The following is a 60,948-nucleotide window of genomic DNA, read 5'->3' on the forward strand; positions in this document are numbered from 1 at the left end:
TCGTTAAATTAATTTTCAGATTTAAAAATAGAAGTTTAATTAGTTGCTTTCATGTTTATTTCATGTTTGTATTATTGTTTAAGTAAGTATTTGTTAGTTTGATGTTTGTTAGATTCAAATTAAAATTTAATCAACTATTTCTTCAATTTGTTTCATGCGTTTATGTATTGTTAGAAATTGTTAATATTGTTAAGTTCAAGTTTAAGTTCATAATTGTTTCTTCGTCAATCTTGTTATTTGTTTAAAGAATTTAGTTGTATTAAAGGAATATATTGTTTTAATCGTTTAATCCGTCATGTTTGTTGTTTAAAATAGTTCATCCATGTTCATACTTTGTTTGATTGTTCTTGAATCCGAATTTTGTATAGTTTGATTTCTTGTTTACCATTTATGATTATTGTTTGAATTGTTCTCATAATCTTGTTTAAAGTTTAATATAAGAATTGTTTGTTGTAATGTTGTTAGAGTTGATTTTAAGTTCAATATGATTGAATTTAGAAATCTTCATACTTTGTTTGTTGTTGGTTTGAATCCGAAAATAGGATTGTTTGTTGCTAAAATATTGTTCAATCAAATTTTAGTTGTTCTTGGTTGTTCAATTTGTGTTCATGTGATTTGTTGTTGAAATGTTGTTAAAATCATGTTCATATGATATTGTTGTTATGATGTTCATCCGTGTTCATATTGTTGTTTGAACATTGTTAGAAATTGATCATATTGTCTATATTTTGGTTAAGTTTGATTAATTGATGTGTTATAGCTGATGGGTAGTTTGGTAAATTTGTAATACGTTCAGGGGTAGTTTGGTAATTTCAGTAAGGTCGGAAGGGGTAGTTTAGGAATTGTACATTTTGTAATTGTTTATTTGAAGCATGGGGGACAAAATGAAATGGGGTGGGTTGTGATATGATTATTTAATATAAAGGGGGGACAAGATTTAAATTAAAGGGGAATCTTGCATTATTTTAAATAAAGCATGGGGGACAAAATATAATGGGGTGGTGTGATATATTTATTTAATGTAATGGGGATGAGTGGGAAGATAATGGGTTTGGTAGAGAAAGGGATTGATTTTAATTGATTAAAGGGATGGGATATATATATGTGAAGTCTGGACACAAGAAAGGAAAAAAAAAGACAGACAGAAAAAAAAGAGAGATTGAAAAAAAAAGGTGAACATTTATTCCGAAAAAAAAACATTGAAACTTTCAAGAAAAGAAAAACATACAAAGAAAAAAAAATTGAAAATTAGAAGAGAAAGTAGTACACACCTGATAAATATTCTGGTATACAGGTGTAGAAATTAAGGGTTGAAGATTAACTAGCCTTTCAAAAATCTGAAAATTTCCCTTGGTTTCTGTCCGTTATTTTCGGCATTCCTGGATTTTATTTTGAATTTTTCAAAGCTGTCACTGGGATTTTCGTTGACTGGTTATTGCTGGTTATTGTTGTTGTTGCTGTGTTACGTATTACGTTGCTGACTTTCTTCTTCTTATATTGACAATATCAGGTACACAACTGTAATTTTGGCATTTTGTAAGCTGAAATGAAGAATGGAGTGTTAAATTTTTAATTTAGTTTAATTTAATTTTTGTATTGTATTTAGGTTATTCATGTATTATTATTCTGTAAATCACTGTCATCGGCATAACTAGGCATATTATAGCGACATATTAAATAACGCCTTTACCAGATTATTAGGAAATATATTTAAGCCTGATTATTAATTAAAACTGTTTAATAAAAAAAATAGAAGAAATAACGTAAAAATGGCGTTATTGAATCAGTTTGGCAAAAATTAACTAAGTTCCTTATTCATAAGGTTTTTCGTCAACGATAAGTTAATCCGAATCATGTAGTCAATTTCAGTTATAACATGAATTAGTCTGCGAACAAGTATTAGGACATGATGAATTAAAACAAAGTTAGTTAATGTTAAATTGTTTAAATTTTTAGAAATATGATTTAGTACTCAAGTTTTTATTTTTATTTCTTTCAATTTTCAGTATTTGTAAATAATTAGTTTCAATAAGCTTAAGTCTTACTAACAATTTGAATTTTAATCCAACTATGGAATAATTAATTTTTTTTTATTTTTATTTTTTTACTTTTCGATAATTCCATGTTGTATTTATGATTATAATTTTATTACTTTCTGTTAATATTTGTTTTTCTCTTCTATTTAATATGTCATTTTCAAGAATGTAGATATTGATTTTATATTTATAAAAAACTTAGTAATAATAAAAATGTAGTCATTAAAGGATATTCTTAAAAGGATTTCGCTAAAAATAAATAGATGTAAATAATACAAATTTACAGGATTCTCCAATCTCATTTATTCATTTATTATTTAAAAAAAATTACTTAGAATTTGGGATGGATTGTTTAGTGAATTTCACTTCCTTCCCCAAAGATAATGACGCGTTAGACTCTTTAGGCGCGATTTAATTAATTTTACCTTCTTAAACTCGGATGCGCATTTCATGCGACCCAAATCTAAATCCTAAAACATCAAATAAAATATGTTTCGTATTGTGGGTGCATTTCATGTGACACAATCCAAAGATATGTTTTAAGCGATGTTCACATTCCTAAAAAATAATAATTATAATAATAAAGCGGTAAAAGATAAAATTTGCACATGGTTCATAATTGTATTAAAAATCAGATAAATAAGCCGAATATAACAGTTGAGCGACCGTGCTAGAACCACGGAACTCGGGAATGCCTAACACCTTCTCCCGGGTTAACAGAATTCCTTATCCGGATTTCTGGTACGCAGACTGTAATATAGAGTCATTCTTTTCCTCAATTCGGGATTAAAATTGGTGACTTGGGACACCCTAAATCTCCCAAGTGGTGACTCTGAAATAATTAAACCAATCCCGTTTCGACTGTCCTTTAATTGGAAAAAACTCCCTACGCACCTCGCGGTGCCGGAAAAAGGAGGTGTGACAATAAAGACATTATCATTTCAACATTTTAAAGAAAGTTATGAACAAAATACTAAAGCATGCCAGTGTAGTTACCAAAAGCGAGCGGCCGCACAATTTTTGTGCGACCGCAGGAGCTGGGATGTGCGGCCGCACTTGGAATTGTGTGGACCGCACATGGTGAGTTCAGAGAATGTTCTATATAACTGAGGCTTAGGTTATTATTTTATTTTTGGACCTTGGGAGCTCGGTTTGAGACAATATTTCGTCGGTTTTTCAAGAAATTCATCGGGGTAAATGATTCTAACTCGGATTTGGTTAATATACATTAATATATCATTGATATCATTATTTAATTAGTACTTTGAGATGGAAATTTGGGAAAAATTGTAGAAATTTCATAAACCACAAATTGAGGATTTGAAGGTCGAGTTATGATCGGAATTGGCTAATTTTGGTATGATTGGACTCGTGAGTGAATAGGTGTTCATATTTTGTGACTTTTACCCGATTTTGAGACATAGTCCCAGGGAGGCTTTTTGGGTATTTTTCTAATTTCTTGCTTTAGCTTTGATTTCATTAGCTAGATTAGTTTCTTGTACCTATATTTGTGTTACGCAATTGATTTGTCTAGATTTGGGTCACTTGGAGCCGGATATTCGTGGGAAAGACATTGTGACTGATTGATTGAGCTTGGTTCGAGGTAAGTGGCTTGCCTAACCTTGTTTGGGGGAACTCCTTTTAGGATTTGGTAGTATTTTCATATTTGAGCGTCGTGTACGTGAAAACCCGATTTTCATTGAGTAATAACCTATTCTTCTTCTTATTTGAGTTATATCAGCATGTGTAGTATCCTGTTAGCTTAGAATAGCTTGTTTACTTGCCTTAGTTGCTTATCTGAACTCTGTGTAGCATGTTTAGTGAAATTTCTATTTTTCTTGACTGGTACTTGGTCGAAATTGTAGGTTTTTCTTGCTATAGCCGTTATTTCCATTGTTTGAAATGCATATTTACTTTGGGACTACAAAACGGTATTTCGGTAAATCCCCATGTTCTGCATATTTACTTTGGGACTACGTAACGGTATTCCGGTAGATCCTCATGTTCTGCATATTTACTTTAGGACTACAGAATGGTATTCTGGTAGATTTCCCTATTCTGCATATTTTGCTTTGGGACTACAGAATGGTATTCCGGTAGATCCCTCTGTTCTGTATATTTACTTTGGGACTACAAAATGGTATTTCGGTAGATTCACCCTACACATTTACATTAGAGACTACGGAACGGTATCCTGGGACATCCCCTGTTGTTATCTCTGTGTACTAAGCTATTATTTTTTTGTTATTTCATTCTTGTTAAATTTTATTACTTATCTTTGTTGCGATATTTCATTCTGACTTATTTTATTATATATACCAGTAGGTCCCTGACCTGATCTCTTCACTACTCGACCGAGGTTAGGCTTGGCACTTACTGGGTATCTACCTTACATGAGAGATGTTAGTATTGATACCCTTACAGTTGGGTCAGTCCTATTAGTGAGGGATATCCCAGATGTGTTTCCAATTGATCTTCCGGGCATGTCGTCCGACAGAGACACTGATTTTGGCATTGATTTCCAGACACTCAGCCCATCTCTATCCTTCCTTATCGCATGGCCCCTCCTAAATTGAAGAAGTTGAAGGAACAATTACAAAAATTTCTTGATAAGGGCTTTATTAGGCCCAGTGTTCACCTTGGGGTGCTCATGTCTTGCTTGTGAAGAAAAGGGATGGTTCTATGCGTATGTGCATTGATTATCGCTAGTAGAACAAAGTTACAGTGAAGAACAGGGATCATTTGCTTCATATTGATGACCTATTTGATCAATTACAGGGTGCCTGAGTGTTTTCTAAGATTGATTTGCATTCAGGTTATCATCAATTGAAGATTCAGGAGCCAGATATCCCGAACACTACTTTCAGGTCTCGGTATGGTCATTACGAGTTCCTTGTCATGTCATTTGGGTTGACCAACACCCCAGCATCATTTATGCATTTGATGCACAGTATATTCTGGCCATATCTTTACTCATTCGTCATTGTCTTTATTGATGACATTCTGGTGTACTCCTGGAGTTGGGAAGATCATGAGCAGTGCCTGAGGACAGTGCTTCAGACCTTGAGAGAGAAGAAGTTATATGCAAAATTCTCAAAGTGTAAGTTCTGGTTAGATTAAGTGACATTCTTGGGTCATGTATTATCGAGTGAGGGGATCAAGGTGGATCCAAAGAAGGTGGAAGTAGTACAGAGTTGGCCCAGACCGTCCTTAGCTACAGAGATCCGGAGCCTTCTTGGTTTGGCGGCTTATTACCATCGATTTGTTGAGGGATTTTCATCTATTGCAGCACTTATGACTAGGCTGACCCAGAAAGGCGCTCTACTCAAATGGACAGAAGAGTGTGAGGAGAGCTTCCAAAAGCTCAAGACAATATTAGCTACAGCCTCAGTATTGGTATTGCCTTCAGGTTCGGGGTCTTATATAGTTTATTGTGATGCATCGCGAGTTGGACTCGGTGCGGTGTTGATGCTAACCGTAGGGTGATTGCCTACGCGTCCAAACAACTGAAGGTGCATGAGAAGAACTATCATGTCCCTGACCTTGAGTTACCAACTATTGTTCATGCCTTGAAGATTTGGAGGCACTATTTGTATGGTATCCCTTGTGAGACCTACACTGATCACCAGAGTGTGCAGCATCTGTTCAAGCAGAAGGATCTTAATTTACATCAGAGGAGGTGGTTAGATCTTCTTAAGGATTATGATATCACTATTCTGTACCATCCCGGGAAGACCAATGTGGTGGCCGATGCCTTGATTCGCAAGGCGGAGAGTTTGGGAAGCTTAGCATATTTACCAGTAGCAGAAGGCCATTGGCACTAGATCTTCAAGCCCTAGCCAACCAGTTTGTTAGAATGGATATTTCTGAGCCGAGTCGAGTTTTGGCTTGTGTGGTCTCTCAATTTTCTCTTTATGATCGTATTAGGACGCATCAGTATGATGACCCCCATCTGCTTATCCTTAAGGACACGGTTTAGCACAGTAATGCTAAGGAGGTCATCATGGGTGATGATGGTGCACTGAGGATGTAGGGCAGGTTATGTGTGTCCAATGTGACAGATTGCGGGAGTTGATTCTTCAGGAGGCTCACAGCTCGCGATACTCTATTCATCCGGGTGCCACGAAGATTTACCAAGACTTGAGGCAACATTATTGGTGGAGGAGAATGAAGAAAGACATAGTGGAGTATGTTGCCCGGTGCCTAAATTGTCAAGAGGTGAAGTATGAGCATCAGCGGCTGGGTGGATTGCGTCAAAAGTTAGAGATTCCGGAGTGAAAGTGGGAGCGGATCACTATGGATTTTGTTGTTAGACTCCCACGGGCTGAGTGAAAGTTTGATGCAGATTGGGTGATTGTGGACAAACTAACCAAGCCAGCTCATTTCATTCCTATGATGACTACTTATTCCTCCGAGCAGCTGGCTCTAGTTTATATCTGCGAGATTGTCAGGCTTCATGGCGTGTCGGTATCTATCATCTCTAACGGGGGTACGCAGTTTACATCATGATTCTGTAAGGTCGTATAGCATGAGTTTGGTACTCAAATGGAGTTGAGCACAACATTTCACCCTCAGACGGACGGACAGTCCGAATGCACTATTCAAATTCTTAAGGAAATGCTTCATGTGTGTGTGATTGAGTTTGGAGGTTCTTGGGATCAGTTCTTGCCCTTTGCGGAGTTTGCCTACAACAATAGTTATCAGTCCAGCATTCAGATGGCATCGTATGAGGCTCTGTATAGTAGGCGGTGTCGATCCCCAGTGGGTTGGTTCGAGTCGGGCGAGGTTAGGTTATTGGGAACAGACTTGGTTCAGGACGCTTTGGAGAAGGTTAAGCTGATTCAGGATAGACTTCGCTTAACCTAGTCCAGACAAAAGAGTTATGCAAATCGGAAGGTTCGCGATATAGCATTCATGGTTGGAGAGCGAGTCTTGCTCCGGGTTCCGCCTATAAAGGGCGTTATGAGGTTTGGAAAGAAGGGCAAGATGAGCCCAAGGTTCATTGGTCCATTTGAGGTGTTGCGACGAGTTGGGAAGGTTGCTTATGAGCTTGCCTTGCCTCCCAGTCTAGCAAAAGTTCATCCGGTATTCCATGTTTCTATGCTTCGGAAGTATCACGATGATCCATCTCATGTGTTAGATTTCAGCTCAGTCTAGTTGGACAAGGATCTATCTTATGTTGAGGAGCCAGTGGTTATTTTAGACAGGCAGGTTCAAAAGTTAAGGTCAAAGAACAATGCATCAGTAAAGGTTCAGTGGCGGGGTCAGCCGGTCGAGGAGGCGACTTGGGAGACCGAGCAGGATATGTGCAGCCATTATCCTCATATTTTCACCACTTCAAGTATGTCTCTATGCTCGTTTGAAGACGAACGATTATTTTAAGAGGGGGAAGATGTAACGACCTAGCCAGTCATTTTGAGAGTAATAGACCTGATCCCTTGTTGACTGCTTCCCCTGTATCTTTTTTGGCTTATGTGTCTTGCCGGGAGGTTTTGTTTTTGGTTTCAGAGAGTTTTGGGGCACTTAGTCCCTAAACAGAAGCTTAAGTCTTAGGATTTTAACCGTAGTCGGAACAGTGTGAAGACGGCTTCGGAATGGAATTCCATCGATTCCGTTAGCTTTGTTGGATATTTTCGGCTTAGGGACATGTCTGGATTGTGTTTTAGAGGTCCGTAGCTCAATTAGGCTTGAGATGGCGACAATCGAATTTTTGGAGCTTTGGACAGGTAATAGAATTTTTTATATCGGGGTCGGATTCCGATTCCGAAAGTTGGAGTATGTTCGTAAAACTGATTTTGACTTGTGTGCAAAATTTGGGATCAATCAAATGTGGTTTGGTTAGTTTCGGCATCAGTTGTCGAATTTGGAAGTTTCAAGTTCATTAAGTTTGAATCAGAGGATGATTCGTGATTTTAGCATTGTTTGATGTGATTTGATGGCTCAACTAAGTTCATATGGTGTTTTAGAATTGGTTGGTATGTTTGGCTGAGGTCCCGGGGGCCTCGGGTGAGTTTCGGGGTGAATTTTGAGCGAGTACGGGCTTTTCGACCCTCTAATGTTGTTCCGGGGGTCTTTGGAAGTGCGGACCGCACATTTTGGGAGTGCTGAGGCAAAAGGGAAGTGCGGACCTCAGGGGAATTGTGCGGACCGCACAATTTTGTGTGCACCCGCACTTCAGGCCGCAGAGGAGTGTGTGGGCAGCACAATTTTGTGTGCGGCCGCACTCAGGAACTCTCAGATTCGCTGGTCCGACTTCGAAAGCTTATATCTATTGATCTACAAGGAATTTTGAGATGATACAACACAAAAGTTGTATCCCTTCGTGCCTATTTTCAAGAAAGATAAAGAAGTCATTAGTTGGACATCTGTAGAGAATGTTATGGCCAAAATACTAAAGCCTGCTAGTGCGGTTACCAAGAGAGTGCGGCCGCACAATTTTTGTGCGACCGCAGGAGCTGGGATGTGCAGCCTCACTTGGAATCGTGTGGATCGCACATGGTAAGTTTAGAGAATGTACTATATAACTGAGGCTTAGGTTATTATTTCATTTTTGGACCTTGGGAGCTTGATTTGAGATAATATTTCGTGGGTTTTTTAAGAAATTCATCGGGGTAAGTGATTCTAACTCGGATTTGGTTAATATACATGAATATATCACTAATTTCATGATTTAATTAGTACTTTGAGATGAAAACTTGGAAAAATTGTAGAAACTTCATAAACCACAAATTGAGGATTCGAAGGTCGAGTTATGATCGGAATTGGCTAATATTGGTATGGTTGGACTCATGAGTGAATGGGTATTCATATTTTGTGATTTTTATCCGATTTTGAGATAGGAGCCCTGGGAGGATTTTTGGGCATTTTTCTAATTGCTTGCTTTAGCTTTGATTTCATTAGCTATATTAGTTTTTTGTAGCTATATTTATGTTATGTAATTGATTTGGCTAGATTTGGGCCACTCTAAGCCGGATATTCGTGGGAAAGGCATTGTGAATGATTGATTGAGCTTGGTTCGAGATAAGTGGCTTGCCTAACCTTGTGGGGGGAACTCCCCTTAGGATTTGGTACTCTTTTGATATGTGAGCGTCGTGTACGTGAAAACCCAAATTCACTGAGTAATAACCTATTCTTCTTCTTATATCCTGTTAGCTTAGAATAGCATGTTTACCCTTAATTGCTTATCTGGACTCTGTGCAGCATGTTCAGTGAAATTTCTATTTTTTCTTAACTGGTACTTAGTTGAAATTGTACGTAGCTGTTATTTCCATTGTTTGATCTGCATATTTACTTTGGACTACGAAACGGTATTCCGATAGATCCCCTTGTTCTGCATATTTACTTTGGGACTACGAAACTATGATGACCCAAAAGGTCAACACTTGATTTTCAAGTCAATTCTGTGTTTAGAGGCCTTAAAACCCTCCTTTTATCTCACCCCAATTTGCGTGCACGGACCGGGCATATGTCCGAAATGCTTTTATATGAAAATTTGATAAAAAGGCCAATTATGCCTTTAAAATTGAATTTAAGAAGACTTTGGTTAATATTTGGGTAAACGGACTCGGATTCATAATTTGACAGTCCTGGAGGGTTCGTAGAAAAATATGGGACTTCGGCGTATGCCCGGAATCAAATTCCCAGGTCCCAAGCCCGAGAAATGAATTTTTGAAGAAAATTATTTGAATGAAATTTTAAGAGTTTTTAGAAATTTAAATGTATTTGAAATTGATGGTATCAGGCCCGTATTTTGGTTCCAGAGCCCGGTACATGTCTTATATGGTATTTAGGTTGAGCTTGTAAAATTTGGTAAGAAACGGAATTGATATGACGTGAATCGAACCCTCGATTGTAAAAATTTGAACTTAAGAGTTGTGGAGATTTTTCTTTGATTTTGATGCTAAACTAGTAGTTTGAGGCGTTATTTGGTGATTTGATCGCACGAGTAAGTCAGTATGATAATTTTAGGGTTGTATGCATGTTTAGTTTGGTACCCCGAGGGCTCGGGTGAGTTTTGGATAGGCCATGGGATGTTTTTACACTTAGGAAAAATTGCAGGTTTGTTATTTCTGGTGCACAGACCTTTTGTGCTTCGCGGTCGCGAAAGGGAACTGGACTGGGGTGGAAATTGTTCTATGCGAACGCGAGACCCAGGTCGCGAACGTGGAGCATTGGGGGGTTGTCTCTACGTGAACGTGACCGGTCAATCGCGAACGCGTAGCATTAGGATGGGCTGGTCTGGAACCTAGGGAGAACTACGCGAACGCGACCCCTCTATCGCGAACGTGAAGGCAAGGCTGGGCTAAGCCTTCGCGAATGCGAAGCTTCTCCCGCGATCGCGTAAGTCCACTACAGGCAGCTCTTCGCGAACGCGATGAACACTGTCACCCAACACTTAAAACAGTAGCAAAGTCGGGATTTAGCCTACATTTTCATATTTTCAAAACTAGAGAGCATTGAGGCAATTTTCAAGGAACAACTTCTTTCCCAAAGTATTGGTATATGATTCTAAACCTTTTCTTTCAATTTCCCATTGCATTTCATCAATCTTCGTCCAAAAATCTAGGGTTTTTATGGTAGAAATTGGGAATTTGGGTAGAGTTAGGGCTTTTTGAATAATTGAAATTTAGACCTCGTTTTGGGGTCGGATTTCGAAGCCAATTGCATATTCGGGTCGTGGGTGATCGGATTTTGGTCCGAACCTCTAGTTTTGACCAAGCGGGCCCAGGGTCGATTTTTGACTTTTTGCGAAAAATGATAGAAAACCTATATTTAAGCATTGGGTATGAATTCTTTAGCATTTATTAATGTTGTTAAATTAATTTGGGCTAGATACAATTGAATTGTAGGCAAATTCTAATGGAAAAGCGGTGTTTGAAGCTTGAGTTGGCCGTGGAAGTTCGAGGTAAGTGTTTGGCCTAACCTTAGCTTGAGGGAATAGGTATTGTGCTTTATTTGCTATATGCTAGTGTAGTGTACGACGTATAGGTGTGGTGACGAGTATCTATATGTCGTTTTCAAGTATGCCCGTGAGTCTTAAATTGTAATTGTTGTATTTCTTACTAAGTACTACAAATGCCTAAATTGTTGATTCTCCGTGTTGGGCAAGACTTATGATTATCTTCGTGGTATTTATTTATTGTTGAGCATTCGCTCCAGCTGAGGTTTCATTTGTGAAGTTAATTATTGGTACTAGTTTGGTTATAATTGATTCCCTTGTCGGGACGTATTTATTTCTTACTGTTGGTTCCCTTGCGGGGATGTGTCTATTCTTGTTGTTGATTCCCTTGTCGGGATGTTGTTGTTGCTATTATTTTGGTGAGGAAAGAGAGATAAAGCACAAAGGGTGTGTTGAGTCCTAGCCTCGTCACTACTTCGCAAGGTTAGGCTCGACACTTACCAGCACATGGGGTCGGTTGTGCTGATACTATACTCTGCGCTCTTTTATGCAAATTCCGGTACTAGAGCATACGGACCTTAGCTAAGGGTTGTTGCCTTCAGTCCATCAGGAGACCCGAGGTAGTCCGCAGGCCTTGGTGTCCCATCCTTATCTAGTTTTCTTCTGTTCTTTACAATTTCAGAGACAGACATGTATTTATTTTGTTCGGACCCTATTTATAGTATTTCTAGATAGTGTGACACCAGTTCTGGGTGGTTTATGTTTATGGATTTGTGTTGGTATTAGTTTAATTGTTAAATTTCATTCTTCCACTTTATTATTTCTGTTGTTTATAAAATGTTAACTTACATTCGTTAAGGGATTAAAAATGAAAAGGGTAAATTAATTGGGATAATTGGATTGTCTAGCTTTCACTAGTATGCGCCATCACAACTACTGAGGGTGGAAAATCCAGGTCGTGACTAGTTGGTATCAGAGCTCTAGGTTGCTTAGGTCTTACAATTCACGGACAAGCTTGGTAGAGTCTGAGGGATCGGTATGGAGACATCTGTATTTATCCCCTAGAGGCTTCAGAATTAGGAACATTTTCACTTCTATTCTTCTCTGTCGTGTGATTTGGTTTCTCAATGCTAATTGAACTTCTACTATGTTCTTTCGCAGATGGCGAGAACACGCGCTTCTTCATCCGCTGATCAGCATCCCGAGCCCTCAGCGACAGCATCTACGAGGGGCAAAGGACGAGGTCGAAGCCATGCTAGGGGCCGAGGTAGGGGCAGAGCTTAGCCCTGAACAGCAGCACCAGCGGCGGAGCCTCAGGTTGAGTTTCATGATGAGGTTCTGGCCTAGACAGTTCTGGTGGGCCCAACTCAGGTCCCAGAGGGGTTCATTGCTACCCTAGTACTTCAGGATGCTCTGGTCCGTCTAGTGGGCCTTATGGAGAGTGTCACTCAGGCAGGCTTATTTCCTATAGCATCATTCGTCTCTCAGGCTGGGGGAGGAGCACAGACTCCCGCTATCCGTACTCCGGAGCAGATGGCTCCCCAGTTTCAGACTCCAGCAGCTCAACCAGTTGGAGCAGTTTAGCCGGGTGTAGTAGCTCAAACTGGTGATGGAGCAGCTATGTCTGCCGATGCTTTGTGGAAGTTGGATAGGTTCACCAAGCTGTTCACTACTACTTATGGTGGTACATCTTTAGAGGATCCCTAGGATTACTTAGACAATTGTCATGAGGTTCTTCGAAACATGGGGATAGTGGAGACCAATGGGGTCGACTTTGCTGCGTTCCGTCTGTCAGGTTCCGCCAAGAAGTGGTGGAGAGATTATTGTTTGGCCAAATCAGTTGGATCACCAGCTCTCACTTAGGACCAATTCTCGCAGCTATTTCTCGAGAATTTTCTTCCCGTCACTCAGAGAGAGGAGTACCGCAGGCGATTTGAGCGTCTCCTACAGGGTTCTATGACTGTCACCCAGTACGAGATGAGGTTTATTGATTTGGCTTGTCATGCTCTTCTGATACTCCCCACCGAGAGAGAGAGAGGGAGAGAGAGAGTAATGAGGTTTATTGAGGGACTCTTTCAGCCTATTAGACTACAAATAGATAAGGAGACAGGTAGCGAGATTTCTTTTCAAGATGCGGTCAATGTGGCCAGGCGGGTTGAGATGGTTTTGGCTTAGGGGAGCGGTCAGGGGTCGGATAAAAGGCCTTGTCATTTAGGCAGATTGAGTGGTGCCTCGTTTGGAGGCAGGGATTCTTTTGGTAGAAGTCGTCCTCCTAGGCCCTTTCAGTCAGCACTTCAGGTTTCTCACGGTGCTCCAGGTGGTCGTGGTTCTCATATACAGTATTCTGATCAGTTGCCCTACAGTGCACCACTAGCTCCTATCAGTACACCTCCGCTCCAGAGTTTTCAGGGTGGTTATCCAGACTGTCAGGGTCAGTTTTAGGGTCAGCAGTCTCAGCAGCCCAAGTCTTACTATACTTGTGGTGATACGAGGCAATTGCTAGGTTTTGCCCTCGAGCCTCGAGCAGATCTCAGCACTAGGGTTCTCGTGCCATGGTTCCAGCACCAGGTGTTCCACCGCCCGCTCAGCCAGCTAGAGGTAGGGGTAGAGGTGTTAGAGGTGGAGGTCAGGTCGCTAGAGGTAGAGGCCAGGCAGCTAGATGTGGAGGCCAGCCTGCAGGAGGTCGTCCTAGGGATGCAGTTCAGAGTGGTGGGGCCTAGCCCCGATGTTATGCTATGCTAGGCAGACCTGAGGGTGAGGCCTTTGATTCAGTTATCACAGGTACGGTTTTAGTGTGCAGTAGAGATACCTCGGTTCTATTTGATCCAAGGTCTACATACTCTTCTTGTATATGTGTCTACACCGGTGGGTGATTCTATTATGGTAGATCATGTTTATCATGCTTGTGTGATTGTTATTGGGGGCCTTGAGACCCTGTAGATTTTCTACTTCTCGATATGGTGGATTTCGATGTCATTCTGGGGATGGATTGGTTATCCCATTATCATGCTATATTGGATTGTCCTGCTAAGACCGTGATCTTAAAACTACTAGGGTTGCCTCATTTGGAGTGGAGAGGGACTCCTGGTCATTCTACCAGCAGGGTTATCTCATATATGAAGGCTCGCCGTATGGTTGATAAGGGATGTTTGGCCTATTTGGCGTATGTTCGTGATTCTAGTGCTGAGGTTCCTTCTATGGATTCTGTGCCCGTTGTTCGTGAGTTTCCAGAGGTATTTCCTTCAGACCTACCGGGGATGTCACCCGACAGGGACATTAACTTTTGCATTGATTTAGCTTCGGGCACTCAGCCCATTTCTATTCCGCCATATCGTATGACCCCGCCAGAGTTGAAAGAGTTGAAAGAACAGTTGCAGGACTTGCTGGATAAAGGCTTTATTAGACCGAGTGTCTTGCCTTGGGGTGCGCCAGTGTTGTTTGTTAAGAAGAAGGATGGGTCGATGAGGATGTGTATAGATTATCGGCAGTTGAACAAAGTCACCATCAACAACAAGTATCCATTGCCGAGGATTGATGATTTGTTTGATCAGTTTCAGGGGCCAAGGTATTTTCAAAGATTAATTTGAGATCTGGCTACCATCAATTGAGGATTAGGGCATCTGATGTCCCTAAGATAGCTTTTCGCACTCGGTACGGGCATTATGAGTTCTTACTGATGTCATTTGGTTGACAAATTCCCAAATAGCTTTCATGGATTTGATGAACCGAGTGTTCAAGCATTATTTGGATTCCTTCGTGATTGTCTCCATTGATGATATTTTGATTTATTCTCGCAGCCGGGAGGAGCACGAGCAGCATCTCTGAGTCGTTCTTCAGACTTTCAAGGATAGTCAGTTGTATGCTAAGTTTTCGAAGTGTGAGTTTTGATCGATTTCGGTTGCATTCTTGGGTCATGTTGTATCAGCATAGAGTATTCAGGTGGATCCTAAGAAGATTGCGGCAGTTAAGGACTGGCCTAGACCCACATCATCTATAGAGATCCGGAGTTTCTTGGGTTTGGCGAGCTATTACCATCGGTTTGTGGAGGGGTTTTCATCTATTGCAGCCCCGATGATCAGGTTGACCCAGAAGGGTGCCCAGCTCAGGTGGTCGGACGAGTGTGAGTCGAGATTTCAGAAGCTCAAGATAGCTTTGACTATGGCGCCAGTGCTGGTTTTTCCCACAGGTTCAGGGCCATATACAGTACATTATGATTTATCGCGTATTGGATTTGGTGCGGTGTTGATGCAAAATGGCAAGGTTATTGCATATGTTTCGCGACAGTTGAAGAACCATGAGAAGAATTATCCAGTTCATGATTTGGAGTTAGCAGTCATTGTTCACGCGCTGAAGATTTGGAAGCATTATTTATATGGCATGTCGTGTGAGGTGTTCACGGATCACAAGAGTTTACAATACTTGTTCAAGCAGAAAGAATTAAATTTGAGGCAGAGGAGGTGGTTGGAGCTGTTGAAAGACTACGATATCACCATCTTGTATCATCCAGGGAAGGCCAATGTAGTGGCCGATGCTTTGAGTAGGAAGTCGGCCAGTATGGGCAGTCTTGCGTATATTCTGGTTGGTGAGAGGACCCTTGGTTTGGATGTTCAGGCTTTAGCCAATCAGTTCATGAGGTTGAATGTTTCTAAGCCCAGACGTGTTCTAGCTTGCATTGTCGCTCGTTCTTCATTATTTGAGCATATCTGAGATCGGCAGTATGATGACCCTCATTTGCTTGTCCTTAGAGACACAGTGTGGCACGGAGGTGTCAAGCAGGTTACAGTTGGAGATGATGGAGTTTTGAGGATGCAGGGTCGTATTTGTATGCCTAATATGGATGGGCTTTGTGAGTTGATTCTAGAGGAGTCCCACAGTTCCTGGTATTTTATTCATCCGGGCGCCACTAAGATGTATCAGGATTTCCGACAGCATTATTGGTGGAGGAATATAAAGAAGGACATTGTCGCCTATGTAGCTCGGTGTTTGAATTGTCAGCGGGTAAAGTACGAGCATTAGAGGCCTGGTGGTTTGTTTTAGAAGATTGAGATTCCTGAGTGGAAATGGGAGCAGATCACTATGGACTTCGTTGTTAGACTCCCACGGACTTAGAGGAAGTTTGATGTAGTATGAGTTATTGTTGATAGGCTGACCAAGTCAGCACATTTCATTCATGTGGTAGTCTCCTATTCTTCCGAGAGGTTAGCTGAGATCTATATCCAGGAGATTGTTCGTCTTCATGGTGTGCTCATGTCTATCATTTCTGATCGAGGTACACAATTTACCTTGCATTTCTGGAGGGTAGTACAGCGTGAGTTAGGTATGTGGGTCGATTTGAGCGTAGCATTTCATCCTCAGACAGATGGGCAGTCCGCGCGTAATATTTAGATTTTGGAGGATATACTCCGAGCATGTGTCATTGACTTTGGAGGCTCGTAGGATCAGTTTTTGCCTTTAGCGGAGTTCGCCTACAACAACAGTCACTGATCGAGCATCTAGATGGCTCCCTATGAGACTTTATATGGTAGGCGATGTCGGTCGCTGATTGGATGGTTTGAGTCGGGAGAGACTCGGTTGCTGGGTACGGATCTAGTACAGGATGCCTTGGACACGGTGAAGATCATTTAGGATAGGATTCGTACTGCTCAGTCCAGGCAGAAGAGTTATGTTGACTGCAAGGTTCATGATATGGCATTCATGGTCGGAGAGCGAGTGTTGCTCCGAGTGTCGCCCATGAAGGGCGTGATGAGATTTGGGAAGAAGGGCAAGCTCAACCCTAGGTTCATTGGTCCTTTTGAGATTCTTGATCGAGTGGGAGAGGTGGCTTACAGACTTGCGTTGTCGCCGCGTTTATCAGTTGTGCACCCAGTGTTTCATGTATCTATGCTTCGGAAGTATCACGGTGATCCATCCCACGTGCTATACTTCAGCACTATCCAGTTGGACAAGGACCTGACCTATGAGGAGGAGCCAGTAGCTATTCTAGACCGGCAGGTTCGTTAGTTGAGATCGAAGAAGTTCCCTTCAATTCATGTTCAGTGGAGAGGTCAGCCTGCCAAGGCAGCTACCTGGGAGTCCGAGTCCGATATGCAGAGCCGTTATCCCCATCTTTTCACCGACTCAGGTACTTCTTTTCTATGCCCTTTCGAGGATGAACAGTTGTTATAGAGCTGGGGGATGTGATGACCCAAAAGGTCATCACTTGATTTTCGAGTCAATTCTGTATTCTGAGGCCTTAAAAACCTCATTCTATCTCACCTCAATTTGCGTGGGCGGTCCGGGCGTATGTCCGGAACGTTTTTATGTGAAAATTTGATAAAATGCAAATTATACCTTTAAAATTGAATTTAAGTTGACTACGGTCAATATTTTGGGTAAACGGACCCGATCCCTTGATTTGACTGTCCCGGAGGGTCCGTAGAAAAATATGGAACTTGGGCGTATGCCCAGAAACGAATTCCGAGGTCCCAAGCCCGAGAAATGAATTTTTGAAGAAAAATGTTTAACCGAAATTTTAAAAGTTTTTGGAAATTTAAATGTATTTGAAATTGATGGCATCGGGCCCGTATTTTAGTTTCGGAGCCCGTTATAGGTTTATATGTTATTTAGGTTGAGCTTGTGAAATTTGGTAAGAAGCGGACTTGATATGACGTGAATCGGACCCTCGGTTGTTAAAATTTGAACTTTAGAGTTATGAAGATTTTTCTTTGATTTTGATGCTAAACACGTAGTTTGAGGCGTTATTTTGGCGATTTGATCGCATGAGTAAGTTTGTATGATACTTTTAGGGTTGTGTGCATGTTTGGTTTGGGCCCCAAGGGCTCGGGTGAATTTTGGATAGGCCATGGGATGTTTTTACACTTAGGAAAAATTGCAGGTTTGCTGTTTCTGGTGCACAGACCTTTTGTGCTTCACGGTCGCGAAAGGGAACTGGGCTAGAGTGGAAATTGTTCTATGTGAACGCGAGACCCAGGTCGCGAACGCGGAGCGTTGGGGGGTTTGCTCTACGCGAACGCGACCGGTCAACCGTGAATGCATTGCATTAGGATGGGTTGGTCTGGGAACCTAGGAAGAACTACGCGAATGCGAACCCTCTATCGTGAACGCGAAGGCAAGGCTGGGCTAAGCCTTCGCGAACGCGAAGCTTCTCCCGCGATCACGTAAGTCCACTACTGGCAGCTCTTCGCGAATGCGATGAACACTGTCGCCCAGCACTTAAAACAGTAGCAAAGTCAGGATTTAGCCCACATTTTCATATTTTCAAAACTAGAGAGCATTGAAGCGATTTTCAAGGAACAAGTTCTTCCCCAAAGTATTGGTATATGATTCTAAACCTTTTTATTTCGATTTCCCATTGCATTTCATCAATCTTTATCCAAAAATCTAGGGTTTTTATTGTAGAAATTGGGAATTTGGGTAGAGTTAGGGCTTTTTGAATAATTGAAATTTAGACCTTGTTTTGGGTCGGATTTCGAAATTAATTGCATATTCGGGCTCATGGGTGATCGGGTTTTGGTCCGAACCTCGAGTTTTGACCAAGCGGGCCCAGGGTCGATTTTTGACTTTTTGGGGAAATGATAGAAAACCTATATTTAAGCATTGGGTATGAATTCATTAATTTGGGCTAGATACAATTGAATTGGAGGCGAATTCTAAAGGAAAAGTGGTGTTTGAGGCTTGAGTTGGCCGTGGAAGTTCGAGGTAAGTGTTTGGCCTAACCTTAGCTTGAGGGAATAGGTATTGTGCTTTATTTTCTATACGCTAGTGTAGTGTAAGACGTATAGGTGTGGTGACGAGTATCTAAACGTCATTGTCAAGCATGCCCGTGAGTCTTAAATTGTAATTGTTGTGTTTCTTACTAAGTACTACAAATGCCTAAATTGTTGATTCTCTGTGTTGGGCAAGACTTATGATTATCTTCTTGGTATTTGTTTATTATTGAGCATTCGCTCCAGTTGAGGTTTCATTTGTGAAGTTAATTGTTGGTACAAGTTTGGTTATAATTGATTCCCTTGCCGAGACGTATTTATTTCTTAATGTTGGTTCCCTTGCCGGGATGTGTCTATTCTTGTTGTTGATTCCCTTGCCGGGATGTTGTTGTTGCTATTGTTTGGGTGAGGAAAGACAGATAAAGCACGAAGGTTGATGCCGTGCACATTCATATTCATGCATGTATGAGGAAAGAGTGATAAAGCACGAAGGGTGATGCCGTGTACATTTTTATTGATATTGATGCATATGGTGAGGAAGAGAAATAAAGCACGAAGGGTGCTACTGTGCACATTTCTAATATTTATATGGTGAGGAAGAGAGATAAAGCACGAAGGGTGATGTCGTGCACATTTTTATTACTTGATTGTATTGGTGAGGATCGAGAGTAAAAGCACGAAGGGTAATGTCGTGCACTTATTGCCTGTCTGTTATGACTTCTTGCTGTTTTCGGTTCAAATATATTACTTGTCTTATTCCTCTATTACCGTGATTCTTGATGTTGGTATTTCCCCATAACATGTTACCCCTCCCCCTTTACTTTTGAATTACTTTTATTATTATTATTCTGTTAGATGTTATTTAGCTATAGGTTATTGGTTTGATGTGTCCTAGCCCCATTACTACTTCGCTGAGGTTAGGCTCGGCACTTACCAGCACATGGAATCGGTTGTACTGATACTACACTCTGCGCTCTTTTGTGCAGATCTCAATACTGGAGCATACAGACCTTAGCTAGAGGTTGCTTCGTTTAGTCCATCAAGAGATCTGATATAGTTCTGCAGGCGTTTAGAGGCCATGGCGTCCCCTTCCTATCTAGTTTTTTTCTCTTCTTTACTATTTCAGAGATAGACATGTATTTATTTTGTTCGGACCTTATTTGTAGTATTCCTAGATTGTTTGTGAGATTGTGATACCAGTTCTGGGTGGTTTATGTTTATGAATTTGTATTGGTATTAGTTTAATTGTTAAATTCCATTCTTCCGCTTTATTATTTTTGTTGTTTATAAAATGTTAACATACAATCGTTAAGGGATTAAAAATGAAAAGGGTAAATTAGTTGGGATAATTGGCTTGCCTAGCTTTCACTAGTAGGTGCCATCACGACTCCCGAGGGTGAAAAATCCGGGTCATGATAGGAACAGTATTTTGGTAGATCCCCCTGTTCTACATATTTACTTTGGGACTACGGAACGGTATTCTGATAGATCCCCCTTGCACATTTATGTTTGGGATTACGAAACGGTATCCTGGGAGATCCCATGTTGTTATCTGTGTGTACTAAGTTATTATTTTTTTTGTGATTTCATTCTTGTTAAATTTTAGTAATTATATTTACTACGATAATTCATTCTGTCTTATTTTATTTTATATATACCAGTAGGGCCCTGACCTGATCTCGTCACTACTCGATCGAGGTTAGGCTTGGCACTTACTAGGTACCGTTGTGGTGTACTCATGCCATTCCATGCACATATTTTTTGTGTGCAGATCCAGGTACCACTTATCAGCCGCATTATTAGTGTAGCGAGCAAGTTGTAGAGACTTCAAGGTATATTTGCCGCGTCCGCAGACCTCAGAGTCTCTTTCTACTCTTCCCCATGTCAAACACTTCCTGTATTTCCTTTTGTTAGACTTTGAAGTATAGATATATTATTTTCTTTCTGTAGTTTGTGACTCGTGATGTTTCGGGTTTTGGTCATATTGTGTATTTCTGAGTAATTGGTTATTGTACATGCCAAGCGGCATGGTATTCGGTTATGTTGTTCTGTTACAGTTAGTTGTTAAAATTATATTATTATTTTATTATTCTGCAAATGTTAGGCTTACCTAGTTGTAGAGACTAGGTGTCGGTACGACGGTTCACGGAGGGAGAACTTGGGTCATGACACAAAACTACCAAATTATTTTCCTTGACATCATTCGAACAACCCTTAATATTAGCCTTTCGTTTCCATTATTTTCTCTTTATGTCCCCTGTATTCTTATTAGTGATAGCATTAATAGTTAAAGAGTTTTGTTTTGAATTATCGAGTAGTTGAGAATTATTCACTATATGTAGTTGTAACTTAGGAGAGCTCAATAAAGGATCTGGACATACCTTGTATATGTTATCTTGCAACTCCTTTATTTTTTGGTTGTCAGCATCTTGCATTTGTGAGACAGCTTACAATAAGTTTTGTTGTAGCTCTATTGTGTCATTCAACATATTCTCATCCACTGGCATCTGCTCTTGCACATCTTTCTTCTCTAAGCCAATATCCAAACCTCGCGTTGAGATAGCTTTGATACCAATAGAAGTTCCAACCCCGGTGTTATTCCAAACCTTTGCACTCTCCTTCTCTCAAGATCCGTAATTATACTTCCATGGGCTGCATCTAGTTTGATTTCTATCTGTTTAATATATCATCGTCTGTCCCATTTAACCGCAAAGGTCTCTTCCCTTTTGATCCATTTTGATCTGCTCCCTGGAGATCCTCTTTTCTTATGTCAGGATACATTTCAATCGAGTTAGTACCCTCTGCCAAATTTAGCAGACTTTTACTACTACCTGCAACTCCTTTTCCCTCAACCAGTTCAAAGTTATGATTTTTCACCCTAGTATGCCCATCGTTATTAGTATTTACACCTTAGTGGCGCTGATTATCTGAAACTAATAAATGATTCTCCGCTCTTAACCATGTCCCAAACTGGTCACTTTTGAGATTGCCTGATTGTAATCTTTCTCTCTTTGTACACAGGCTCAATCATTATGTCCTAGCATACCACAGTAGTAGCAAACATAAGGTAGGTTTTCGTATCTTATTTCAACCCATATTGTTTCCAAGCCTAACTTGATCAATTTTTCCCTAGGTAGTGGCATATTAATGTTCATCGTGACTTTAATCCTCATATATCGCCCCTCTTTGCTTTCATTTTCAGGGATTACAATATCAACGATACCTCCCAAACCGTGCCCTATTTTGCGTCCAACATCCTTTGACATCCAATGTAATGGGATATTCCAAACTTGAACCCACATATTACAGATATTAAACACCGGAGAATCACTCTTCAATCCTGATTCCCAAGGATGGACATTAAGAAGGTATTTGTCATAAAACCATGGGGTAGCAAACCATATTTTATCATTACTTTCCTTATCTTTAAAAATAAATTGGAAAATTTTCCATCCGATTTACTTTATCTGCAGTCCTGTTGGATTCCCCCAAACTAACGACATGGTATTTTGACTCCCTGAAAATTCACCTTTTTATCATAAATCAACTTACCAAAAAGACTTACCTCACAATCCTTCATACTTGACTAAATATCTGGATATTCAATTACCACAACATCATTTTCTTCCTCAGTAAGAATAAATTTATTTAAGCGTTCAGTAATTTCATCAGCCATCTTTCCAATTGAAGGATTCATGTTCCTATTGGAGTTGATTCAGCAGTATATTTAACCTCGTTGCACCAAAATATGGAGTTCTTCTAAGAATCAAATTGATTTAGGGTTTAGTAGAAAATAAGGGATTTGCACAAATTGATGCCCGCAGAGGATGAAATAGGTAATTATTAGGTTTTTTATTAGCAAAGTTTAAGAAGATGGGGTTTGAGAGGTGGAGATTAAGTGGTTAGCATCAAGGATTGAGACCTCACGAGGAGGAAATAGCTCTCATGGTAGAGAGAGAAAACCCTCAGTCAAGTCGAGGGAGTCTTGCAAGTCTTACTCTTTGTTTTGATTTATATAACGTAGTTCAATTTACCATGGACTTTAGGGGAAAATTGTTTTTCAATTTACCATTTTTAATATATCATAATATTTTTATAAATTATGATAAGTATGTTATAACATTTGTATGGTTATAAAATTTATTAGTAAAAATAAAATAAAAAATTCAAGTTAAATTGTTACCAAATCTATAACGATATCATTCTTTTGGAAATAGTGATAATGTTTTTTTATGTGAAAATTGGCACGTCACAAGATGAAGTTAATCAAGTTACCGGATAAAGCAAAGTGAAAAATGGCATAGTCAAGAGAAAATATTATGCTAGCAAAAATGGGAATGTGAAATTTTATTTGAAAAAAAAAATGGAAGAATTGTCTAGCCATCAAACACAAATGTGCCTATTGGACTACGTCCATAATAACCTAGCTATGGGGCCATTTTGTTAAGGAATAAGGGTATTAATCACGGAATAGAATTTGAAATTATATTTATTTTATATTCAATTACGGATATTAACTAAAATGATGGTAAGAGTGTATGTATAATTAGTTTACTATTATTAAATTATTAACTATGTATATGAAGACACATTTTATATATTTATTAAGCTAGTATAAATATTGAGCGTGAATAAATTTTTCTTCGTTATTTTAAATAATCCAACAAGTCATTTTCCCAATTTAAAATTTATTCTTCAGAAAAAAGGTCATTTTCCCAACAAGTCATTTTCCCAATTTTCTTTGCTTGATCAACTACTGATGATGGGCTTTATCTGCTGTGTATTAATACCTTATATCTTTCTCGTATTTCCTATATCTCTTATATTGCTGTTACTTTGTTTTTTATGGCATTTATGTTATGTTATGGATTTCATGGTATTTTATGTTGTTTTATTATGAGTCTATTGATAGTACTAATATAGTGTCTCTTGTTGCCTCTTTGAGCCGAGGGTCTCCTGGAAACAGCCTCTCTGCCTCTCGGGTAGAGGTAAGGTCTGCGTACATATTATCCTCCCGAGACCCCACTTGTGGGATTACACTGGGTTGTTGTTGTTGTTGTTGTTGTTGAGTGCCACGATAATTTAGAAGGCACGGTTCCAATCCTTACTTACTGTACCTTAATTAATAAATCTGCATCAATAATTAGTGTCCTATTTTTCATTAATTTACTCAATTTTGCCTGCCAAATCACGACACGTGGATGCCAGCTAAACCTATATATTATTATCTCCCTTCTGTCTGGGAGACCAAAGTGACAATATTTTCCTGTCAAAACCTACTTAAAATTAGGTTATCAAACTCTAGGGTTTCCACTTTCAACTTAAAAGAATAATTAGGAGAGAAGGGGGAGGGGACCATATAATCACTAATTGATGAAATCAAATATTATATACATATACAACAACAACAACCCAGTATAATCTCACTTAGTGGGATCTGGGAAGGTAGTGTGTACGCAGACCTTACCCCTACCCTAGGGTAGAGAGACTGTTTCCAAATAGACCCCCGGCATCCTTCCCTCCAAGAACTTCCCTCTCGGTTGGAAGTGGGGTTGCTTACCATTAGAGTAACCCATCTTGTCGAATACCATCTTTAGCATCCTCGAATAACATACGTAAGGAAAAATTTACCTAACTTAGTACCACAGCGAGAATCTGTCTGCCATTACATTTCGTATAGATGCTATTTAATTTGTATATATTTCACAGAATCTTTTCCAATATTACACTATATTATAAAGTTTTAACTTTTGTACGACTCTGATATGTATCACAAGTTTTAACTTTTGCACGGCTTTAATATAATATTTAAGGAATTAACTTATATATACTAACAGTATTAAAATAAATATATAATTATTGCATGTTAACATGTTCTAATAGGTACTTACCTTATTTTTTTAGGTACTTCACAATTATCATAAACCTAGCTTCGTATAATTATCTCTTATATTGACCTGATAACGTAAAGTATTTCTTACACTGTGAGTATATCGATAAAGTTTAGAAAAATTAATTTAAATAGTCGTTCACCTAATCTCTTAAACTAAAAATAGCCGGCGGATATATAATTTATGTACAATTCATATATAAATGTATAATCTATTTATACTGGTTAGAACAAATAAACATTAAATTTGGCCGGCTAATTGTGTAACAATCCTAAAAGTTAAGCTCTTCATTTAAACATAATGAAATGCTTATATATGCTTATAAAGAAACAAACTATAGATAGACATGTGTTATAGGTTTCTCCTTATAGAAAGAAAAAGATGGTTGATAATATCAACATATTAGGGTCTAAATATGATAGAGAAATTCATAAATCTTACAATTATTCAATTAGTGGTTCCTCAAGTGATCAAGATGCAGTGATTAAGGAGCAAGAAAGATTACTTCCAATAGCTAATGTTGGGAGAATTATGAAGCAAATTCTACCACCAAATGCCAAGATTTCAAAAGAAGCTAAAGAAACAATGCAAGAATGTGTTTCTGAATTCATTAGTTTTGTTACTGGAGAAGCCTCAGATAAGTGTCATAATGAGAAGAGAAAGACTGTAAATGGAGATGATATTTGTTGGGCTTTAGGAAGTTTGGGATTTGATGATTATGTTGAGCCATTAAAGAGGTATTTGCACAAGTATAGAGAGTTAGAAGGTGAAAGAGTTAACCAAAATAAGGTTGGTGGAAACAATATTATTGAAGAAAGGGATAGAGAAGTTGGACTCTACTCCTCTCCCCGGGTTCAACTCGATCACTTGAACAGAGGGATTTGACCTACCGACTGCAGAATCAGGTGTGAAGACGGAAAGAACTATAAAAGGGAAAGCGTTTTTTATTAGGAGTTTCTCCGTTCTTAAGACTCAGATTTAATGTTCTTGGTGTGTTTTGATGAGTAAATTTGCATTTCCATCTTCTTCTTTTTCTTCTATATATCATGTAATTTGCTTACTATTTGGACAAGTTTTCTGATTCATAAATCTTTCTGTCACATATGACCATTTAGTCAGAAAAGAATTCAAGATTTAAACTTGATAGGTTTAATTTTTTAGTATTGAAAACTCATTGTAATTTTCATTTTAAATTATTGGTTCGGAATTTTATGTTTGTTGAAATTTCAGTGCTTTTTTACACACACATATATATGTGTGTATTATTAGTTGTTACATTCTGTATCAAAAATATTGAGCTCAGTTGAATTCATTGAACATAGGCTCCATCCGCCTCTGCAGTTGGTCATGGTTCTTGATTTAGGGTTCTTCTGAATTTTACTTCATTGCAAACAATATACTGTATATAACTAGAGCAGGAGCAAAGAAGTAGAGAACTACTACTCTAATAAGAGGCAAAATTTTATTTAGAAAGTATTCCCATCTATGTATTATCTCAACGGATAAAATAAATATTGCTTATGCATTCTTATAGTGTAAAAAAAATATTATATAATTCATATAATTAATTTATTACTGCAGGTTGCTTCTCTTATTTTTCAGATAATTATCTTCACTTGTTATGAGCAATTACTTGCGGTTAATTTTTTCGTTGTCGATGTATAAAAGTTAAAACTAATAAAATAAAGAGTTTAATGTATATTCACCTACCGTGTAAAATAAATATTGTCTTTACACATGTTGTAGCTGGTAATCTAATCTTATTTTTTATAAATGTTACCCCTTAATTTCTTTTGAATGACCCAATAATATAATAGAAATTTTACATATATATATGAGCTAAACCCTAAAATAAAAGGTAGGAGTATAAAAGGCATCTAAATTGGCATCAATAAGTTTGGTTTTGAAACCCTAGATTCAACAACAACAACAACCCAATATAATCCCACTTAGTGGGGTCTGAGGAGGGTAGTGTGTACGCAGACCTTACCCCTACTTGGGGTAGGGAGGCTATTTCCAAATAGACTCTCGGCATCCTTTCCTCCAAGAACTTCTCACATTGCTCTTGGGAAGACTCGAACTCACAACCTCTCGGTTGGAAGTGGAGGTTGAAACCTTAGATTCAGGACCACAAAATTTAGTTGTTCTAGAAATGCTTAGTTTGTCATGGAGAACCCCATCAAAGTCTCTATCATGCTGGCACTAATATACTCTATTAAATTGAAAAATGAACTGTTTTCACTCCCACCAAGTGAGGATTTGCCTTCTTGGATTGTTTCTAGCAGGGAACAGGTGGATAGACTGACCAAATATGCATACCTTATTACTGAAAAAGGGACAGAAAAATACAATGTATCTGTGATTTCAAGAATTTATCCCAATAAAACACTAGTGATGTTACCATTGTGTACAATGAAGGAATCTTAAAATATTCGGTAAAGGGCCAAATATAACCCTGTACTATGAGAAAATATTTAGATATACCGTTCGTTGTACTTTGGGTACAAATATATCTTTGTCGTGATATTATTAGTTTAGATATATTCTTATTTTGTTAAGTTTGTCCGATTTGGACATCCAATCCTATGTGGCATTGGCATTTGATGAGGTGAATGTCATATGGTATGTCACCTCAGTGCCCCTAATCCATATATAAAAAACTAAAATTTGAAATACAATATTTTTATGGTAATGGTAATGGTGGCAATAGTGGTGGACGGGAAGAAAATTTTAGTGGTGGAAAAAAAATAGAAGTGAGGGAAAAAATGGGTTAGGGGCGTTGAGTTAACAAGTCATGTGATTATCCACCTCATCAAATATCAGTGACACGTAGGAATAGATGTCCACTTTGAATAAACTTAACGAAAAAGGAGTATATTTGAACCAATGGTATAATCACAGTATAACGACAGAAGTATATATGGACTCAAAGTATAACGAGATATATATTTAAATCTTTTCTAATAGTACTGGAATATATTTGGCCCTTTTTCGTAAAATATTTATATTACCATCAAGTGGATAACATTTATATTGTCAATATATATCTCTTTAAGTGATAGGTGTGAATTGTGAAATCACCAAATTTATCCAAGGCCTGGGTTTAATTTCATGAGCAATGAAAAGGGTTCACATCAAGAAATTTGCTAATTGGTTAAATAAAAATCGTGAGTCCCGGCGGATCTAAGATTTGAATTTTATGGATTCAAATTTATTATTTTTTGGTATTAAATTTATTATATTTTTAAAATTATAAGCTCAAATCTACTATTTGATACAATTTTAATAAAAAATTTACGTATAAATTTATACTCCTCATCGAACGTATTGGGTTCAGACTTCAGAGGTTACATCAGCCCGATAGGATGCTACACATAATTTCATATATACATGATGACAGACATTAAGAACATAGCAAAAGCAAGTCGCATTAATTGAATTTCTTGTTGAGTTTGTAATCTGTATTCTGTTCAACATACTAGTCATGTTCAAGTTTAAGGGAAAATAATATTTATAGACGCTCTCAATATAATAGTTGGAAAAAAATATTTATATATATATATATATATATATATACATTTCTATATGTTATATACGAAATATATATAAATTTTATACATATTTGTGGCTATCGAATGTAAATAGTTTTAGCGGCAGACTAAAAGTGATCTTTGCACCAAGTTTAATTCCTTTGTATGCTTGGCCACGTAATTTATTATCTTTAATTCATTTTCATAAAGCACTATCTTTTAGTGGTAATTAGCTATCTATAGATATCATTTGTTATATTACGGGTTGTAGATATGTTTTGTGTTGTTATAAGATGTATTATATGTATTTAAGCTACTATATTCATGAATACAGTAGCAAAAATAAGCATGAATCAGGGAAGTCAAGCTAATTAGTTGTTGTATTCGAGTGTATTCGACTGTATTCATGGCATGAAACATGGGATTACAGCTGGACAAATTATTGTATTCGATTGTATTCACGGCGTGAAACAGGGGATTACACTGTTTTTAAACGGAAAGTGAATCAATTAACATAATAGACTCCTAATATAACTCAACAAACTCAATTATAACACACAAAATTTGTATTTCCAGTTATAAAAAAGATTCTTAACCGAAAAATACCCCAAAAATATAGCAATCTTCAGAGAAATTATATAATACATCTAAATTCATAAATTATATTAATTAAAAAAATATATGAATACATTCATGGCATATAGCGAGACAGTAAATACAATGAAATACATAGAATACAGCGGGATACATTGAAATACAATTAAAAAAAAAGACAGAGAATACACTGAAATACATGGAATACAGCGAGATACATTGAATTACAATGAAAAAAAAAGATAATGAATACAATGAAATACATGAAAGTACAGTGTAATACGTTGAAATTACATTGAAATATATTAATAGAAATCTTCTTCTTCATCGCGAAAGATAAAGTTGTGGCGTGGATGTCACGTGGAATTGCTCTGAATTGATGAAGTTGGTTTGACTCTGTCGAAAAGAACTCTAAAATCCCAAATAGAAGAAGACAAAGCAAAAAAAAAAAGGCGAATCCAGAGCCAAAGGTAGCGGACTTTTCATTCAGAATCAAAGCCGGAGATCGGCGATGGATACTGCCGGTAAACTCCTGTCGCCGTCGGCCACTAAGCCTTTTGATTTCTCCGACAATTCGTTCCGAAAAGAATGGTTCTGTCGCCTGATCAGCAGCGCTATTGCTTGGAAGCACTCAAAGTCTTGAGCATCATGTTTTTAGGGGATGGAGGAAGAGAATGACATGTATCAAAGTATAGAGAGAGAAAGAAAATAGTGTAACTGAATAGCGTATAGTGTATTTAGTGACTTAGGGGTAGGAGGTAACCAAAATTAGATATTTTGCTATAAACATTAAAAGGTAACTATATAATATAATTTTTTTAAATGGTATTTATTTAAAATAAATAAAGCGTTAACATTTGCTATAGGAGGTCTATGGTCATGATTTATTATTTTTATATTGAGATTGAAAAGAGGTTGTGATCTTAAAAGAAAAAGAATTACGTGGATTTGGATAACGGGACTTCATGAGTTAGGGCTCGGCCATTTAACGTTGGCCCCCTATTTTCTTCCTCATGAATGGCCCGCTATTGGTTAAGGCCCAAACTATACGGATATTTGTATCTATACTCAGTTTTGGGATAATGTTGAAATTATATATATATTATATAAAATTTGCAGGTCTATCCACTTTAGAATTAACTTCAAATTTATCGGGTTTGAATTCAAAAAAAAAATTAGTCTGAAGTGCAATATGCTTAAGGCCAATTAAATTTAAAGTGCACTTAAGATACACTTAAGGGCAAATAGGTTTGAAATGCAACAAATATTTTCATCCAATTAAGGTCAAAAATAGGTCTGAAATAAAAAAATTATATTTTCATGCACTTAAGGTCAAATAGGTATAAACTGCAAATTGCCCAGAAACAGAAACTTATTCTTCGAATTTCAACAATTCAATATACAATTTAACACCTAAATCTACTCAAATTAAGCTCAAATTTGAAACATAACCTCCAAATATCATCAAGAATAAACCTCAATCATCAATTTGTCAATACAAAAATAAATCTAACAAATCCATTTTGCAATGAAGAAGAAAAAGAAGAAGAAACCTTAAGCGGTTAAAAAAAATAATGCGCCATAGCAGCTCACTATCTCATCTGAATCACATGAGACCAGAGGCAGAGCTAGCCTTATAGGTGTGGGTTCGACGAACCCAGTCACTTTTGCTTAAATACTGTATTTATATTAAGAAATTCATTAAATATGTATAAATATTTAATTGTGAACTCAGTAACTAAGACGATTTATGGGTTTCGACACAAATTAAAAACCCATAAACTTTAAATTCTGACTCCGCCTCTACCTGAGACAGATGGAGTAATATATTGTACAGTAAACTTCACTTAGCCACCCTACCTTTTGTACTTTAGAAAAAAAGTACCTTCGAAACTGTTAAAGGTTAAATATTCTTTAACGAAAATGTCTTTATTTTTAGAACTCAAAATTCAAATTGGAGATCACATATTAGAAACATTTTCGAAATTTAAATGTGATGGGTCTAATCTTTAAGATTTTAATCACTAAAATTATGAATTCAAAAATTTTAAAAATAATTTAGTAAATTTGTATTTAAAGTGATGGATTCAATTATTTATTCGGTTGAACTTTGATTCATCCGCCTTTACATACACTTAGAGGTCGTTTGATATGAGGTATAAGAAGGTATAAGGGATGTATAAAATTTAATATCATTTTAATACTCTGTTTGGTTAGCAAATCAGGTATAAGTTATTTCGGTGTTAATTTTAACACTGGGATAACTTATACCTTATAGAAGGTGGGGTAATTAGCACTGGTATAACTTATATCTTCTTCTTAGAAATTATGCAATTGTCATTCTTAATACAACATACCAAATAATGAATAAACAACAATCCCAGCATAACTTATCTCAATATAACTTATACCGGCATAACTTACACCGGTATAAATCGTATTCCAACCAAACGACCCGTCAAGAGTAAAAAAATCTCAATTATTTGGCAAATATTTTATTCGTTTGCCGCAGCCCGCATGTCCCAACCACAATCCTTACTTTTATTGATGATGATAACATTGTGCTTCATTTTGTTACCATTATTTTTTTACCTTATCAGAAGCGGATACAGTATTTAAATTTAATAAAAATTACATATATAAAATGGGAAATTAACTGACTTTCACTACCTTGCGGAGCTAGTGCAATTTACAGAATAATTTATCCGATTATTATAGGTGTTTCTGTATTTTCTAGAGGCTTTTGAAAAAAGAAAAAAAATCACTCAAATTTTTCTAGTAATTTGCTTAGTCTTTGCATAAGTCGCAATTGAGAACTTAGAGATTCCTTTGGACATTGTAATATGGAAAATTATGCAACACAACAAACTATTCATTGTATTTAGAATTTGTAGTTATATTTTTAAAAAATTATTATTCGTAACTATCTTCAAATTTTATAGTAAATCCACCTTTAATACTGACATAATAGATTAATTACTTTGAACTGAAGAATGAGAGTGGCAAGCTCATGTAACTCAGTTGGTTAACGCACCCGCTTAGTAAACGGAGGTTTTGAGTTCAACTTTCAATGAGATTATTCTATTTTTTGTATTTTGTATTGGTTGTATTTATTGCACGAACGAGTATAGTTGATACATATTGTATGTTTTATTTATTGTGCGAACGAATACATTCTGAATACACAAGTGATACAAGCTGGTAATAATTAAAGAGTAGTTACGAATAGTAATTAACAAACTATAATTATATATAATAATTAGATAAACTATAATTATATATGATAATTAGGTTCTAAATGGTAATGATTTAATTTTTATTCATGAATTCGTTTATAGCTTTGTATGTTTGGACGTAGTGGATGACTTTGTGCGTAGTGTTCTCGAAATTGCTGGCGCACTCACCACCGACTCCTAATAATTAATATGAACGCAAATTTATTGACTTTTTTACGCCTGCCTAAGCAAGGCACCCGGTCTTTTTGTTCGATATTTATATTGGGGTCCGATTAAATTAGAATTGTACCGAAAAGTTTTACATTAGGGGTAAAACGCTTCTTAACAAAAGGCGACTTCATATCGAGAAACTTAAATTCGAGATTTCTGATTAAGGATGAAGGAGTACTTATCACTCCACCATTAACCGTCGTTGGTTGTTTAACCAAAGTTTATTTAATGCTGAAAGACTTAGAAAGTCTATGCAAATTGAACGCAAATTCTTTTTTTCTTTTTCTTCTTTAACTATCTTCTATTTCAAAGTTTCAAACTGGCCTAAGGAATTAAATATAGTGAAATGGATGACATGTCTCTTACTCTTAATTAAAAAAATTCGACTGAGCACTAAAAATAAAAAAAAATGGTAAAAAGCTTTTACCCCTATAATGGGCCATAACAACATAAATTCGGATTAATTATACTAATAAATTTCGAATACTAAATAATTATGCTAAAAATAACTTAATTAATTTGAATTAATCGACCAGTAAATTCTAAGTACTAAAGTTATACAGAAATTCTTTATTTTCAAAATACAAATTTGAAATCTCTATCCAAATTAATTAGGCCAATAAATTCCGAATATCAAATAACTATATCAAAAATATTGGTCAATTTAATTTAATATCTATCGAATTTTTTATTTTAATAAATATTATAGAGTCGTCTATGTTAGAAGTGTTTTACCTTTTAATGTATAATTTTTTATAATGTGAAATCGAAGTTAATCGGCTCAATACGATACCGAACAACAACAACAACAACAACAACCTAGTATAATCTCACTTAGTGGGGTCTGGGGAGGGTAGTGTGTACGCAAACCTTACTCCTACCCTGGGGTAAAGAGGCTGTTTCCAAACAACAACAACATCAACCCAGTATAATTCCACTTAGTGGAGTCTGGGGAAGGTAGTGTGTACGCAGACCTTACCCCTACCCTGGGGTAGAGAGGTTGTTTCCAAACAACAACAAGAACAACCCAGTATAATCCCACTTAGTGGAGTCTGGGGAAGGTAGTGTGTACGCAGACCTTACCCCTACCCTGGGGTAGAGAGGCTGTTTCCAAACAACAACAACAACAACCCAGTATAATCCCACTTAGTGGAGTCTGGGGAAGGTAGTGTGTACGCAGACCTTACCCCTACCCTGGGGTAGAGAGGTTGTTTCCAAACAACAACAAGAACAACCCAGTATAATCCCACTTAGTGGAGTCTGGGGAAGGTAGTGTGTACGCAGACCTTACCCCTACCCTGGGGTAGAGAGGCTGTTTCCAAACAACAACAACAACAACCCAGTATAATCCCACTTAGTGGAGTCTGGGGAAGGTAGTGTGTATGCAGATCTTACCCCTACCCTGGGGTAGAGAGGCTGTTTCCAAATAGACCTCCGGCATCCTTCCCTCCAAGAACTTCTCACATTGCTCTTGGGGAGACTCGAACTCACAACTTCTTGGTCCTCTTGGTTGGAAGCGGAAGTTGCTTACCATCCGAGCATACCGAACACCAAATAAAAAATAAAATAATAATAATAATAATAATAATATCTCACCACAATTGTCGTGAAAATACAACTTTTTCAACAACCATTACTTTCCAATGGGTCATTCTAGAAGGAGGAAATTAACTCTATATATATAACACACACACATGCCTTCTACTCATCATTCCACGTTTAATTTCTAACACAAATTATTCATTAAAGTTCTCTCTCTCTCTCCTCTCTCTTTCTCTCTCTAGCAATAACAATGGCAATCAAAGTTCATGGCCCTGTTATGTCACCTGCTGTAATGAGAGTCATAGCTACACTCAAAGAAAAAGAGCTTGATTTTGAGCTTCTTCCTGTTAATATGCAAACTGGTGATCACAAGAAAGAACCTTTCATTTCTCTCAATGTAAGTCTAAATCTTAATTAATTATTAGCCTTGTTTTTTCATGTCCTTTTTATTTTAATTTATAAATAATTACAGTTAAATTTCTCTATAATAATTATCTTGTCTCTATAATAACATTTTCTCAAAGCAAATATCTTTTTTGGGACCTATTTTCATGTCATGTTATAATATATGTTCTAGAGACGGAGTCAGAATTTGAAACTTACTGGGTTCGGGATTAAATTTTTGTAAATTACTGGGTTCTAATATAATAATTTGTGTTTATTCAATGAATTTCTTAAAATAAATATAAGATTTGGACCTAAATTACCGGGTTCAACTGAACTTGTAGTTGATGGACCGGCTCCGCCCCTAGTTCTAGTGGCCTAAAAATGCTGAAACGAGGCTGTTACAGATAGATTTGACTATAGTAGATTTAGAGTAGATCTAAGGATGGAGATCTCAAGATCCTAAAAAATAAAATGACTTAATTTTATTTTTTTTTATTCATGCAGCCATTTGGTCAAGTTCCAGCTTTTGAAGATGGAGATCTCAAGCTTTTTGGTAAGTAATAATTGCACATTTGATCCCTCAGTTTCTTATGTTTTTAAGTTTGGTCCTTTTGATATTTCATTAAGTAACCTTGAATTTAATTTAATTATATGTTATTAGCCCTCTACGTAGAAAATATGCTATTTTTATATCATTTCAGAACTATATAGCCCTAAAATATAGAGCAATAGTATAACTTTAACATTGACATACGAGTAATTTAGATAGTTTAGCAGATAATAATTCCTTAAATTTGTGGAGACTCACAAGTAAAAGGATCGAAAGTGTGCTTATTAATTAATTGAAGGTTGAATGTGTTAAACCGATATCATAATGATCAAAATCAAAATTTTATTAATATTTCAGGGACTAAAAGCACAAATTTTTATTTTGGTGATATACTAACTTTCCTTTGTCACAATAGCACCACATTATCTTCTTTCTTGAATTAATATATTATATATATTCGAAGGTGTGCCTTGGCGTAACTGGTAAAGTTGCCTCCATGCGACCAGGAGGTCATGTGTTTAAGCCGTGGAAACAACCTCTTGCAGAAATGTAGGGTAAGGTTGCGTACAATAGACCGTTGTGGTCCGGCCCTTTTCCGGACCCCCTGCATAGCAGGGGTTTATGTGTCGGGCTGCCGCTTCCCAAAACCCGTACCACATGATCATACGCCTTTGAACTCGACTAATCCAAATTCACGTCGCATAGAGCCCAGTAAAAGAAATTGATCCACCATTTTCTTTCTTGATTTGTCATATATTGATGTATGAAGTATTGTCATTTGCAGAGTCAAGGGCCATCACTCAATACATAGCACACACATATGCAGACAAAGGAAACCAACTATTAGCCAATGATCCCAAAAAAATGGCAATAATGTCAGTATGGATGGAAGTAGAATCAACAAAATTTGACCCTATTGCTTCAAAGTTAAGCTTTGAATTAGCTGTTAAGCCAATGTTAGGAATGGTAACAGATGATGCAGCAGTGGCAGAAAATGAAGAAAAATTGGGCAAAATTCTTGATGTGTATGAATCAAGACTTAAAGAGTCAAAATATTTGGGTGGTGAGAGTTTTACATTAGCAGATTTACACCATGCACCTGTTGTGCATTATTTAATGGGGACTAAAGTTAAGAATTTGTTTGATGCTAGACCTCATGTTAAGGCTTGGTGTGCTGATATTTTGGCTAGGCCTGCTTGGTCTAAGGCACTTGAGTTGCACAAACAGTAAAATTGATCCCGACTCGTTTGGGACCGAGGCGTAACAGTTGTTGTGGCCTATGAATCAGCAGGTTAATAAAATTGGGGCCGTAGGAAACTGGTCCCAACTTGTTGTTTGGGACTGAGGCGTAATATTGTTGTTGTTGTTGGAAAACTATTTTTATTGTGTTTGGTTTGAGTGTTATTGTACCGTAAACGTTTCTTTTTTTTTTTGAAGAAGAAATCTCCCAATATCATCTGTTTTTTTTTTTTTTGTTTGTTACGATTATGACTGTTGAATTACATGAAATGACTTTGTGTTTTTTTTTACTAGTTTTTTGTACTAAAAATTAATTTTTCTTTTAACTTGTTTATTTTATTAAATCAGGAAAAAATATGTATATATATATTTGGTTTGTTATATACAAAAATTATACAAATTTTATATATTTTTTCGATTAATCGAATATAAATAATTTTGGGCGCGAGTTAAAATTGATAATCTCCTTTACTATTTTTTGGGAGAAATTCAAAAATAGTTAAGATTTACAAGTGGTCATTCAAAAATAGCTACAATTTCAAAAGTAATTAAAATTTAGTCACTTTTCATGTAAAGATAAATCTGAACGAAAATATTGTTCAAAATTCAGAAAATACTCCGGTATTGTATATTGGAGTTCTAGCATAAGTATACTCGAACTATGGGCGGAGCAACATGAGTTATGGGTTCAAAAACTGTTTTTGAATGACCAGTACGAAATCTGAGTAGTACGTGTTATTTTTACCTATTTTCTTTCAATTTTAAGTTTAGTTCCATTGAGTTGTTGGCTGACTAAAAGATGCGATTAGAGACATTGCAATTATCAATCATGCTCATGAGACTTGGTCAAACTTCAATGGCCACATACTCCTATAGATTTTGAAAAACCAAATTTCTAAATAATCTTTTTCAATTTCAACCACTCGTTTTTTTGTCAACGTCAACAAATATTGCCCAAATCTCAAAAAGTGAAAAGCTTTATAAAATTAAATAGTACTCTTAGTAGATAGTACATGGTGACTGAACCTTTAGAAATTAAATGTTAGTACATGGTGACTGAACCTTTAGAAATTAAATGTCTCATTCATTGAATTTAAATTTATTCCCTCCTGTCTATTTTAATTAATATTTTTGTTATTTTTATACATATTAAAAAATTTATTAATCAAATTTATTATTAATTAATAATAAAATTGATCAAATTATTCTTTTTTTATCATTTTAATTTATAACGACGAGAACAATAATAACCCAATAAAATCCCACTAGTAGGTCTAGGGAGGGTAGTGTGTACGCTAAGGGTGTCTAACGGGCCAGGTTTAACCATAACCGGACCGGCCCAAACCGGTTAAAACTGGAACCGACCCGAACTGGTACAAAGGGGCAAGGTGGGGCTGGGTTAAAGGGGTAGGGGTTGGTCCGTCTACTTAAATTCTATCGGTTAACCGGACCGGTCAAATCCGATCAACGATTTTTACTGTTCAACCGGTTAACCGGCCCGGCCCGGACCGGCCCAGATCGGTATAACGGCTAGTTAATTTTTTTTATTTTTTTAATAGTGGGCCTTATTTCTGACCGTTGGCAATGGTCTTCTGCCCTTATGGCCGTTGCCCAATAGCAGATTTTCACAAATAGCCCATTTTTGATTTTTTTTTTTAAAAAAAATTAACACCCCTTTGAAAAACTATAAATACCCCCCCCCCTTCTTCATTTCTTCATTCATCTCTCATTTATCAATCTCAATTCTCTCTCTCATTCTTCAATCTTTACCTAAAGTGCAATTAACTATTTGGCTCTTATTTTTTTGGAATTTAATTTATCGTAGTATTTATATTTGAAGTTTGAACAATTGAACTTCAAAATTGGAACAATTGACGTTTCTTCGTGGTAACATTGGAGTTGCGAAATCATCAAGTGCTCAATTTATTGCCGAATTCGGTGCACGTCCTCCTACTCTTTCTCTTATTTACTATTTTATTTGCATATTTAGTTGTTGCTAGTAGTTAAATTTTATTGCTGCAAAAAGAGTTTGTAATAAGGTTACTAATCGGGGAAATAAAAAAAGAGGTAGAACTTCAGCATCTAGTAGTAATTTAAATGACTACAAATATTTCTGAAATATTACCTAATAATAATATAGATTATGAACAATTCCTGTAAGTACGTGATTTTTGCTTTACGAGCAATCGCTCCAAAAGAAAATAAAAATAGTGACAAATGGTTTCGCTGTACAATTGTTCAAGTTTTCGTGACATGTGTTATTAGTCGCTTGTAGGTCTGTCCATTTCGCATTTAGTCATTATCAAACAAAATACAAAAATATGTGTCGTTAAAAGAAAATTCAAAAAAAATATAAATATATGTGCGTCGTTCGTTCTAGGTTGTGATTTAACTTATTTTTGTGATAATTATGTGGAAATGTTACAGTGTTGTTGATTTTAATTTCACTATTTTATTATTACCTCATTTTTTGTTTAAAAGAAAAAAAAAAGCAAAAGAGTGAAAGAAAATCGGTTTGGGCCAAAAAGAAATGAAACAAAGCAGGCCCAAACCAGCACTCAGACCCAGTCCAAGTCAGCCAGCCCAAGACCCATTCACCAGTTATCAAAACGACGTAGTTCAATACCCATACTACGTCGTTTCAAGGGCGGCTCATCTCAGCCGTTCCAATCAATCCAATCCAACGGTCCAGGATCACTATCAGTAACCCATTTCAAAACCCGACCCAGGAACCAATCCGACCCAAATCCTCACTTAAACCAAACGACCCCGTTTAACTATCAAACGACCCCGTCCGTTGAGATCATCTGATCTAACGGCTCAGATCCAATCAGCCTCCCCGTATATAAGCCTCCTATCATACCCCGCACCCCCTATACCAACCCCACCCTTCATCGTCCCCAAACTCAAACCTGAAACCCCCCGAACCCTAGCAGCCGCCCTAGTCTCCTTCGCCATTAAAGCCGGCGGCACGAACGCCGGTGACCACCTCCTGAACACCCTAAGACCCCCTCACTCTCCTGAACATGGATCTACTATCCATTTGCCTCGAATCACTTTCGTTCGTCTCGAATCTTCATTTGAAGATTTGAGTCAAACCCGGACCTATGCCAAACCACCCCATCTTCATACCAGACACTCCCCTGACCTTCTTCGTGACCAAACCAAGCTTGGTTTGGTCTGAATCTACCCACAACTCCCAAAAAATCAGATCTGAAGATCCAAAACCTAGAACACTAATAGCCTTGGAATCCGGCCGGTCTTAATAAGGGTTTGAGGTTTAATGGATCTTAACCAAGGTGTTCTCATGTGAGAACACCCTGGTTAAAATTTGTTCGGCCTCAAGTGGTCAAAGTTGAGTCTGATTTGGGTCCGTTTTGATTTCAAACTTTGTTCGGTAAGTTTTCTTTTCCTTTTTCGTTTATATTAATTGCTGATTAAGTCATTAGCATTGTTTTGTGGTAATTGTTTGTTATTTTCTGATAGATTCTTAATTTCTTTCCTCTCTGTAAAGACCTTTTATTTGGTCGATTGTTTTCTGTGTATGATTTAAATGTATCCTATGATAAGCATGTCCGATTAGTATAGTCGTCGCATGAATAACTTATATAGGCCCCAGTAATTGAACAAAAGTTGTCTGATGCCCTTTAGGTCCCTGAACGTATTGTTTATATGAGCGACTGATTATTACCTGTTATAATTAGTATAGTCGACTCGATAAATGTCGTCGATTAGTTTTCTATAACTAATGAATCGAATGAGCTAATAATGTCGCATGACTAATTGAACTCTGCCACTGACTGAATGCCCCAACATTGTTTGAAATGGTTTGTTTGCATTGTAAAAATGACTGAAAAGGTTCAGTCCAGGCAGTCTTGAATTTGAACTTTCGTCAGTTCAAAAATGCCCTGATGCTGCAATAGGCAGGGGCAGTAATAATCAAGGTTGACAGGGGTAGTCTGGGGTTTGAAAAGAACAAAAATGATTAGTTTAAATGAAGCTAACAAGTAGGGTACTAATTTGGGATTAAACTAATACCAATGGGGAACAAGACACGAGAGTATGGGGCTTAAAATGAATAATAAAATGATGCCCATAACTCTTGATTAAACAAAAACCAAGCGTGGGGAACAAAGGGGCTGGCACGAAAGATGTTTAGGCATGGGCTTAAGGGGTATGGGCAGACTGCAAGTTGCAGATGAGGGCAGCTTAGCTGCACTTGGTCACTTTGGCTTATAAATAGGCCATTCGAAAACTAAAATAGGGCTGGACCTTTAGTCTTCAGAAAAAGAGAAAACAAAGTAGAATTTTTAGTCTTAAGGCTGGAGTTTTAATCTGAAGAGAGGTCTAGTGAGTCCAAAGAAAAACTGAAAAACATAAGGTAGTTTCCAGTAAACATTGCAACCAAACACTCTCTGAAAGTTGTATAAGAGTGCATTTTGGTCAAGCTGTCTTGGCCAAGTTCTGTTGCTTGCATTGACTGAGCTGTTTATGGTTGTTGAATTGTTGGTGTTGCTGCATTGAACACTCTGTTAGTGTTGTGGTTTCTCTACTCTTCCCTGGGATTACTCGACTATCTGTTAGTTCTTTTGTTCTGGGAATTATTTTGGTTGTTCGTGGACTGTGGAAAACAATTTTGGTTGTTGGTTTGTTGCTGTGCTGTTGCTGTGTTTACTGCACACTTCCCAGCTGATCATTCCTTTCTTCTTTGTCCTCTATACCAGGTACACAATTACACTACCAATGTAACTCGAAAGTTTGAGCAATGAGTATAAAAGAGAAGATCTGCAGATGTTGTTTATATACATGTACTGTTGTGTTGAATGTCATGTAATGTCTAATAGCTCATATTTTGGGATACTGAAGTTAGCTTACAAGCCTAGTTGATGTCAATGTAGGGTATCGAATGATAATTGTATATGTAAGCTGTTAGATAAAAGGGGTCTCAATGAACTAGGTTGCATCTCAGATTTAGTTTACTTTGTCGTATATGCTGTAACGTATGCCAAACATGAAAACTGTACACAAGGGGTTAAGTTCTTCCTTTTCTGATTAATGGTCTCATACAACTAATAAATCACCTGTTAAGACAAAGAACATAAAATTTGTAATATAAACCCCGTTAAGGTCGAGTTCAGGTCACAACAGGCCAAGCAGGCCTGCTTCGAGCAAGCAGTGGCCCAGGTTTGGCCCATCACGCATGGGTTGGATTTGGGCCCATGATTATTTATTCGACTGACTGTGCACGCAGCCTCGTCCCTGATTTTAAGCATTTCCGAATTCTGTTATAAATAACTTGCAAGCATTAATTAATTAGGACTATCTACTGCTTTCGATTGATAGAGACAAACACGACAAGAAACATAGTTGCTATAGGATATCCTTTTTTTTAAAATAAGAACGAGATGAGCCTCGATGAAAAATAAACAAAACGCGTAGATGTGGGGCCCTTGTTAAATGTATATTATTGAAGCATTTAGTTTCCGGGACGGGTTGTTTAGCAATCTCACAACCCTCCTAAAATAACAACACGTTAGTCTCTTTAGGATACGCTTTAATAAACCTTACCTTCTTAAACTCGGGTGCACATTTATGTGACCCAAATCCAAATCTCGACGGATTCGAAATGTATTTCTAATCACGGGTACATTGATTGTGACGTGGTCCGAGAGGCATATCCATGACGTCGCGAATTCCTTTTAAAAGTAGAACGAGACGAGCCTCGTCAAACAAAAATGTACACAGCTGCGGGGCCCTCTAACTATATATATATTAAAACACTTAGAATTCGGGACAGGCCGTTTAGCGAATTTTTCGGCCTTACCCAAAACAACAATACGCTAGTTGCTTTAGGCACGTCTTAATAATTTAATTTCCTTAAACTCGGGTGCACATTGATGTGACCCAAATCCAAATCTCAACGGAGTCAAAGTGTGTCGACGACCACGGGTACATTGATTGTAACGCGGTTCGAGATACATTTTCACAACGTTGCAATTCTTGATAAAAACAGTAAATGATAAAAGCGGTTAAAAGTTAAATTTTGCACATAAGTTCACACTTGTATAAAATCAGATAATCAAGCCGAATATAACAGTTGAGCGACCGTGCTAGAACCACGGAACTCGGGAATGCCTAACACCTTCTCCCGGGTTAACAGAATTCCTTATCCGGATTTCTGGTACGCAGACCATAATATAGAGTCATTCTTTTCCTCGATTCGGGATTAAAATTGGTGACTTGGGACACCCTAAATCTCCCAAGTGGCGACTCTGAATAATTAAACCAATCCCGTTTCGATTGTCCTTTAATTGGAAAAAACTCCCCTGCGCCCCCGCGGGCGCGTAAAAAGGAGGTGTGACAGCTCTGGCAACTCTGCTGGGGACCGCATAACCCAGAACCACTGGTTCAGGGTTAAGAATTCGAGCTTAGAATAATTGTTGTTATTTGGCTTTATTTATTATCTGATTTTTACATGATATATGCTTAATGTGCTAAATGATGCTTTTACCGCTTTAATATTATCTGAATTGTGTATATAAAACTGCTACGAAACCCTTCTTTCTGAGTCTTCTGAATTTATGGTGTACACGTGCGCGTGACCCACCTTTCTGTTAAAGTCATACCAAATAAGACGGAGTTGGGACAAGTAACTAGGCCGGGCAGACTTTCGTGCTCCCGGTACGTTGCCCCCGCTTCGGCTCAAACTGTCCGTTTGGGTAAGCCAGGTTTAGAACAATCAACCTCAGGGTTACACTTAGAATAACTCAGCCATGTACCGGATCCCTAGTAGGAACGTTTATTTGCATCACGTGCATTTGACTTAGGGGACTCAACACAGGGGTTGGGTCTGTCTAAGACAGGTGAACCCGAAATAAAAAGACCATCCTGATGCATCCTACTTGCTATACGTGCATTCATTTGCCTCGAACATGCTTGCTGACCGGCTTAAATGAAATCATGGTAAGAGCTGAGGAGTAAAATGGGTCATAATAAAAAATATATATATATATATGTAATAAAAATAAAATATAGTTTTCAAATCTTGAAATAAAGGTATTTAATCTTGAAAGGTATTTTGTCTTGAAAATAGTTGGAAAAATTCCAAAAAAAAAAATAGTTTTAAATCTTGAAATAGTTTTAACTGAAAACGATTGGAGTATGTTTTCAAAATGAGTCTTGACTTTATTAAATTAAATTTCAGATACAAAATGAGCACCACACAAAACCCCTCCTCCCCAAATACAGAAGAGTTTCTATTCCAGCTTCAAATGTGGTGGGGTGAATTAGGCGAAGATGGTCAAAAGTGGATCATCAAGCATTTGGGAAATCTCCCGGACATTATGAAAGTTAAACCCCGTGAGGATCTGATTGCGGCATTAGTGACTTTTTGGGACCCTGTTCACAATGTTTTTCGTTTCTCTGACTTCGAGCTCACTCCTACATTAGAAGAGGTAGCTGGATATGTTGGTTTTGACGGAAGTTTAAGGAATCAAAGCTTGATATTCACGAAGGCTCCCTCGGTACATCGATTCTTCGGTCTTTTGAACATCAGCAGTCAAATCAGGAAAAGCAACGTCGTCAACGGATGTTGTTCTTTCAACTTTTTGTATTCAAGGTTCGGAAAGTCAGATGGGTTCGAAATTCATGAGAAAGGCCTTACTAACAAACAAGACAAAGACGCATGGCAGGTTCACCGTCGTTTCGCCTTCATGGTGGCTTTTCTAGGAATCATGGTCTTCCCGAACAAAGAACGAACAATCGATATTCGCACCGCAAAAGTTGTGCAAATCCTCACCTCCAAGGAAAACCACACCCTTGTCCCCATCATTCTCTCGGACATTTATCGGGCTTTGACTTTATGTAAAGCGGGAGCGAAAGTCTTCGAGGGATGCAAAATTTTGTTGCAAATGTGGCTGATTGAACATCTCCAACAACAGCCCAAGATCATACAGTACAGGCCAAACAACGATAATTACATCGAGGGTTATGAGGAAAGAGTGAAAAATTATCAGGTTCCAGAAGGGACAGAAGCATGGGTATCTCGGCTAAGGGCTCTAACGGCAAATCAAATTGAATGGACTCTGGGATGGCTATCAATGAGGGAAGTAATACATATGTCAAACTCAAATAGTTATCTGCTACTATTGGGATTGAGAAGCATCCAGCCATACGCGCCATTGAGAGTCCTAAGACAACTAGGAAGATATCAAGTAGTTCCTGATGATGAAGATTTGAGTGCGCAAGAAATCGAACTACACCCAGAGGCCACTATTCCTGAGGCGTTACTTCAGCAGATGTGGAATGGATGTCGATACTTAAAAAGCGATACTCAAGTCCCAGACACTACAAAGGGTGAGATAAATCCTGGATATGCAAGGTGGTTCGAGAAACGGTCTCGCGTGGATGAGGAACCAGAACCTGAGCTGAGAAGGCCAACTAAAAGACCCCATATTCAAAACTTTAATGATAAAATCCAAGAGCGGTTGATCTGGGGAGAAAAAGAGAAGGGGTACAAAGCAACTATCCACGCCCTAAAGGAAAATCTAAGGAACCTCAGTCTGGAGAAGGATTTGCAAGCACAAGAAGCTGAAGGCGAGAAGAAGAGTCTAGCCTGTGAGAATGAAAGTCTTCATGCTCGATTTCTGAAAATGAAAAAGGCTTCTGAAACGCCAATGAGGAATTGGAAGGATCAAAAAACCATCGCCAATCTTTTTGAAAGAATGCAGGATTATGATTCCATTCTTGCTGCAAAAGAAAGGGCGTTGAGCAAAGCAAAAGAAAGGATCCAACAATTAAACGAAGAAGCCAGATCTGATAAGGAACGCCAAAATAGGCAATCCGAGAAAGACAGGGCACAATTCGAGAAGGAAAAAGACCATTGGATACGATCAGAAGACCAACTTCGTGCACAACTAGAAGATGCAAGAAGGTGCAGAGAGCATCAACAAGAGGACATTGATAGAGAAAGAGCGCTGATGAGATTAGAGCAGGCCAGACTCCGAGCTCTATTAGAGTCAGCCCTAGATCGTGAAGGCCGTATCCGAGATATAGCCACCACTCGCCAGCAGCAATTGCAGGATCAAGGCCAACATCTCCAAAATTTCAGGGCACAGATCCACGACCTGGCGATCTACACCTCTCAAAGTTATGTAAACTACCAAGGAATGGATTATGAAAGGTTTACCGAGCATGCACCCACCTTTGCCCGTCATCTAGCAGTGGAGTTGGAAAGGATGTATCGAACATTGGGAGGACATCCGGGTCAAGCCCCGCCTTGAGCAAATGATCTAATAATTTACAACACAAGTGGAAAGTGGGGCACGTTATGAGATGTTAAGAATTGTATCTTTTATTTCAATTTGAATGTGTGTATTTCAAGACATTGTTTACAAAGTTTTCAAATATAATGTTGATCATTTTCTTTTGTGTGTATTTCAAGACATTGTTTTTACAAAGTTTTCAAATGTAATGTTTGTTCATTTTCTTTTTATAAATGTTAGCCTCAAGGTAGAACTACGCCTGGTCTGATTCACGCGGGGACGTGATACGTAGGCAATCCCCATAAGATTCGACCGCTTTTAATAAAGAAAGAAAATAAAATAAAACATAGGGTTTCCCAAAGTACTTTAAAAAGGGACGGATGAGCAAACCGGGATGACGCATGTTGTTTAAGGCAAAGCATGTAGAAACGATTAACTGCCTAGATGCATTGCATCCTCTATGTGTTATGATCAAATCTGTTGAAATCTAACGCTAACAAAGTTTGTTATTGTCTGATTCAGACAGTTAGTTGTTAAAGAATTCTGGCAACACATTCATACCAAACCAGATCCAAAGGACCGGTAGCAACAAGCATGACTACTTCGGAGAATAGCAATGAGGAAGAAAGGCCGATGAGCCAGTTGTTAAAAGAAGCGATGGAAAAGATTGAAAGGATGGGACTAGAAATGAATGCAATGCAACTAGCCCTAGCCAAAACACAAAAGAGTCCTGAAACACTGGGACACATGCCGGAGTACCCTCACTCTGGCCCTTCCACAAGCCGCCCAAATCCCCTCTATCATCAAGAAAGAAGCCCTCATGATTCCCAAGCTCCACCACCCCATCAACCTCTCCCAACACCCAATATTCCCATTTTTGTGGGACCTGCATCAGCCCCTTTGCAGCGAACGACCAGTGAGCCATTGTTTCAGGCTCACGATACCCAATACTATCCCCCTGAGCCTACATTCCATGCACCCGAACCACATGCTTACAATCCACAGTTGGAAGTACTCGCAGAGGTTGAGAAGCCGGTTAAGGCCCTTGAACAGGATGAAGTGTTGAGAAAGTTCAAAAGCCTGGAGCAATCCTTCATGAACTTGCACGGGCTGGGCAATCAAGTCAGCGTGGCATACAAAGATCTGTGCCCTTTCCCGGATGTCCAACTCCCGGCTGGGTTCAAGATGCCCAAGTTTGATTTATATGAAGGGCACGGTGATCCCATGGCACATTTGCGGGGATTCTGTAGTAAAATGAGAGGGGCAGGAGGCAAGGATGAGCTCTTGATAGCTTATTTCGGCCAAAGTCTGAGCGGATCTGCACTGGAATGGTATACCAGGCAGGATTTCAGCAGGTGGTACACGTGGGATGACCTGGCGCAGGCTTTTGCAGGTCATTTCCAGTACAATCTGGAGATAGTCCCTGACCGTCTCACGTTATTGAGAACTGGGAAGAAACCCGGGGAAAGTTTTCGCGAGTTCGGGTTCCGCTGGAGAGAACAAGCAGCTAGAGTCGATCCTCCCATGAGAGAGGGAGAGATGGTGGACTATTTTTTGCAGACATTGGATCCAACCTACTTTGGTCACTTGGTGACAACGGTTGGAAAATCTTTCAACGAGGTGGTCAAGATAGGGGTCATGATAGAAGAAGGTTTGAGGTCGGACAAGATCTTGAACTATTCGGCACTTAAGGCCACAACCCAGGCTATTCAAAGCGGCACGGGGAGGTGCGTTAAGAAGAAAGAAAGAAGAGGTTGCCACGATCGAGGCAGGCAGTTGGTCCAGGGCTGGCAGGCCACACTACAACCAACCCAGGCCTCACAGGTCAAACTACCCATACAACCCACCACAAAATTTCTATCCACCTCGAGAACCACATTGTTCCGTACACCAAGCCCAGGTATACACTCAGCCTCCGGTTCGCCCACAATGGCGCGCACCGGCTCCCCAGAACATATATGCACCACCACAAAACACCTACCCTCCGCCAAGGGCATATAGAAACCCTTCAGGGGCAGGCTTCCGGGGAAATCCAGATGCTAGGAATGACAGGTTGCGGAAGCAGAGAACCTTCACGGAGCTGGGAGAAACCTACACCGCTTTGTTCCACAAGCTGCGGCAATTGGGTTTGGTTAGTCCTGTCCAGACTCGAGAACCAAATCCCCCACCTCAGAATTTGGATCGATCAATCAGTTGTGAATACTGTTCAGGGATGCTCGGGCATGATACCGAGAAGTGCTGGAAATTAAGGCATGCCATACAAGATCTTATTGACACCAATAAGATCGAGGTCCAGACACCAGAAGCTCCTAACATCAACCAAAACCCACTGCCAGCGCACCACGAAACTCACATGATTGAGTTGGTATGTGAGGGAGGAGAATTGAGAAAACCCTCACAAACAGTGATGATGATCCAAGCCGCACCGAAAGAAGTCTCAACCAGTGGAGGAACGAGTGTACAGTCGCAGGGAGAAGGCGTCAAGCCAGTAGTGATCTTGGGAAAGAGCCCGTCCGTCATAGCAAGCAAACCCGAGCCAAGCAAGTTGGTAATACCAGGGATCCTGCCCACACCGGCAGTCGTGTTGAAAGGGGTATGTAGAGAACGGGTGACCATAAAGCCTGTGGTCCAGCTGCCGATGATTGACAGCAGGGCAGTCCCTTGGAAATATGAAAAGGCGGTGGTGATGTACAAAGGAAAACAGGTGGAAGAAGTCAGTTGTGAAGCGCAAGGGCTGACTCGATCAGGTCGATGTTTTGCTCCGGTGGAGTTAAGAAAAACCAACACAGTGGCAACCAAAAAGCCAGTGTCCGAAGAAGAGGCTGAAGAATTCCTGAGGAAGATGAAAGTACATGACTATTCTGTGGTCGAACAGCTGAGAAAAACACCGGCCCAGATCTCACTGTTGTCGTTGCTGATCCATTCTGAGGAGCATCGTCGGGCCCTGTTGAAGATATTGAACGAGGCTCATGTACCCAGTGAGATTTCTGTAAACCACCTGGAAACCATTGCCAGCAAGATCTTCGAGGTGAACAGGGTAACATTCTCAGATGATGACCTACCGGTGGAAGGTACAGAGCATAATAAAGCTCTATACCTAGCTGTCAAATGTGAAGACTCGGTGGTAACTCGAGTATTGGTGGATAACGGCTCAAGCGCCAATATTTGTCCATTATCCACCCTGGACCAGTTAAAGATCGACCGTGGAAGAATCCGGGAGAATAGCATCTGTGTCCGGGGGTTTGACGGAAACGGAACAGCCACTGTGGGGGATGTTGTACTTGAACTGACCATTGGGCCGGTCCTGTTTACCATGGAATTCCAAGGTGTTAGATGCCACAGTTTCTTACAATCTGCTGTTAGGACGACCCTGGATTCATGCAGCCAAAGCGGTGCCTTCCACCCTACATCAGACGGTGAAGTTCGAGTGGGAAAGACAAGAGGTCGTGTTGCACGGCGAGGATACAACATGCACCATGGGCGGAACCATTGTGCCTTTCATAGAGACCACTGATGACAAAGGTCCTTGGGTCTACCAGATTCTCGATACAGGGTCGGCCAACAAAATTTCTGAAGGAGAAATCATCCCGCACCCTAGGGTAGCTGCCGCAACAGTCATGATGGTATCAGAAATGCTGGGTAATGGATTTGTGCCGGGAAAAGGCCTGGGAGTTGAACTTCAAGGGATAGTCCAACCTGTCTCCCTTCCTAAGAATCTGGAAACTTTCGGGTTGGGGTTCAAACCAACCGCAGCAGACAGGAAGCAAGCGCGAAAAATGAAGAAGAGGGTCTGGTTTCTGCCTAAACCAGTGCCACGCCTCTCAAGGTCTTTTGTTAAAGCAAGTGCCAAGGGGTCAGCGATCCCAAAGATTCGAGGACCTTTGATCGGTATAAATGAAGACCTGAATCAGAGTTTTGAGAGGCTATTCGCGGATGTCAGTATGGTGGAAGCTGGAGAAGGTTCCAGCAGAGCAGAGATACAATTTGTGGGGCCTGAGGCCAAGACCAACAATTGGACGGTTACTCCTCTTCCTGTCCGAGGGGAGTCTTGGTAGTAGGCTTTGATTAATGTTTTGTTTGTTTGTTTGTTTGATCGGATTATTCAAGGGTGTAATCCCAATTTTACTTTCGTTTTGTAAAAGTGTGAACCCTTTTTATCCTGCAAATTTAATAAAGTTCTTTTCTTTTGTCCCATTTTAATTTCTTGTTTTGTTCTTTTTCTTTCTGAACAGTTCTCTTTTTACTGGTCCTAATGACATGGCATGCACAGCGGATCTTCGACCTAGTCTAATAAATCAATCTGAATCTGACTCAATGATGCAAGAGGTCGTTTGTGATGATGAATCTGAATGTGACGAAGGGGAAGCCTTCGAAGAGATAAACCGAGAACTGTGCCAATTTGAAGAGAAACCCAAGCCTAACCTAAATGACACTGAGGCTGTGAACCTAGGAGACGCTGATAACGTCCAAGAGACCAAAATTAGCATCCACATTGAGCCGAATGTCAGAGAAGAATTGATCAAAACCCTCATGGAATTCAAAGATGTTTTTGCATGGTCATATGACGATATGCCTGGATTAAGCACCAATTTAGTGGTTCACAAATTGCCCACTGACCCGGCATACCCTCCGGTCAAGCAAAAACTAAGGAAATTTAAAACAGAAATGAGTGTAAAAATCAAAGAAGAGGTGATTAAGCAGTTGCAGGCAAAGGTCATTCGGGTCACTCGATATCCCGAGTGGTTGGCCAATGTGGTACCAGTCCCAAAGAAGGATGGAAAAATCAGGGTGTGCGTCGACTACCGCAACCTCAACAAAGCAAGTCCCAAGGACAATTTTCCGTTACCCAACATTCATATCCTGATCGATAATTGCGCTGGGCGCGAGATCGGATCCTTTGTGGATTGCTATGCGGGTTATCATCAGATCCTAATGGACGAAGAGGATGCTGAGAAGACAGCGTTTATTATGCCATGGGGAACCTACTGCTATCGGGTAATGCCGTTCGGGTTAAAGAACGCCGGGGCAACGTACATGCGAGCAATGACTGCTGTGTTTCATGACATGATACACAAGGAAATCGAGGTGTACGTCGATGATGTGATCATCAAATCTTGGCGTCAGGAGGACCATGTAGCAGACCTAAGGAGATTTTTCCAAAGACTCCGGAGGTATGATATCAAGCTTAACCCGGCCAAATGCGCATTCGGGGTTCCATCAGGAAAGTTGCTAGGATTCATCGTCAGTCGACGGGGGATTGAGTTAGACCCATCCAAAATTGAATCCATCCGAGATTTGCCACCGCCAAGGAACAAAACAGAGGTAATGAGTTTGCTGGGTAGACTCAATTACATCAGCAGGTTCATCGCTCAACTCACAGCAACTTGTGAGCCCATATTTCGGCTGTTGAAAAAGGATGCTGCGGTAGGTTGGACGGCAGAGTGTCAGGAGGCTTTCGACCAAATCAAAGGGTATCTGTCTAATCCACCCGTATTGGTCCCGCCTAAGCCCGGGAAGCCCCTAATTCTTTACCTGACGGTCTTGGAAAATTCATTTGGTTGTGTGTTGGGGCAACATGACGACACAGGAAGGAAGGAGCAAGCCATCTACTATCTTAGCAAGAAATTCACAGTGCATGAGGTCAAGTACACTCAACTCGAGAAAACATGCTGCGCCCTAACTTGGGTAGCTCAGAAGTTGAAGCACTACCTGTCTTCATATACTACTTATCTCATATCCCGCTTGGACCCATTGAAGTATATCTTTCAGAAACCTATGCCCACGGGAAGGTTGGCAAAATGGCAAATTCTGCTCACAGAGTTTGATATCATCTACGTAACGAGGACGGCCATGAAAGCCCAGGCACTGGCAGACCATTTGGCAGAGAATCCCGTTGATGAAAAATACGAGCCCTTAAGAACGTATTTTCCTGACGAAGAGGTGATGCATACGAATGATTTGGAATTACCTGAGGAACCAGGTTGGAAGCTTTTCTTCGATGGAGCTGCAAACGCAAAAGGGGTTGGAATAGGAGCAGTACTCATTTCTGAAACAGGACGGCATTATCCTGTTACGGCTCAACTACGCTTCTATTGCACCAACAATATGGCCGAGTATGAGGCTTGCATTCTGGGTCTGCGCCTGGCTGCCGACATGGATGTCCAAGACGTCTTGGTCTTGGGAGACTCGGACCTCTTGATACATCAAATTCAGGGAGAATGGGAAACACGAGATCTAAAACTCGTACCATACCGACAATGCTTGCATGATCTGAGCAAGCAATTTCGATCGGTGAAGTTCAAACACATCCCTAGAGTTCACAACGAGGTTGCGGATGCTTTGGCCACCTTAGCATCAATGCTGCACCATCCTGACAAAATGTATGTTGATCCTCTACACATCCAGGTCCGTGATCAGCACGCCTACTGTAATGCCATAGAAGAAGAAGCAGATGGCAAACCCTGGTTTCATGATATCAAGGAATACCTCAGAATGGGGATATATCCAGAACATGCCTCTGGAGACCAAAAAAGAGCCCTTCGGCGTTTGTCGAATGGTTTCTTCCTCAGTGGAGGAGTATTGTACAAAAGAACCCCGGATTTGGGATTGTTGAGATGCATAGATGCCAGTCAAGCAACGACGGTTATGGCAGAGGTACATGCTGGAGTTTGTGGGCCACACATGAGCGGATATGTATTGGCAAGAAAGATCCTTCGAACAGGGTGTTATTGGCTCACCATGGAACACGACTGTATCACTTTTGTGAGGAAATGCCATCAGTGCCAGATACATGGAGATTTGATTCATTCTCCGCCAACAGAGTTACATACGATGTCAGCACCCTGGCCGTTTGTGGCATGGGGCATGGATGTCATTGGGCCCATCGAGCCGGCAGCATCCAACGGTCATAGGTTCATTCTAGTGACCATTGATTACTTCACCAAATGGGTTGAGGCTAAAACCTTCAAATCAGTAACCAAGAAGGCAGTGGTGGACTTTGTTCACTCCCATATCATCTGCAGATTTGGGATCCCAAAAGTGATCATCACGGATAACGGTGCGAATCTTAATAGCAGCTTGATGAGAGAGGTATGCCAACAATTCAAGATTACACACCGCAATTCCACCCCATATCGTCCCAAGGCGAATGGAGCAGTCGAAGCAGCCAATAAGAATATCAAGAAGATACTGCGAAAAATGGTGGAAGGGTCCAGACAATGGCACGAGAAATTACCCTTTGCTTTGTTGGGGTACCGCACTACCGTCCGGACCTCCATAGGCACAACTCCTTATTTGTTGGTGTATGGAACTGAGGCCGTGATACCAACGGAGGTCGAAATTCCATCCCTCCGAATTGTCGCTGAAGCCGGGATTGATGATGATGAATGGGTAAAAGCTCGATTGGAACAGTTGAGCCTGATAGATGAGAAAAGATTGGCAGCAGTGTGCCATGGTCAACTGTATCAGAAGAGAATGGCAAGAGCATATAACAAGAAGGTGCGCCCCAGGAAGTTTGAGGTAGGGCAGCAGGTGTTAAAGAAGATCCTCCCACATCAGGTCGAGGCAAAAGGCAAATTCGCCCCAAATTGGCAAGGGCCTTATATCGTGACCAGAGTATTGTCCAACGGTGCTTTGTGTTTGACAGATGTCGAGGGTAGATGTGTCGACATGGCTATCAATTCAGATGCAGTCAAGAGATATTATGCGTAATTTCTTTAATTATGGCAATTTTTGGTTTATTTGTTTGTATTTGGCATTTGTTGAATAATGAGATGACAGAGACAATTCTTTCTTCTATCCAAACACTTTTAACCCTTGCTTCCCCCTTTGAGCCTAAGTAATTCTTTCATACCCCTCTTTTGGAATCACTAATTGAGAAGACATGAAAAAAAAAAGAAGAAAAAGAAAAGAGAGAAAATGAAAAGAAGGAAAAGAGAAAAAAAAAAAAAGATAAAATCATAAGGAATATAAAACCGTGGGAACTACGTTTGACCTGATTCCTCAAAGAGGATACGTAGGCGCCTCACGGCTCGGTCATAGTATGCATCATAGCAAATATAGGATGCATAATGTACATAGTGTGCATAATAGGCACAATGTGCGTAACGCACATAGCTCAACATAAGCATAAAAAATAAATTCCCCAAGCAAGAAAACTGGGGCAGAGGTTATGTTTTAAGTTCCAACAAAGGTTTGATTCCAAAAGTTGTAGCACATCACCCTTCAAATTGTTTTCATTTTTGTAGCCTTTCTTCAATCCCACACCAAAACCAACATCAACATCCAAAAGACCTCCCGATCAATGTTCGAGAGATGCCAAATCCGGCAAATAAGGCCGAGAATAATACACTGATCCCCAGCAAAGAAGAGGATCGTAAGACTGGGAATGAGTTGATAGTCAAAAGAATCCCCGGAAGAGAGGGTCGTATCTACAACACCCCGGATCCTCGAAAGAAATAAAATGAGAGAGTCTTATCGGTGAAAACCTTCACAGGCACCGAGAGGCGATGTAAGATGAGGGATATGAAATGAGAGAGTCTTATTGGTGAAAACCTTCACAGGCACCATAAGGCGCCGGGAGATGAGAGAAAAGAGAGAGTCTCATTAGTGAAAACCCCTCGAAGGGCACTATGAGGCGACAAGACGAATCAACAAAAGCTACCACATTTGCAACAGCATGGACAGTCATTTATCATCCCCAGCAAGTCAGACCATCCGGCAAATCGATTGATACAAATAGACTGGGTCGGGAATCTATGGTGCACGTCATGATCACGGGGACCAGTCATGTCCTCCAGATAAGTTCTTTTGAGTCTCTTCTCCCACCAAAATTGGGTTCAGAAAGATTTTCTATTTTTCTAGCTTTTATTTCTCTTCCTAAAATTTGTCTTGAAAAGGATTTTTTTTCAAAGCTTACTATCAGAAACCGGAGGGGAATTATCCAATGCAGGATAATACAAACAGTCTTAGAAGCCGATTTAAGGTAGTGCAGTAATCGTGCCCGGCAATTTTGGAGGAAGTGAGCTCCTAAAGGGAGTGGTTTCGGGAGTTAAGAGAAGACTCCCACAGAATATGCTTAAAGAAAAAGCGAAAAAGGGGATTAATTGAAAGCCAATCCCCAGCAGGCTAGAGACCCCCAACAGGCAACTTTGCCTACTAATCGAGTGGGACATGGAGCAAGAAAAGAGAAGAAAGGAAAATCATCCGCCAAAAGGCACCCTCTACCACCACAGTGAAAACTGATTAAATCCTTTTGTCTGCTGCAGGAAAACAAAGGATTAATGATGGCAGCGAGATGCAACGCCAGGGAAGTCACCAAAAACCGGGGCAGAAAATTTTTTGCCGATTGTCGAAAATGTTCTCGGAAGAACGGGGAAGCAATTTTAATACATTTAAGTTCTAGGTCGCCCACCAGTATAATGCGGGAATACTTTTAAGTTCTGGGCGACCACCAGTATAATGCGGGAATACATTTAAGTTCTAGGTCACCCACCAGTATAATGCGGGAATACATTTAAGTTCTAGGTCGCCCACCAGTATAATGCGGGAATACTTTTAAGTTCTAGGTCGCCCACCAGTATAATGCGGGAATACATTTAAGTTCTAGGTCGCCCACCAGTATAATGCGGGAATACTTTTAAGTTCTAGGTCGCCCACCAGTATAATGCGGGAATACTTTTAAGTTCTAGGTCGCCCACCAGTATAATGCGGGAATACTTTTAAGTTCTAGGTCGCCCACCAGTATAATGCGGGAATACTTTTAAGTTCTAGGTCGCCCACCAGTATAATGCGGGAATACTTTTAAGTTCTAGGTCACCCACCAGTATAATGCGGGAATACATTTAAGTTCTAGGTCGCCCACCAGTATAATGCGGGAATACTTTTAAGTTCTAGGTCGCCCACCAGTATAATGCGGGAATATTTTTAAGTTCTAGGTCGCCCACCAGTATAATGCGGGAATACTTTTAAGTTCTAGGTCGCCCACCAGTATAATGCGGGAATACTTTTAAGTTCTAGGTCGCCCACCAGTATAATGCGGGAATACTTTTAAGTTCTAGGTCGCCCACCAGTATAATGCGGGAATACTTTTAAGTTCTAGGTCGCCCACCAGTATAATGCGGGAATACATTTAAGTTCTAGGTCGCCCACCAGTATAATGCGGGAATACTTTTTCTAGGTCGCCCACCAGTATAATGCGGGAATACATTTAAGTTCTAGGTCGCCCACCAGTATAATACGGGAATACATTTAAGTTCTAGGTCGCCCACCAGTATAATGCGGGAATACTTTTAAGTTCTAGGTCGCCCACCAGTATAATGCGGGAATACATTTAAGTTCTAGGTCGCCCACCAGTATAATGCGGGAATACATTTAAGTTCTAGGTCGCCCACCAGTATAATGCGGGAATACTTTTAAGTTCTAGGTCGCCCACCAGTATAATGCGGGAATACATTTAAGTTCTAGGTCGCCCACCAGTATAATGCGGGAATACTTTTAAGTTCTAGGTCGCCCACCAGTATAATGCGGGAATACTTTTAAGTTCTAGGTCGCCCACCAGTATAATGCGGGAATACATTTAAGTTCTAGGTCGCCCACCAGTATAATGCGGGAATACTTTTAAGTTCTAGGTCGCCCACCAGTATAATGCGGGAATACTTTTAAGTTCTAGGTCGCCCACCAGTATAATGCGGGAATACTTTTAAGTTCTAGGTCGCCCACCAGTATAATGCGGGAATACTTTTAAGTTCTAGGTCGCCCACCAGTATAATGCGGGAATACTTTTAAGTTCTAGGTCGCCCACCAGTATAATGCGGGAATACTTTCAAGTTCTAGGTCGCCCACCAGTATAATGCGGGAATACTTTTAAGTTCTAGGTCGCCCACCAGTATAATGCGGGAATACTTTTAAGTTCTAGGTCGCCCACCAGTATAATGCGGGAATACATTTAAGTTCTAGATCGCCCACCAGTATAATGCGGGAATACTTTTAAGTTCTAGGTCGCCCACCAGTATAATGCGGGAATACTTTTAAGTTCTAGGTCGCCCACCAGTATAATGCGGGAATACTTTTATGTTCTAGGTCGCCCACCAGTATAATGCGGGAATACATTTAAGTTCTAGGTCGCCCACCAGTATAATGCGGGAATACTTTTAAGTTCTAGGTCGCCCACCAGTATAATGCGGGAATACATTTAAGTTCTAGGTCGCCCACCAGTATAATGCGGGAACACTTTTAAGTTCTAGGTCACCCACCAGTATAATGTGGGAATACATTTGAGTTCTAGGTCGCCCACCAGTATAATGCGGGAATACATTTAAGTTCTAGGTCGCCCACCAGTATAATGTGGGAATACATTTGAGTTCTAGGTCGCCCACCAGTATAATGCGGGAATACATTTAAGTTCTAGGTCGCCCACCAGTATAATGCGGGAATACATCTAGCTCTAGATTTTGGAATCAGTCACCCCACCTGAAGACGGAAGGGTACAACAGAGAGGCCCAAACGGGAAACAATAAAATCCTCAGCACCAAGAAGCAGACAACTGCAGAGGCAAGCGCGCAATTCAAAAGGAAAAAAGAACGCGTCTCAAAAGAAGCAGTTTGGGAACGTTGTAGCATGCCCAGTATGACGATGCTGATGAAGAAACACACCACTGAAGAAACCATTGGAAGATTTAAAGAAGAAAGCCATGTCCCCAGCGGATCAAGCAAAGTGATGAAAACTGGCATTCAAACGTCAGCGAAGGACCAGCGTCATCTCCCAAAGTCACAAGATAAAGGCATCGGAGGAAAGCGTTAGCCGACAAGAAAGCAAGGCAGCAAGAACAAGTTGAAGATGGACAAGATTTCATGATCCTCAGTCTAGCTTAGCTTCTTGTCTTTCCTTTTAGAGCAATGTAACAGGGAGATCGGTTGAGCAGTAACATCCTACAGCAGCATACAACAGCGCACAACAACAGCAAGCACTACGGTCACACAGTAGTCCCAGCTACCAAAATTTCCCGAACTACATTGACCTGATTCCTGTTCAGCCCGGGATATGTAGGAAACCTCTGAAGCGAAGGTTCGGTCAAATCTTTTTCAAAAAATGCTTCACACGGAGTATTCGGAAGGGCAAAAATCGCTCACTTTATCTTTGCGCGAAAACCCTTCGTGTCTTCGTGCAAAGAGGGGCAGCTGTAAGCACGTGATTTTTGCTTTACGAGCAATCGCTCCAAAAGAAAATAAAAATAGTGACAAATGGTTTCGCTGTACAATTGTTCAAGTTTTCGTGACATGTGTTATTAGTCGCTTGTAGGTCTGTCCATTTCGCATTTAGTCATTATCAAACAAAATACAAAAATATGTGTCGATAAAAGAAAATTCAAAAAAAATATAAATATATGTGCGTCGTTCGTTCTAGGTTGTGATTTAACTTATTTTTGTGATAATTATGTGGAAATGTTACAGTGTTGTTGATTTTAATTTCACTATTTTATTATTACCTCATTTTTTGTTTAAAAAAAAAAAGCAAAAGAGTGAAAGAAAATCGGTTTGGGCCAAAAAGAAATGAAACAATGCAGGCCCAAACCAGCACTCAGACCCAGTCCAAGTCAGCCAGCCCAAGACCCATTCACCAGTTATCAAAACGACGTAGTTCAATACCCATACTACGTCGTTTCAAGGGCGGCTCATCTCAGCCGTTCCAATCAATCCAATCCAACGGTCCAGGATCACTATCAGTAACCCGTTTCAAAACCCGACCCAGGAACCAATCCGACCCAACTCCTCACTTAAACCAAACGACCCCGTTTAACTATCAAACGACCCCGTCTCATTTCTCAGCATCAGATCTAAGCCGTTGAGATCATCTGATCTAACGGCTCAGATCCAATCAGCCTCCCAGTATATAAGCCTCCTATCATACCCCGCACCCCCTATACCAACCCCACCCTTCATCGTCCCCAAACTCAAACCTGAAACCCCCCGAACCCTAGCAGCCGCCCTAGTCTCCTTCGCCATTAAAGCCGGCGGCACGAACGCCGGTGACCACCTCCTGAACACCCTAAGACCCCCTCACTCTCCTGAACATGGATCTACTATCCATTTGCCTCGAATCACTTTCGTTCGTCTCGAATCTTCATTTGAAGATTTGAGTCAAACCCGGACCTATGCCAAACCACCCCATCTTCATACCAGACACTCCCCTGACCTTCTTCGTGACCAAACCAAGCTTGGTTTGGTCTGAATCTACCCACAACTCCCAAAAAATCAGATCTGAAGATCCAAAACCTAGAACACTAATAGCCTTGGAATCCGGCCGGTCTTAATAAGGGTTTGAGGTTTAATGGATCTTAACCAAGGTGTTCTCATGTGAGAACACCCTGGTTAAAATTTGTTCGGCCTCAAGTGGTCAAAGTTGAGTCTGATTTGGGTCCGTTTTGATTTCAAACTTTGTTCGGTAAGTTTTCTTTTCCTTTTTCGTTTATATTAATTGCTGATTAAGTCATTAGCATTGTTTTGTGGTAATTGTTTGTTATTTTCTGATAGATTCTTAATTTCTTTCCTCTCTGTAAAGACCTTTTATTTGGTCGATTGTTTTCTGTGTATGATTTAAATGTATCCTATGATAAGCATGTCCGATTAGTATAGTCGTCGCATGAATAACTTATATAGGCCCCAGTAATTGAACAAAAGTTGTCTGATGCCCTTTAGGTCCCTGAACGTATTGTTTATATGAGCGACTGATTATTACCTGTTATAATTAGTATAGTCGACTCGATAAATGTCGTCGATTAGTTTTCTATAACTAATGAATCGAATGAGCTAATAATGTCGCATGACTAATTGAACTCTGCCACTGACTGAATGCCCCAACATTGTTTGAAATGGTTTGTTTGCATTGTAAAAATGACTGAAAAGGTTCAGTCCAGGCAGTCTTGAATTTGAACTTTCGTCAGTTCAAAAATGCCCTGATGCTGCAATAGGCAGGGGCAGTAATAATCAAGGTTGACAAGGGTAGTCTGGGGTTTGAAAAGAACAAAAATGATTAGTTTAAATGAAGCTAACAAGTAGGGTACTAATTTGGGATTAAACTAATACCAATGGGGAACAAGACACGAGAGTATGGTGCTTAAAATGAATAATAAAATGATGCCCATAACTCTTGATTAAACAAAAACCAAGCGTGGGGAACAAAGGGGCTGGCACAAAAGATGTTTAGGCATGGGCTTAAGGGGTATGGGCAGACTGCAAGTTGCAGATGAGGGCAGCTTAGCTGCACTTGGTCACTTTGGCTTATAAATAGGCCATTCGAAAACTAAAATAGTGCTGGACCTTTAGTCTTCAGAAAAAGAGAAAACAAAGTAGAATTTTTAGTCTTAAGGCTGGATTTTTAATCTGAAGAGAGGTCTAGTGAGTCCAAAGAAAAACTGAAAAACATAAGGTAGTTTCCAGTAAACATTGCAACCAAACACTCTCTGAAAGTTGTATAAGAGTGCATTTTGGTCAAGCTGTCTTGGCCAAGTTCTGTTGCTTGCATTGACTGAGCTGTTTATGGTTGTTGAACTGTTGGTGTTGCTGCATTGAACACTCTGTTAGTGTTGTGGTTTCTCTACTCTTCCCTGGGATTAATCGACTATCTGTTAGTTCTTTTGTTCTGGGAATTATTGTTGGTTGTTCGTGGACTGTGGAAAACAATTTTGGTTGTTGGTTTGTTGCTGTGCTGTTGTTGTGTATCTGTTGTTGCTGTGTTTACTGCACACTTCCCAGCTGATCATTCCTTTCTTCTTTGTCCTCTATACCAGGTACACAATTACACTACCAATGTAACTCGAAAGTTTGAGCAATGAGTATAAAAGAGAAGATCTGCAGATGTTGTTTATATACATGTATTGTTGTGTTGAATGTCATGTAATGTCTAATAGCTCATATTTTGGGATACTGAAGTTAGCTTACAAGCCTAGTTGATGTCAATGTAGGGTATCGAATGATAATTGTATATGTAAGCTGTTAGATAAAAGGGGTCTCAATGAACTAGGTTGCATCTCAGATTTAGTTTACTTTGCCGTATATGCTGTAACGTATGCCAAACATGAAAACTGTACACAAGGGGTTAAGTTCTTCCTTTTCTGATTAATGGTCTCATACAACTAATAAATCACCTGTTAAGACAAAGAACATAAAATTTGTAATATAAACCCCGTTAAGGTCGAGTTCAGGTCACAACAGGCCAAGCAGGCCTGCTTCGAGCAAGCAGTGGCCCAGGTTTGGCCCATCACGCATGGGTTGGATTTGGGCCCATGATTATTTATTCGACTGACTGTGCACGCAGCCTCGTCCCTGATTTTAAGCATTTCCGAATTCTGTTATAAATAACTTGCAAGCATTAATTAATTAGGACTATCTACTGCTTTCGATTGATAGAGACAAACATGACAAGAAACATAGTTGCTATAGGATATCCTTTTTTTTAAAAATAAGAACGAGATGAGCCTCGATGAAAAATAAACAAAACGCGCAGATGTGGGGCCCTTGTTAAATGTATATTATTGAAGCATTTAGTTTCCGGGACGGGTTGTTTAGCAAATCTCACAACCCTCCTAAAATAACAACACGTTAGTCTCTTTAGGATACGCTTTAATAAACCCTACCTTCTTAAACTCGGGTGCACATTTATGTGACCCAAATCCAAATCTCGACGGATTCGAAATGTATTTCTAATCACGGGTACATTGATTGTGACGTGGTCCGAGAGGCATATCCATGACGTCGCGAATTCCTTTTAAAAGTAGAACGAGACGAGCCTCGTCAAACAAAAATGTACACAGCTGCGGGGCCCTCTAACTATATATATATTAAAACACTTAGAATTCGGGACAGGCCGT

General features: G+C 39.4%; 2 protein-coding genes across 2 annotated transcripts; both read left to right on the plus strand.

The window, feature by feature from the left end:
* The first annotated feature begins 24,913 nt into the window (after positions 1-24,913).
* Positions 24,914-25,417, plus strand: LOC104236925 (nuclear transcription factor Y subunit B-5-like). The gene has a single exon (XM_009790971.2). It carries the CDS (start codon positions 24,914-24,916, stop codon positions 25,415-25,417), a length of 504 nt encoding a protein of 167 aa, XP_009789273.1.
* An 8,330-nt stretch (positions 25,418-33,747) lies between these two features.
* Positions 33,748-36,034, plus strand: LOC104236926 (glutathione S-transferase). Its single transcript, XM_009790972.2, has 3 exons — positions 33,748-34,041; positions 34,536-34,584; positions 35,366-36,034. Exons 1-3 carry the CDS (start codon positions 33,895-33,897, stop codon positions 35,809-35,811), a joined length of 642 nt encoding a protein of 213 aa, XP_009789274.1. The 5' UTR covers positions 33,748-33,894; the 3' UTR covers positions 35,812-36,034.
* The last annotated feature ends 24,914 nt before the right edge of the window (positions 36,035-60,948 follow it).

This window comes from Nicotiana sylvestris, chromosome 2, assembly GCF_000393655.2.
Source record: "Nicotiana sylvestris chromosome 2, ASM39365v2, whole genome shotgun sequence".
NCBI classification, from domain to species: Eukaryota; Viridiplantae; Streptophyta; class Magnoliopsida; order Solanales; family Solanaceae; genus Nicotiana; species Nicotiana sylvestris.

What these genes read in the sequence shown, in the direction of transcription:
- LOC104236925 (XM_009790971.2), top strand. Translation starts at nt 24,914, where the DNA reads ATGGTTGATAATATCAACATATTAGGGTCTAAATATGATAGAGAAATT.
- LOC104236926 (XM_009790972.2), top strand. Translation starts at nt 33,895, where the DNA reads ATGGCAATCAAAGTTCATGGCCCTGTTATGTCACCTGCTGTAATGAGA. An exon ending in AACCTTTCATTTCTCTCAAT is followed by an intron (nt 34,042 to 34,535) that starts GTAAGTCTAAAT and finishes TTATTCATGCAG; the next exon opens with CCATTTGGTCAAGTTCCAGC. An exon ending in TGGAGATCTCAAGCTTTTTG is followed by an intron (nt 34,585 to 35,365) that starts GTAAGTAATAAT and finishes TGTCATTTGCAG; the next exon opens with AGTCAAGGGCCATCACTCAA.